Source organism: Artemia sp. Qi Xiang Cuo, chromosome 4, assembly GCF_049724085.1.
Source record: "Artemia sp. Qi Xiang Cuo chromosome 4, ASM4972408v1, whole genome shotgun sequence".
Classification (NCBI taxonomy): Eukaryota; Metazoa; Arthropoda; class Branchiopoda; order Anostraca; family Artemiidae; genus Artemia; species Artemia sp. Qi Xiang Cuo.
Window position 1 is genome coordinate 10,062,534 of NC_142797.1, and position 72,089 is coordinate 10,134,622.

The window sequence follows — 72,089 nt, forward strand, 5'->3', positions numbered from 1 at the left end:
CAAAAAAATCAAAAAATGAGAATAAATAAATATTACACTATGCCCACGTCACTCTACTTCGGCAGCGCTATTGCGCTGCCTATGATTTTTGCTCGTTTTTATTTCTTTCTTGAATACACCTTAAACATATAACATGACATTCGTTTAACTAAGATGATGAAATCAAAGGATTCAACATGATTATTTGTTAAATAACATTCAATATAGGCTTTACTTCTTATAACCCTTACATTTTCGCTCAAGATGTGTCCAACTTTTTGACATAAATAAGAAACTCAAAAGGTATGCCGTCATCGGTATCTTTAAGAATTAAAACATAAGAAATTCATATTTTCACGAAAATGAAAAAAACATGATATCATATTCATTAGGTTTTTTTCTTTTTTTTTAGCGGGGTTTTCACTTACTGGGACGGATGGGACAGGGTGTTTACAAAAGCGGGTACTGCTAGACTCCTATTAAGGGCTTGTAATTGTGAAAATTATATTAGTGCCCTCGTTATAATTTCCAGCCTTTCCACTGTAGAAATGGCATGATAATGTACCATATGGTACTTTATGATGGAGTTTCTATGACAAATTAATAAGAGGCAGTAGCTTTTAATTTGGTCAATAAACATATCTCTACGATCTTGAAGACGCTTGCTAGCCCTAGCAGAAAAAAAATTATGCATAACTAACTATACAATGCTGACAATTATAGCTACATAATGTTTTTCGCCTGTTATTCATTACCCCAACCTGTTTTTCAATCTTTCTGATACTTCAGCTAAATATAGCAATAAAACCTATTCACTCATCAATTTTCGAACGCTGCCTACTCAGGCTCAAGGCTTTCAACCTTCAGAGGTCTTTAGTTTTAAATGATGGTGACAGGTTACAGTGAAAAAAATCATTTTCTCGTTTTTCAAAAATGGGAGGGGGGTGAAAACCATATGTAAAGAATTTTAGACCATGACTAATTGATTGGTTATCTTAGATTTATTGGCTTTACGCCAAAATCTATTTGCTATATATTTCAAAATTGGTGTTTGGATAATCTTTGGGCAAACAATGACGTTTTCAGTGCAGAATTTTAGAAAATGCCTCTTCATTATGACACAGCCTCTTTTGCTACTTAAGAAGAACACTAAATTTTGTACCCTCCTTTCGAGTGAGCGCTATCGCAGCATTCTATGACCACAGCTTCGATAATGACCGGAACTGGGATGAAAAAAGAATACGAAAAAAAATGGTGATACATCAGTGTTTCCTGTACAAAAAAGTTTTATGAACCTACTCACTACCTAGTTACCTACACCGTATAATGGTGTATTTTATATTTTGATCTGAAGTCATTTTTGAGGGGTTACAACGACATTTCTGAAATTGTCGAGGGGTTAAGAGGGGTTACAAATAAGCTAAAATGACAATTTTATTTTCAATAAATAGTTTTTTTAAATTAAATTTTTAGCTTTCGGTTACTATGAACCGTGGTTTGCTCGTAACTAGATAGACTAGTAATTGACTAGTTGACGAGATAAAATTCTGGCGAAAGCTGAATTCCTGGATCAGCTACAATGACAATTTTATTTTCAATAAATCATTTATTCAAAGTGCATTTTGCTTTCAGCTACTATGAGGCGAGGTTCACTCTTAAGACTAGTGACTAGTGATAGACTTGTTGACTTGGTAGAATTTTGGTGAAAGCTGGGATTACTCTTTGATGGAAAAAGAAGAAATGCCATATTCTTTCAAAACTTGTAGAATAAACGAAATTATAGCAAAATCTATAAAAAAAAAATCAGAATAACATAACTTATAAAATATGAAAACTCATAAGAATCTGCCACTCTTTGTGATTTTTCTAAGCCTATTGTAAATCCAGTCTTGTGCTTGAGATATTGGAAAAGTATCACGTCTGCAGCAGTAGCTGCTTTCGAGAGTAAACTACGATGCAAAGTAGCCGAAATTTAAAACCCGTATTTTAAAGAAAATTTCGAATGGCAAATATTTCCCATGTGCCACTTCTTTGAAAATAGCAATTTTTATTCAAATTAAACTGAACGGCAATTTCTAGTTACGAGAAGATATTTTTGAGAATTTCGAAAAAGCCCGAAGCCAATTTTTTTGGTATGGAATAAATCAAACCCTACTCAAGGGCTATTTTTTTCATTTTGTGTCGCTAAACATAAAATTTGACATAGATACAGACAAAATACCGGGAAAATGTAAATTTTTACATGCACGCGGTGTTAAGGCGAAAAATTTCAAATAAATAATCTAACATTAAATAACGATTTTGTAATTTTAGAAATTTTATTTTTATCAAAATAAAGTAGAAAGCGTAGTTGGCAGTCAGTATAAGCAAAATTAATCCGAAACTTTCAGTTTTACAATGACTTTTCCAATATAAACTAAGAAAAGTTAGATTTAGATAAATGATAATGTTTTTAATAATTTAAAATTTTGTTGAAATTTAACCTGAAAATTTTTGAAAGACAGAGAGGGGGCTTGTAGAAGGGGTGCTAATTCAGATTTGACCCGAGCGTAAGGAACGGCAAAACCGCCACTGCTATTGTAGCTTAAAACTCTCTAAAACCATTAGCTACAGGCTTACAATTTCCTATATTGAAAAACCGAGAAAATTATATTTTAACATGGGTAGTACGGCGATTGTTTCTTCAGTAGATTTAGATAATTCTTCAGGAGACACTTTTTAGAAATGGCCGATTTTGAAAGAGGAGCTACAGCAGACGGCATCGAATCAATAAGCCAGGAAGAAGAAATGACAGCCAAAAAAGAATGATTGGCAACAAAACATAAGCTGATGAAGAGAATTTAAGGAATTCCATTACTTCTGAGACTATCCTTAAGTAGACCCTATCCCAAAAGTAGATATAAACTATAGATACTAGATACTCTATTTACAAAAAAATATCAATTGATTGGCTTTTATTTTCAAAATCATTTCAAGCATATATTTAGTTCTGGCTATTCGTAGAGTAAGAATGACGACCAGAATCGCTGGTCGTCATTAATTCACAACTTAAACAAGAACAAATTATTTCCTGATGGTCCTAGAAGATAAAGAAAATGATTATTGGAACGGAAATTAACAGTTCTAGCGTCCCTTTTTAGTGACCAAAAAGTTTGTGCCACTGAAAGTGGGGTTTTCTGTCATTTAAAGGAACCGAACTACGATTTTTCCCTCAAAGAAGACCAAGAAAAATTTTTAGTTATCCAATATATTTAAAAGTATCAAAGAACTATGTATTGAGCTTCTCAGTTGCAGAGGAGATGATGCTGCATGGTTGTCCACTCGGTCCTGAAGTCAAATAGTCCCAACAAGATAATGGTTAATATGGATGTTTATTTTAATTCGTATCTCTAGAATAGGTATATTTAATTCTAGCTATCCGAACAAAAGCAAATAATTGTATCCTAATATTATTGTTTTTGTTTTATTGAAATGTTTTTTACTTTAACAGCGTACAAGAACGTGTGTTTACAATTTTAGAGTCTGTTAAAAAAAGGAAAGAAACAAAAAACAAACTGTACGGAAAGGTTCTGACAAGACTGATGAAAACAGATCACTGCACTCAGTAGAACCTGCTTGTATTTGAAGGGATATTATATAAACCATTCCTTTGCAAAAAAAAAATGTCAAATAACACATTTTGAGTTAAAGCACTCAAAGTGAGGACTTTCTAGACCACTCTTGTGCTAATATGTACAAAAAATGCAAGGAAATAATCATTTCTAAAGTATTAAATCGGTAACACACCCTTTCTCAACGTTGCCACCCCTTGTAAAATTTTACTAGATCTTGTAAAAGCACATCCACATCGACCTTGTAAATCTAGTAAAATGGCGTTCAGATCTAGTAAAATCGAACAAATCTAGTAAATATTTGCCAAAATCTAGTAAATTTTTTGCCCTCTCATCTTGAAGCATTTTGTTGGGAAAACGTACAGGAGGCGGTTGACTGTTGTCTCACTCTTCCTATGACATTTATTCTGCGGTCCCAAAACACAACAAACTGCTCAAGTCCTTTAGCGTGAAATTCAACACTTTTGAAATCTGTTTCTTTAATCGAGATCTGGGCTTATCGGATCTGAATTTTTCATTTTATAATTACGGTAGTTAGGCGATTAGTGAGAAGTAACAGTTTTATATTTATGATAACAACTTTTCTCTCAGAACTAACAAGTTTTTCTTAACAGTAACAAATTTTTGTAACAGCACCAACTTTTCCGTCAAAGATGACAAATTTCTCATAAAAGTAACAATTTTTGTCAAGGATAACAACTTTTCTGTTAGAAGTAGAAGGTTTTCTGCCAAAGATGCAAAAATTGTCATAGAAGTAATAAAATTTTCGTTTATGATAACAAGTTCTCTGTAAGAAGTAGCAAGTTTTCCTTAACACTAACAAATTTTCTCATCAAAGTAACCGCTTTTTCCTTAATACTAACAAACTTTTACTTAAAACACTCAAATTTCTCTTAGAAGTAACAGCTATTTTCTTAACAGTAACAATTTTTTTCTAATAGCACCAACCTTTCCGTCAATGATAACAAATTTCTCCTAAAAGTAAAATTTTTTCGTAAATGATAACAAGTTATCTTTTAGAGGTAACAAGTTTTCAGTCAAAGATACCAAATTTTTGTTAGAACTAACATTTTTTTCGTTATGATAAACAGTTTTCTGCCAGAAGTAGCAAGCTTTCCTTAACACTAACAAATTTTTTCTTCGAAGTATCAACGTTTTCTTAATACTAACAAACTTTTACCTAACACTATCAAATTTCTCTTAGAAGTAACATTTTTTCGCCGGTGATAACACGTTTTCTGCTTGAATCGCTTTTAAAGAATACCGGAAAATCCGGCTCTCTCTCCAGGGGAAATTCTGGTACTCGTGTATCATGCGCCACTCACTCTATGTGTAAAACTCGATTACAAACCGGTTTCATCATTACTTATAAAAAGAAAATTGGGCTACATATTTACATATTAGGGGGATGGGTAAAGTATAGCGGACCTGCATGCAAATGTGTTAGGTACAATTCTTCTGTATATTATGAAGTAAGAATGGTTTTCTGACTTCAAACTGTCCACATACTTTACCCCCCCCCCTTATAAGCAAATATACAGCCCAAATTATATATTTCTCATCTATTTTGTCACTTGTCCTTGTCTTGTTTCTTTCTAAACTGAAAGAAACTAACGAAGAAACCAGTTTGTTCTTGAGTTTTACAAAGCGTAAACTTGAGTGAGTGGCGTAAAATACACAAGTACCAAAATTACTTCCCCCTACGGAAAATGAAAAAAAAACTCAAATAAAATTCAAAAATTTTTGAAAGCCTTATTTTCAGGAGGGGGTATTTTCCGTGGGAGTGGGGGTAAACGCCGGCCACCGTTATCGTCATCCCTGGAAGCATGTTCAGGGGATCTTTCGACTATTTTGCAAAAGTCAATATTCAGAAATTTTGATCTCCAATGCCAAAGGAGGGGCCAGTGGGGGCAAGAAAAGTCACAGAAGGGAGGTTCATCAATTTTTACCCTTAAAAGTACTAGAACATTCCAGGCTGAAGGAAAGTGTTTGGACCTAATGAATAACTGGGAACATATTTCCTACATATTTGAAGGTAAATAAGCCGAATGGCCAAAAGAAATCATATTAAGATGTCGCACAAGGAGAAAAAATGCACACTAGCTACTTTTTAGTTTTGAATTAATTTTGATGACAAAAAGTATTTACTAGATTTCTCACGCCAATGCGGGTGTCGCGGCGAAAGCCGCGACACGCGCACTTTTTTGGCAACATCTAGTAAAACGGAAGCCAATGTAGTAAATTTTTACGTCCAAAACTAGTAAATCCCAAATGCTCCGAGTTGCTCCGCTGCCTTTCATAGCTTATTTTGGATTACTGAAGTTAAGCTCTGTTTATGGCCTAATTACCAAACTTTTATACCGAAATTTATACCTCTGAATTACCTAAATTAAGCTCCGTTTCCGGCCTAGAGCTGTTTATACCCACATCGTATTAAAATGTGTACAATAATGAAAGATTGGCTATTGAAGGTAAAAAGTATAGAATAGTATTTCTGTAAAGAACAGGGTTTCAACTCTCAAGTGCATTTTTTTTTGCTTATTTTTTTCATTCTTTCTTTTAATAAAGAGTTTGTAATTATAGTGTGTGGAGGGTGGTATAAGCCAGAGGGCTTGTTGTTCTTATTTATCTTTGGTTTTCATTAAATTACCTCTGTAAAATCAGAATAGCTGGTACTATATTGTCGACTTCTAAATTGACACTAAATAGACGTTACAAATATATTAAATTACAAACTCTTGAAAGTAATAAAAGCAAATTACACATCACTTTGATCTTCGTTGTTTAATCGTATCTTTCAATGCTTTCAGTTTCATCCAAGATCTGTAAAATATCATCAAGTTCAAAATAGACATTTTCATTCGACTCCATTTGTTTAACCCTTGGATACGCGTTGTCATCACTTAAAACTTCACTACGATCTAAAATAAATGAAAGTGGCGTCCATATAAACCTGTGAAATTTCAATTATAACCTGAATAAAACTAAAAAAGGAAATCTGGCTAAAAAAAAATATCTGCATTAAAAACTACAAACAAATGGCATCAGACAGTTTGAAAGGGGTTAGCTTATCTTTGAAGGTATAGCTGTCTTTAGGATGCAACAGATTGTTAATGTTTGAATTTTTAGAGACAAAAAGCCTTGCCGAATTTAATGATTTGATTCTGCTTATCTATTTTCTCGGTTCAAGGCATCAACATGGACATGTTAGGCTGTCCCAATACCTTTGTAATTTCGAGCAAACCAATAGAAAGTAAAAATCAATCAATCAAATAACCAAAAGAAAAAATCAATTCTGGTTTTCAGGTATAAATAGGCTTAACATAGGTCCAAAGGGCATATATACTTTTATTATAATGTCCTTGGTGTACTTAATTGCACTTTAGGTGGAATTATTACAGTCACAAATAATTGACTTTAATAGGATAACATACAATTACATATAATTACAAAACATATAATTAATGTATAACATGAAACTAACAAGAAGGACTCCAAACATGAAGGATCCTAATTTTGGCCAACTCTGAAGGAAACTAACAAGAAAGACTCCAAACATGAAGGATTCTAATTTTGGCCAACATATAATTACATATGATTATAAAATATATAATTAATGTAGAACATGAAACTAACAAGAAGGACTCCAAACATGAAGGATTCTAATTTTGGCCAACGTATAATTACATATACTTATAAAATATATAATTAATGTATAACATGAAACTAACAAGAAGGACTCCAAACATGAAGGATTCTAATTTTGGCCAACTCTAAAGGAAACTAACAAGAAAGACTCCAAACACGAAGGATTCTAATTTTGGCCAGCATATAATTACATATAATTATAAAACTTATAATTAAGGTATAACATGAATCTAAGAAGGAGGCCAAACATGAAGGATTCTAATTTTGGCCAACTCTGTTTTTTTTATTTCATAATTTTGGTTATTATTTTACTATACATAGAAGTTGCCCATTACAAATATTGTATGTTGCCCATCGTTAAAACATAGGTTTCAAACAGTTTGTGGTAACTAGCTGTAAGCAAGGAGCGATGTTGCCTAGTAGTAACCAAAAATAATAAACAGAGTCTTGACAACAATAGATACATCAAAAGAATTCAATTTTGATGCTTAATCAAAATATATACAATTAAAAACATCTTAGAAACAGGATGGCCAAGTAATGTTTAATAAACTGATACGCTTCTTTCAGTTCTAAATACAATAGCTGCAAACAGAAATTTTCTTGTTGACAAATTTTTAATGTAAGTGTTTAACTCTTAGTACCAAAAGTTTTCTACCAAATGAATGTAGGCTAATGATTCAATGCCCTGCTTCATATTGATATCAAAGACCTTGCATACAAAGTTTGTAATCATGGGCTCAAAATATTCCCTATAATATAAAAATATTCTATAAAAAGGCTAGTCAAGCAGGAAAGGAAAGCAGGATAGAACACTCGGAAAAAATTAATAAAAAAAGAAAAAGAAATACATACTTCCTTTATTGAAGAATTAGGCTACCCTAAGCTCACATATATTTTCATGCAAAAGTAATATTCGCAATCGTCTTCGTTTATTCTTTAAAAATATTTAGTGATGCAAGCTAATAAATCTGAAATTTTGGCCAACGCTCTAAGGCTAATTTAATTAAGAATTTTAATTCTCTGTCTAGGCTACTTAAGGATAGAGGTCTTTCTATAAAGGTGGAAATATCAATATTTTCTGGTTCATGTTAATGGCCTTATTGAATTTGTTTGAAATAATAGTTCATTTTCGATTTCTTACACTAATTTTAATCCGGGTCGCCTTATTGCTCTTCAACTCAATATACTATGAAAAAGCTAGTTCTTCTCACTCAACAAAAACTGGAAAGGCATTTGGATCATTAATTTAGTTACGTGATATTTTTGTAATATTGTTTCATGTTTTATTTTATTTTAGCAGTTGCGTTTCACGTTACCCGACGAATATTTTTTGCTGGGGAACATTCGATTTACTTGTGTTTAGGATTAAATAAAAATCAAGTTTTTTTTCAACTGAAAGTAAGGAGCAATGTCAAAACTTAAAATTAACAGAAATTATTAATTGTATGAGGGGGCTGCCCCCTTCTCAATACCTCGCTCTTTAAGCTAAAGTTTTTCAAAACTTTTAAAAAAATCTTATTATTCTAACTAAACGGCCCTTATGTTTCAGGAGTCGTTCTAAAAGAATTTGGACAAAAAGTCAAAATTTAGAGTAAAGAGCACGGTATTGAGAAGGGGCCAGCCTCCCTCATATAACTGATAATTACTGTTCGTTTTAAGCTTTGATGTTGCTCCTTACCTTCAGTTGAAGAATACCTGATTTTTTATTTAATCTCTGATCATTTTTAAATATTGCCAGAAAATCCTGCTCCCCCTCCATGGAAAATTTCTTCTCCCCACGGACAATACCTCCATGGGAAATTATTTCCAAGTAGAATATCCGCCTCCCGCCAGGAAAATTCCTCCCAGACAATTCCATTCTACCTGAAAATTCCCCAAAAAAACTTCTTGCCGACGGCTTCAGGTGAAAAATTTTTTTTAGCGCACTTTCATTTTCAAAAGACTTTCATTTGAAAAGATTATTTTTAAGTTTATTCGGAGAATCCCCTACTCCGTGGAAGAGTTTCCCACAAATACCCTACCCCTAAGTAGAAAGTTGCTCACGCAGATAATTCCCTCCTAATAATTTATCCGTAAAAATTCCCCCATTGCGAATTTTTTCCGTGAAAAATCCCCCCTACTACGGAAAGATACTCTAGATAACTCCAACCCAATGAAAATTTCCCCCCAAATAATTCCCTTTACATCTCCACATTTAAAATTGAGTCGGCAAACAGACAGTAAGACTAATAAAAATAAACTCTTATAGGAATTCTGGCAAATTACTCCAATGTCAAATTTTCCATAGAAAGTTAATCCCCAGAAACTTTTTACCCGTAGAAAATTATCTCCATGGAAAATCCCCCAGCAGAAAATACCCGAAAAATGTATGTATACTTCCCAATAGCAAATACTAAACATAAACAATGGGAAAATTTTACAATTTTAACACCTTTCCTCAGGGCCTATGGGGGGGGGGTCATTTTATCTCCAAAGGAACAGCTACTGGACCTTTCAGTTATGTTCAACAAAATGGCTATCTCAAAATTTTGATCTGATGACTTTGAGAAAGAAAGGGGGTGAGAGGGTCTAGTCACGGAATTTAAGTGACAATTTCTTGGTCACTTAAAGAGTGCAATTGAACTTTTAATTTCCGTTTGAAAGAGCCCTTTCCCGATATTCTAGGACTATTGGTCCGATGCGATTACCCCTGGGGAAATAAATAAACTAAACAGGCATCCGTGATCTTTCTTCTGACAAAAAAAAAATCCTTATTATTGAAGATGGGAGCTTGAAACTTCGGATTTTAACAGGAGCTTAGCTTTTGAGGTATAACACTAAAGCTAATGAACCTTACATATTTAGATTCAGCATAACAAGATAATTGTTTTGATATATCTATTGATACCAAAATTCTTTTTTTTAGAGTTTAGGTTACCATTGAGTCGTGTTGCTTCTTATTTACAGTTTGTTACCATGAACTGTTTGATTGAAAAAAAAACCATTTTAAACTACTGAAATGACTGCTATTTTAAATGAAATTAAAGTCCAATATGAAAATTTTGAACGAACAAAAAATATCTAATTTATTAGGGATGAAGTTACTACCCTCCGACCTCCCATTACACCCTAAGATTTGACTAGTACTTACCTCAATGCATCTTGCAGTTCAAAACACGTGGCCAGCAGGTCATTTAAGTTTTATATTATATTACATTTAAATAAGAAGAACTGGATTAGTAGAACCAAGGAGAAGTGGCCGGCCTGAGTAATACCCCTTACTTTATCACAGGGGAAAATAAGGGTGTGTGCTCCTGTGTTGATATATTTTTAGTGTCGCCTCTCAATAGTCACAATTGTCGATAGAACCAAAATTACGAACGGCACCATATGGCGCTTACGGCACCATATGCATATTCCCTTAGTTATTTCTCTAGTTTAAGAATGTTCATCATTAAAGTATGTAATTTGTTATTGACAGGTCAGAGTTACGATATAAGAGTTATGAAATTAAACTGGATAGGAGCCTGTAATTGCAGTTTGTCTTTTTGTAATAATAATCAAGATAAAGATACATCGCCACAATTCTTATATCATAGCCAGGTTCATGATATACAATCATAGTCAGGAGCAAACTCGAGACCATGCTTGCTTTTCCAACTGATTTCTAGCCATTTTAGTTTACCATATCTATATAATTATTGGGAACTGTGGGAAGTAAGAAAAAAGAGTTCGTGTAATTTCAACCCCTCGTTTTATTTTATGGACAGTTATGGCTCCGGAATTAGTCGCTACAACAGCTTATCTGACCAATATTTATCGCAGGAGTTTATTTTGTATCTTCTGAAAGGTGGGTTAAAGATATGCTACTTTCCACGACGCTAGCGACAGTTAGGCTTAATCTATTTCGCTAAGGAAAACTCTATGGAAAAGCTGGGCAACCTTATAGATTCATGGGAGTTTTTCTTGAGTACTTCATGCCCCTAACGGAACAATAAAAGAACCGAAGCCTCGATGTTCCACCTTTCTCAACTATTCCATGATAGGCTAATCCCTTCTAGGACTGATTCAACAAGCTTTATCAGGATTACCAACTTTTTAGTCCCCGAATACATCATTTTAAAACCCCAAAATACGTTACTTTCTAATAAAATGTGTCATTTCTACGGCAAGATTGTTGTCTTTTTGTATTTCTTTCAAGCGTTCCCTCTAACACGATAAACAAAATAATAATAATTACAAAAACAATTGCGAAATTTAGAAGATTATCAACATCTCTCTGGCCTAGTAATTAAAATAATATTCATTTTAATTTTTGCAACTGTTTTGCTTTTTGTTTATCGTAATTATTTGCATACTTTGTGGTTTTGCCTGATTTTGCTTATAATTTTTAACCACTTTTAAATAAAGAAAACAACGTTTCTCAAATGAAAATAGAGATTGATTTGAAACTTTAAAATATACATAAATAATTCCAAAATATCAGGGCAGTTACTTCCTCCTTGATCCCTCACTCTTTACGTTAAAGTTTTATATTTCTTTAAGATACTTCTCATTCCAATACTATTCGGGCTTGTTGTCGTCGGGGAAATATTCGGGCTGAGGTTGTCGTTGGCATACGCAGGAGGTGTCCGAACCATCTGAGAGTACGGTGCGCTATTTGGACGGAGAATGGCACTTGGGAGGTGAGTGCGAGCAACCTTGCGTTGCTTACAAAACCGTCCCATCGAAGTCCCTGAATCCGACGGAGCTGTTTCGTCTGGGAGGCGTCTATCATGCTGAGGATTGTCGATTTGAGAGGCCAGGTTTCCGCTGCATAGAGGAGAACCGAGCCTACGGATGCATTATAAATTCGCATCTTCGTGCGCCTAGATATATGCGGCATTCTCCAAAGATTGTTGAGCCTTCCGACGATAGACGAGGCTTTTGAAACTCGGCTGCACACCTCTTCCTCTATAGAGCCTTCATTAGACAGCATGGAGCCAAGATAAGTGAAGTTCTTTACAACTTCAACAGAAGCTCCGCAAACAGTTATGTTCTCAGGTGGCGAGACTGGGCTTGGGGGGCTCAATTGCCACTATCTTTGTCTTAAGCCAGTTTGTTTTCAGCCCCACTTTTTCTGCCTCTTCCTGTAGGACTTCCAGAGCGTCAGTCAACTGGTCAATCGAGTCAGCAACGAGACCAAGATCATGTGCGAAGTATGCGTCCGTCAGAACGCGATCTCCAAGCTGCAGACCAAAGGGCAGGCGATTTGTTGTTCATGTCATGACATGGTCTATCACGCAATTGAACAGTTCCGGGGCGGCGGCACACCCCTGTCGTACACCGGTTTTGATGCCGAATGTCGTGCTCCGTTTGCCGCTGACTTGGACGCAACCCACGGTCTCTTCGTAAAGCTTTTCAAACAATTTGCAGTATTGGTCTGGTAGACCAGTTGATCGAAGTATCAGCCAGAGCGAGTTACAATCCACCGAGTCAAACGCAGCCTTGAAGTCCACAAAGGCTACATATGCTTTCCTCCAGAATTCCTTCGTCTTCTCAATTAACTGGCGCATGGTAAAGATTTGTTCGATAGTGGATCTCCCAGGCATAAACCCCGTCAATTGGACTCTCCTCTTTCTTCTGAGGATACTCGTGCATTTATCCAGCAGGGTCATAGCAAAGAGCTTTCCAGGCACAGAAAGTAGCGTTATGCCTCTGTGGTTCGAACAGATGCCATTGCTCCCCTTTCTCTTCCATAAGGGCAGGATTATTCCAGCTCGCCAGTCCTTCGGGATCCATTCTGTGCGCCAAACCACAGAAAACAGCATATGGAGCCAAAGTAGCATCGCCTGTCCGGCATACTTCAGGAACTCAGCAGATATTCCACATACGCCCGCCGCTTTGTTGTTCTTCAAACGTTTTCCTGCTGTGTAGATTTCTGATGACGTGAAAAGGAGTTTCTGTGTCACTTGTCAGCAGTTCCTGGGTGCTGGTGGCTAGGCTAATGAGTTCCTGGTCAGTCTGCGTTACGGCTTCGGCGTTGAGGAGGCCCGAGAAGGGGTCTTTCCATCGACTGACCTGGGCAGCTTCGTCACTGAGCGGCTGACCATCCACAGAGACAACACGTGCAACCGAGGGGGCTATGCCTCCTGTTAGATCACGGAGATGCTTGTAGAGGCTGCCAAAGTCACCTTTCTTGGCTGCACCCTCTAGCTCATGTGCCTTCCTTTCCACAAACAGTTTCTTGTCTCGCTGTATCAGTTTATTGCGGACCCCATTAAGGCTTCTATAGGTTGGCATGTCACCGAGTAACCTCGCCTTGCGTCTCTGCTCTATGGCGTCAAGCATATCCAACTGAATCCACGCTTTATTAGCACGTTTTTTCCGACCAAAATTTGCTGTCGCTGATTCCAGGACATTCTTTTTGAACGACAGCCATGCGTTTTCACAACTTTCAAATGGCAGGAGTGCGTCGAAGCGGTTCGAGACATCAATGGCATATTTCGACCGTATCTTCTGATCACAGAGGCGAGAGACATCGATCTTGGCTGGTCTTGGCTCTGAGCGATGGGCTTTGAGCCTTAGTTGCATGTTAGCGACGACGAGGCGATGGTCAGTGTTGCCAATCTCAGCTGCCTTATACGTCCTGCAGTTACTGATTGAAGACCTCCATCTCTGTGACACGATGATGTAGTCGATCATTTTTTTGGTATGGCCGTCATTGCTGTACCATCTATATTTGTGAGTGTCCTTCCTTGCAAACATGGTATTCGTAATCACAAGGTTGTGCATGCTGTAGAGTTGTAGAAGCCTTAGACCATTGTGATTTAGGGAATCCGGAGTAATTTGTCCAATGACTTGTCGCCACAAGTCGTGTTTGTCGCACACAGTTGCATTAAGGTCACCCATGAGAATGACAACACCGTGCGGGGATATCTTAGACAATTCATTCGTCAGGGCAGAGTAGAAAGTGTCCTTTGTTTCTGTGTCAGCTTCGTTTGTGGGGGCATAACAAACAAGGACCGTCATTTTTCCTTGCTTGTCATTGAGTCGAGCATTAGTGATTCTATCCGAGACGGGAGTGAATGACAATAGACACTTCTTGGATTTGTCATCAAGAACTAGTCCGACTCCATTTCTCCTGGTGGTTGTCTGGCCAGACCAGAGAAGGTGGTATCCCTCACCTATGGGATCATTTCCATTCCCAACTAGGTGGGTTTCTGTTATTCCAGCAATAGAGATGCGGAATCGCTTCAGTTCCATTGCCAGAAGCATCTTAGCTCCAGGAAAATTTAATGTCAATACATTCCAGGTGGCAATTCGGAGGCCACCTTGGTCAATAAGATTCAATCGCTGGTCATTTCTCAGTCCAGGGGCAAGCAAGGGTCGTGATGGGACAAAAGAAGGTTGGTCATCCGAGGCAGTTGCTAAGCTATTCGTTGCAATGGGTTTCGGGTGGAGGGTTGCAAGCACAACTGACCCTAGGCCTGGATTCTGATTAGAGCCAGGATTTACCTGTATACTGAGAATCCTGGGGTGGGCTCATGAGGTTGAGGCCACCCTGATCGGAGCGTTTAGTTAGGGGAAACCCCGTATCCAGAGATACGTGGTCAGCAGACATGGTCTGCATCATTCCGGACGAGCTCCATTCACTTCCAGCCCACCTCCATTTATATATATATATATATATATATATATATATATATATATATATATATATATATATATATAGGAAAAATATAGGATTCGGAGGTCCTCGGGATCAGATCTGTGGTAGGTGGCGTGGGATGCCTGGTCACATAAATTCGTCATTTCCCGAGTTTTTGCATCTATGTATTTATTTATGTTATTTTTTTTTATTTCAAATACAAACTGTACAAATAGTAAAAAACAGGTCAGTTTTCTCTTTGCAAGAGACTGCTCCATTCTCGCAGATTCCACCATCTGCTCTCTTTCACTTGTTCTGGACTTCACAGCTCCTTGGAGCAAAGAAACAGTTATGGCAATGTTTATGGAACTCTTGGACTCGGCAGTCTTCTTCATTCTGTTGGTCGCTTCCTGAAGTGGAATATCTGCTGCTGCACTCTTTTCTTGCTCTGAGGCTCCAAATTTTTTCCTTTTGCTTTCCATGTCTTCGATTCCTTTATTTTTGTTGAATACTTCCTGCAATTTCTGATTGCTGTCCGCTTTGGAAGCTGCTTTCTCCTTTTCGTATAGCTCTTCTTTTTTCTTTTTATCCAGATATTGTTGATACCGAGACCGTGCGGAACGTGCAAGATTCAACAGCTCTTTTGTAATAACAAACCGTTCTGGTTTTCCTCCATAAAGCCTCAACGTGTCATATACCAAGAGTCTCGCATCCAGAACGCGTTCGGACATCAAGGCCACGTCTTCACCGAGAATCCTATCAGAACGCGAAAGCCCATGCTCAACATCTGTACTGCCATGCGGCAACGTCATCACCGCTTTGATAGGCTTGGTAAGTTCCGGGTACTTGCTGTGCCCACGCTCATTCACTAGTCCAAAATAATGGCTCCAAAAATAATCAATTCGAGTAATGTCCTCATGGTTTCCAGTTTCCGTTCGCAAAAGCAGCCACTCAGCCTGGGTGACGTCTGAGCTTACTCCAATCGCAATCTTGCATGCCACAGCTGCTATGTCTGCAATGCTTCTTGAATCCTTCATGTTAATTGGACTCAAACAGAGTAAGCCTCTAGAAAATCCTTATCCAGAGAACATTTGTTCAAAATATGGCTAATACCCGCAATAAAATGTGTTCGCACATTGACATAGAAAATGGCCTTGTCTTTCAGTGATGCTTTCTCACCGAAATCTCGTTCCACATTTTCTGAAACTATGGGCTTTTCTGCAAGTTTTTAAGCAAGGTTCAACATTTCTGGTGAGAAATTTTCAGTCTCGGTCACGAAATCTAAAGTAAAGACCCCTCCGCAAAGCGTCAGAACTAGTCTTTTGATCTCTGAGTGCAGAACATGAATGAGAGGCTCTTCTTTCTGGAACAGTTGGATGAAACTCATGAACAGTTCTGATGAGGCTAGAACAAACTCGAGTTGGGCCTTCATCGTCGCACTTTTGTTTTAAGCTAAAATCTTCAGAGCTTTGTGAGTGGACAAAAGATTTTTCAGTTTTTTCTCTCTCTGTACGAAGTTCAGGATGTACTCTAAAATTGCCAGCCACTGCTGCATGATTCTAGTAAGGGCATGCCCGATCATCATCCAGCGGCTTGGTACATACTTTATGAGAGTAGTTTCTGGAATTCCCATTTTTTTTGGCACCTTTAATAGTCTTCACAACGTGCATGGCCAGTTGTAAAAAAATGAATGCACAAGAATAACAAAGTCGGAACTTTCTTCTCCGAACACCTGAAGACCTTTCAAGAAAGTGTTATGAATAATATGGATGTTGCAAGTACCAATGTTCAACATCCCTTCCCCGTCACTTTCTTTTTTTCGGCAATGTACTTGTTCCAAACGCTTTTGTTGACGTTTGGTCCGTCACTTCCAAGCGTGATCAGTTTTTCAAGTGGCAGCTGAATCTCCTCAATGGCTGACATAATCTTTTTATACAGGTTATCACTTGTCGCGTGGCCCATAAAACTTGTGCATAAATATCTGCTCTGGATTTCGTTTCCGTATGAGGACCAATATCGAATACGTATCTGTAACTCTTTCATACCAGCGTTGTTGGTTGTCTCGTCATATTATAGTACTAAATATGACTGAATGTCCTTCACAAGCATTTGCTTACAGTAAGGATGCAGCGCATCGGTGATCAGATACGTGAGTTTCTTCGCACATAGAGACATTCCGTCAGGGATCTTACCAGGGAACATCGCATGGAAGGTTGCGACAATATGGTCTGAAGAGTTAGCAGACAAGGAACTCTGTACCGTCTGAAGTGCCCTTATTAACTCAGCGTTATAAGCGGCATCACGCTCACAAAACATGTTTGTACCAATTAATGGTTTATCCTTGGTTGTTTCATCAACTCGAGATTGTCCGGTCAGGTGAAGCTGTAGTGGATGTGGTTGAGCAGTAACTGTGGCTCTGTGTTCTGCAGATCGCACATGTTGGTTTAGCTGAGCAACCCCAGCTGTGCAACCAAGATTTTTCAAGCAGATTTTGCAAAAGAACGAGTAATGGTCGTTCCCAGTCTTACACCATTTGCCAATCTTTCTACCGCTTCAATCCGTCTTAGCAACCCATGAACTATTGAACTGGATAGGCCCCATACTCAATTACCAAGCATCACCTGCAAAATAGCATCCCGCGATTATAAGGCCATAAAAAGAAAGAATGTGGATATATCCAAAACTGGGCCGTATTCGCATCAGCCTTTTATAGCGTTCAGCCAGGAAACGCATAAGTCGCAAGAACTCACAGTCTCATTAAGCAGAGACTACTAGCCTATATACTGATCTTCACTCATTTTGGACAGGCCCAACATGACGAAAACCCAAAACATAGGTTACTAAGTCAACACAACAGCATAGCCCAGGCAGAAGCAGCTTACTAATCCCAACACAAAGCATTAGTTAAGTTCAAACTACTCAACAGTTGTAATTAGTTATTGATCTACACCAAAAGACAGCACAGTCTACAAGCAGAGTCAAAAGCAAAGGAAAGCACATCTTGGCTTACTTAACGAGCAGTGAAAATTGCAAATCATGAGCAATGTTCTTGGTGCTCTTCAGCTGAAAATATTGGAATAATAGGATTTTAGCCAAAATATAGGCATTTTATAGGAGTGCATTAAAATATAGGAATTTATTGGAATCTATAGGCGAGTCCGAACCCTGAAATATATATATATATATATATATATATATATATATATATATATATATATATATATATATATATATATATATATATATATATATATATATATATATATATATATATATATATATATATATATATATATATATATATATATATATATATATATATATATAAATGTTTTTTGTGTGCGTTTTTTCTTTTTTAGTGATACTCCGTCTTTTGTACCTTTTTTCACAAACGTTTTTTGTGTGCATTTTTTCTTTTTTAGTGATACTCCGTCTTTTGTACTTTTTTTTGACGGGTAATAAATAAATACATGAATAAAAATAAATAAATAAATATATATATATATATATATATATATATATATATATATATATATATATATATATATATATATATATATATATATATATATATATATATATATATATATATATATATATATATATATATATATATATATATATATATATATATATATATATATATATATATATATATATATATATATATATATATATATATATATATATATATATATATATATATATATATGAAATTTTTCAAAATCATTGACGCTTTTTGGGTCACTTTCTGGATGACAGGGGCGATTTCTGAATGGGAGAAAACACCATCTTCCCATGGTACAATCTTCTTGGCTACTTAAAAGAGAACCAGAACTTTCAATTTAAGCCCTCTTTCAAATAAGTCCTCTGACGATTTTCTAGGACTATTGTTTTGGTACAATCACCCCTGCGAAAAACAAACTAAAAGAAAACAAAACACAAAAAAAAACATATAAGCTTGTATCCCTGATTTTTCCAGTAAAAATGCCAAATTCCACATTTTTGTAGATAGGACTTTGACAATATATTTCTTCGATGGGATAAATATGATATTGGGATTTTCATCAAGTTCACATACTTTTTTGGGGTGTCCCTTCCCCTTATTTTTAAAAATCAGGCAAATTTTCTCAGCCTCCTAGGTTTTAACTTTTGTTAGGTAACTCTAAACTTAATAAGTTTTGTACATTTAAAATCAGCATAAAAATTTTATTATTTTGATGTAATAATTTATATCAAACCACCTTTTTTTATAGTTTTAGTCACCATTGGCCTGGGTCCCTTCTTACTTGCAATTTGCTATCATGAAGTGTTTGATAAAAAAATAAATTTACCACCATACTTAGCAATTTCAACACTCTTGATCAAAATTTTACAACCAAAACGATATTTTATACAGTTGATTGCAAACAAGTAGGCTACTTCAATCATAATTTTGGACTCAAAACCAAGCATAAGATACAGTTTCAGGTTGATGTCCATATGCTGTTGAAATAATACAGGATTTCAGTAGGCTACATCTAGGCTGAAAATCACAAAACAATGTTACTTATTATAAGCCGCAATCAAGCCCACTATTGATGCAGACATTTTAGTTTTTAGAGATTTTTTAAATTTATACCCTTGATTAAATTTTTTCCAAGGAAAGGCCTAAAATGGCGTCTCAACAGCTTTTGTCCCATTAATATCCAGGATTTTTAAATAAACTTACTATGAAATGAAATGCTTTTCATTTTAGAGGACTAATTTTTCCAATGGTGGGGTTTAGGGGATACATTTTCAAAAATATGACTATCTTTACCATACTTCCTTCAATTCTCTATACTTTTCATGGCATTGATGGGTAGGTATTGATGACCACCTTTATTTCTTTTTATTTTTCAGGCAGTGGGGAAAAAACTTCTTCTTTTTAATTGTTTGGGGGGTGGGACAAAACTTCTTTTTATTCCAACAATTTATCTAGTCCAGGTTTTTGATTTTTAAAGGAATGGCAGGCATTGATGACTTTATCCATGTCAAAATCCAAAACCCAATCATCATTGCTGCCATTTTCAATTTGTTTGGTTTGTTTTACCTTGGCCTGTCTTTTGTCATTATGAAATACATATCACCAAACCTTTGTTGTTGTTTTTTTTTAACGAAGGTATGTTAGGTATTGATGGCCTTATCCAAGTCAAAACCCCAAATCCAATCATTATTGCTATCATTTTCAATTTTTGACACGTTTTGATTCTTGCTGTCCAGGTTGATTTTCATTGAATTGCTCACAAGCTTGGGGTCACATGTATTCAAACCGCATGTGTCTTTGTTCTTCATTTTCATTTTTGACTTGCTCATATGCTTGGTGTTGCGTGTCTTCTAACCGTGTGTGTCTGTGCTCTTCATTTTCATTTCTGACACGCCACCTCTGTTCTTCTAACGGCGTGTGTATTTTCTCTTCATTTTCAGTTTAACTCACTCACATGCTCAGTGTTGCATGTATTGTAACTGCATGTGTCTTTGCTCTTCATTTTCATTTTTGGCATGCAATTACTTTTCTTCTAATTGCATGTCTCTTTGCTCTTCATTTTTGACTTGCTGACAAGCTCGGTGTCACATGTCTTCTAACTGCGTGTGTCTCTGCTCTCTATTTTCATTTGAACACGCTTTAATTATTGTTTTAGCATATCTTCTAGCCGCCCGTGTCTTTGCTCTTCATTTTCATCTTTCTTACATTTTTGGATTTTGATTACTTAACACAATTTAGCAATGGCCTTTGCTTTAGATACCTGTAAAGGTGTTGTCGTAATTGACAGAGCAAATTTTCATTTTAAGGCCTTCCAACACACATTATATTATATAAGTTACTGATGTGTTGGAAACTCAACAATCTTTTTTATGCTATGCATGACATCTTATAAGAAAATGTTTGTATGATGTCATAAGAAATTCTTATATGATGTACTAACATAGTATGTGACATCACTTGCAAAAACCAGAATCAAGGCTTTTAATGAATTTTCTCAGACTTCTGACCTATCTAGATTGTTTTCTTATGCAAGAATATCTCAAGATACCAATTTTTCCATAAAAATATGGAGCCGTTTCCAAGAATAAACACATACATCATACATAAATACACAATTAATGCTTGTTTATAAAGATAGTATATAGGTCTTCTGTGGTCATCCCTAATTTTGATGTCAAACTATTGCTACAAAACTGGTTATTTGAAATGCCCAAAATTAGGTTTAAAAAGCATAAAAACACTAAATTTTACCCATATACTGTCTGTTAATATTATATCTTTAAATATTTCTCAAGATTCATTAAATGTATAAGAAAATTTCTTGTTCCAAAATTCTGTCCTCTCTAATTTTGAAAAATAATATCATGAATCTTTATGACATAATTATGTTTTGTAGACATACACCTGAGCCACTAGACAGTGACAGCTCTTGAAAACCAAAATTATACATATATATAGAGGTTATCCTTAATTTTAACATCAAACTAGTGCTACAAAACTGGTTATTTAAAATGGCTAAAAATTGGTTTAAAACATCATAAAAACACTAAATTTTAGCTAATACTGTCTGCTAATACCGTGTCTTTAAATATTTCCCAAGATTCATCACAAGTACAAGAAACACTCTTGTTCGGAAATTCCATCTTTTGTAATTTTAAAAAATTATGCCATGAATCTTCAATCTGATTTGCTAATTGTAAGATTAGGCTTGAAATTGAACGTAGGTAATGAACTCATGAAGATTTATTAAATAAAAAAAAACAAGTTTTTTAAACTGAAAGTAAGGAGCGACATTAAAACTTAAAACGAATAGAAATTATTCCGTATATGAAAGGGACTGTCCCCTCCTCAACGCCTCGCTCTTTACGCTAAAGTTTTTTATTGTTTTAGAAAATAAAGTTTTGAGACAGAGTCAAACTTTAGAGTAAAGAGCGAGGCGTTGAGGAGGGGACAGCCCTTTCATATACGGAATAATTTCTGTTCGTTTTAAGTTTTAATGTCGTTCCTTACTTTCAGTTTAAAAAACTTGTTTTTTTATTTAATTTCTGATCGTATTTTAGTTAATACAGCTTTTATTTTGGCTTGCCGTCATTGAATAAGTAAACAAAATTTGCATAAAAATTTTACTTTTCTTTTGCTAAATGGCTGCCTTTAAATTTGGTTCTGACGTAATTTACAAATTAACTTACGTAACGAACTTGTATATTTGGATATTTTTCTTCTGGAAAAAAATACAAAGTTGCAGATTTTTGCAGATATGAGCTTGAAACCTATCTTATAGGGTTTTCTGATACGCTGAATCTGGCAGTGATTTTCATTAAAAGTTTTTCACTTTTAGGGGATGTTTCCCCCCTCTTTAAAAAATCAGGTAAGTTTTCTCAGGCTCGTAGCCTTTGATGAGTAATACTAAACTTAACAAATTTTATATATTTAGAATCAGCACTATAAGCCCATTCTTTTGATACATTTATTGACTTCAAAGTTACGTTTTTAAAAGTTTCGCTTACTATTGAGCCGTATCGCTTGTTTTTTTTTATTGTTTTTTTTTTATTACGTATATGTTATTACGTATATGAGGGGGTTATCCCCTTATTCAATAACACGCTCTTTAAGTTAAAAGTTAAAAAAATTTTAATTCAAAAACCCCTGAATCACAAAGGCCGTTTAATTAGAATAGATAGCTCTTTTTAAAGCAATAAAAAAAACTGTAGCGTAAAGAGCGAGGTATTGACTTGGGGGAGAACCCCTCATATACATAATAATTTCTGTTCATTTTAAGTTCTAATGTTGCTTCTTACTTTCAGTTGAAAAAACTTGTTTTTTTAAATTTAATTTCTGATCGTTTTTTAAATAATGCTTGGAAATCCGGCGCCCCCTTCATAGAAATGTCCCTTACTCCAAAGAAACATCCTCCACGGACATCTTCTCCTGAGTAACCCCCTCCCCCAGTCCCCCTCCCCCCCCAAAAAAAAATTCTTCCTGAAAATGTCTATATACTTCCCAATAACCAATACAATATGCAAGCAATGGGCAAAGTTCATAACTTGCAGCCCTTCCCCTGGGAACTGTGGGGGATTAAGTCATCGTAAAAGACAAATTTATTAGATTTTCGACTATGCTAAACAAAATGGCTATCTCAAAATTTTAATTGGGTGACTTTGAGAAAAAAATGAGCGTGGGAGGGGGCCTAGTTGCCCTCCATTTTTTTTTGTCACTTAAAAAGGGCACTAGAACTTTTAATTTCCGTTCCAATGAGCCCTCTTACGGTATTCTAGGACCATTGGGTCAATACGAGTTTTCCCAGGGCCTACCCCTGGGAAAAAAAAAAATAAACACGCACCCGTGATATTTCTTCTGGCAAAAAATGCAAAATTCCACATTTTTGTGGATGGGAGCTTGAAACCTATACAGTAGGATTCTCTGATACGCTGAATATGATGGTGTGAATTTCATTAAGGTTCTATAACTTTTAGGGGTCTTTCCCCCTTTTTTCGAAACTCAGCCAAATTTTCTCAGGCGCGTAACTTTTGATGGGTAAGATTAAACTTGATGAAATTTATATATTTGAAATCAAAATTAAAATCTGATTCTTTTGATGTATCTATTGGTACCAAAATTCCGATTTTTAGAGTTTCGGTTACCATTGAGCCGGGTCGCTCCTTACTTACAGTTCGTTACCACGAACTGTTTGATTAATGAATTCCATTTTTAGTGATGCAGTCATGTGTAATCTCAATATAGCCAAACAGTTCGTGGTAAACAAACTTTAAGTAAGGAAAGACTCAATTAAACAGAAACTCTTTAAAACAGACACTTTTCAAAACATAATTTTAATAACAAAAGATACATCGCAAGAGTTGAATTTAATGCTAATTCCAAATATACAAAGTTCATTGAGTTTAATTTTACCCTTCAAAGATTACGAGCCTGAGCAAATATGCCTCATCTTATTGAAAATCACCCCATAAGATTCAGCATATCAGAGAACCCCACTGTAGAGGCTTCAAGCTCCTATATACAAAAATGTGGAATTTAAAATTTTTTGCCAGAAGAAAGATCACGATTGTGTGTTTGTTTTTTTTGTTGGTTTTTCCAGGGGTGATCGTATTGTACCAGTTATTCTAGAAGATCAGGAGAGTGCTCATTTGATTGTAAATCAAAAGTTACAATGCACTTTTGAAGTAACCAAAATTATGGTGGGCAACTAACGCCCCTTCCACACCCCGTGTTTCCCCGATGACATCTGATCAAAATTTTTAGATAGCCATTTTGTTAACCATAGTTGAAATGTTTGATAACTATGCCTCTGGGGATCACATAATTCCCCTTAGTCTCTTGGGAAAGGACTTGTAAGTTACTTAATTTGCCCGCTGTTCACACATAGTGAACAGCGGGCAGCGAACAGCGGGCAGTCTTTAACCAGAGTTCAACCTGTTAACACCTATTTGGTTTATGCCTTTCCACATTAAACTCACTTAATTCACTGACAAAGTTGATTAACTGTGACCTAACTCCCGGACTGAACTTTTTAACCCTTTATATTAATCAACCAAGTGACTAAAGGACAACCAATTCAGTGACAAAGTTGATTAACTGTGACTTAACTTCCGGATTTTGTCACCAGCCATCAGGTGAATTGAACTTCTTAACCCTTTATATTAATAAACTAAAGGACGACCAAAGGACTTTAAGAGAGTGTGTCCTGAGTGTAGATTAAGGGCAACAATCAATTGCCTGGTATGTAGTACTTGCAACTCTTCCATTGATGAGCAATGTGCGGGGATAGAACGTTCCCAGTGGAATAAGTACTGGTTATGTTCGGATTGTTCTTCGAAACAAAACACCACCAAAAATCAATAACATACCACCCATAATTCTTCGAAAGCTAATGATACCCCACGACGCCGATTGTCAGGAATAAATTCTTCAAAAGCTAGTGATACCCCACGACGCCGATTGTCAGAAACAGATTCTTCCTTAAAAGAAATTTTAGATGATATCAGGTCGTCCCCCCTTGCCCTGCCTTGTCAAAGGGATGGTAAAGCTTTCATTGCAGCTCAAAGCGAATGTCAGACTACTCCCCTACCAGTTTTAACCAGTGTTGCCAGTTGCCAGACTGATTTTCTGCTAGAAACTGAAGATGCCAGTACCCAGACGGATTTTGTATCTAATTGTGAGCCTTCTAATGATGCCTCCTGCCAGACTGAAAATTTTCCTTGTTGCAATTGTTATTCCAGCCCCCTATGTGACCCTTCCCTCCCCTCCCTCTTAGTGCTGAAAAAAAAACTCGAGTTCATTACCAAAGAAATTTCTACTTTCGTTGATCTTAGGGGGAATATAATTAAGAACACACTTAAGTCTGTGAATACAAATCAACAAATCGCTAATTTGAAACCACAGTTTATATAATTATCCAGTAAGCTTATCGCAGATCATTTCTGGTCTTCGTTCTTGGTGCGAACAACAAGGTCCTCCCACTTATTCGTGCAGTTATGAATCAGTTTTTTTGCGTCAATCAATAAAAAACGTTAAGTAAGGGTATTATTCAAATTTCTGAAAACAGAAAAAAACTTGGTGAGCTAATCAAGCAGTTTGCAAGTGTCCCATTAAACAAATATTACTTAATTTATACACAAATTATGAGTTAATCTATCATTTACATACAGTGGACTCAAATGATTAGCCTATGTAGGATTTTGTAAAAAAGGAGGCGGGGGTTGATGAAATTTGTGAAAATAAGGAATTTTTTTCTCTTCTAATAACTGGTGGAATAGGTGTGATGGTTTCAGGGGCGGATCCAGGATTTTTTTAGGGGAGGGGGGCGCAGAGTAGGTTGATCCGACAAACTTACGTTAGGGGCAAGTTTAATTAATGCAAACTTGCGTTAATTAGGTAAATTACACTACTTTACGGGGTAACCCTCGCCCCCCTCTGGATCCGCAACTGGATAGTTTATTTTTTCACGTCGTGATATTTATTTTCTCAGATAGTAGTTCCTGTGATATTTGAAAAGTCTAGTTACCTGTTTTGGCGGAGAGCCTAGATAAGACTAGTTTCGTTTTCAATCAATGTTTTCATATGAAATGGGCAGACCTTTCCTGAACTTTAAACAATAAACACCTCTGTTTGAAAATCTTTGCACTTTCTGAATTTAGATAGCGATAAGGGTTCCTGATTGAGACCAAATTTAGGACTTGGGTTGTAATTATTGGTTGAAAAAATTGATAAAACTTTTAAAACTGAAATATCAATGCGAAGCACCAAATATCATAATCAAATGTCATCGCTTTATGGCATTGTTCAAATAAAACTTATTTTTTACTTGACTATCGTCGTAAATTTATTCTTTGTCTTTCTTTCCATTCTTAAACCAATGTTATATTTACCTTTTGCATTATTACAGCCCACTATATATACATTCATATAAATTTATATGCAGTGTTACCACCATACCAATTATTCTCCTTTCCTTTTTTATTCTTTAATAATAATTTCTGGTCGTTTTGAGTTTGAATTATTGTAGGCTTCTATTTCTACTGATCTTAAGTTTAATATGGCCTTTACTTTTCTTTAAAAACAACTTTCTTTTTCGTAAAGTTTTCGTAGTATATATATATATATATATATATATATATATATATATATATATATATATATATATATATATATATATATATATATATATATATATATATATATATATATATATATATATATATATATATATATATATATATATATATATATATATATATATATATATATATATATATATATATATATATATATATATATATATATATATATATATATATATATATATACATATATTTATATCGGCGCGTACAAACAGCTCCTCTCATTTGATCTGCCATCAGCGGTCCAATTACCCTCGAACACATATTTTGGCAGAAACTTTCTCAAAATGCCTTTGAAACCAACTTGAGACTTCGAAACCTATTTTTAATTCCTAAAAACATCTAATAATAACATTACACTACTAACTACCGATTTCATGTATGTATTGGAATAAATTAATTTAAAATTAGTTTCTTCAAAATTAGTGTTCCAACGTTGAAGCAAAGTTTTGCGTCCAAGAGAAATCTGAATTGTCTACCCGTGAAAAGATCTGATGCCGCTTATGTTTCTACGTTCTCTGGAGCACTCGCACCCCGGTCCGGGTTTTTATAATGGGTGAGATAGGGAATGATCATACTGGATAATTATATAAACTGTGTTTGGATCCAACTGCAATTCAATCCAGAAGCAACAACAGAAGCCTGAATTTCGACAAATTGATCGAGCTAGAGGCCCTCTGTCAAGTACACAAAATTGATGTAATTGCCGTAACTGAGGTCCAAGCACAGAACCCTGATTTATTAAAAATTAACAACTACTCCCAATTCATAAAACTTCGTCCTCATGATCACCCCCTAGGTAAAAAGGGAGGCGGAATACTATTGTAATGGAATCGATTTTCAAGACCCCGAAAAATTTCCAAGTAAAATATAATCGCCCAGAATATAAACCCACAAAAATTCAAGTAATACTTAATTGTCAAATTTAAAAAGTAGTGAAACATTGTATTACAATTGTAACTATGAAACTATGCATTTAAATTCTGTTTCGCGAAACTAAGCATTTAAATTAAAAATTATTTTCGCGAGATACAAAAGTAAAACTAAATATTCCACTGTAATTACAGGGTAGAGCTTCAACAAAATGTTTGCGTGAGAGACAATGTAAAATTATGTATACAAAAAATTGTATCACGCTAATAAGAATTCCAAAATGAAATTTTAAAGAATCTTAAGTCGGATTAAAAGTTAATTAAAATCGACTAGGTGATTGGTACGTCACCGTCCAATAGTAATAGAGGACAAAGAATAAGAACCAATAGAATCAGTATACTGTGCCTTTTAGCAACGCCCGAATGTAACCCTTGGCGAAATTGCAGGGTATAGTTCCTTCAAACTTAGCAAGTTGGAGTTAGTCTATGATTAGTCTATGATGAGTCTATGATGAGTTTTGGAGTTAGTCTAGGATGAGTTTTAGGTGAGTCTATGGCAGTCGATTAGAAACCTCTTATCATACATTCTGAGAATTTATTTGTGAGTCTTTTATGAGTTTTTGGAGTGAAATTTAATAGACAGTAGTACTGAACGTTACTTGTATTACCAGTGAGCAGTTTTAACCTAGTGTCATTACTGCAAGTGTTTTGATATACCGATACTCTGTTCCAGTTATGTGAGTAAATAAATGCATCACTTTCTTATTTTATTCTCTTTATGCTAGTATTTCTCGAGATAGCTTGTCCTTGTGGCTCCACTCGCTCTCAAGGGAACCTGAACCCATTCAATCTGATTTCGACTCAGTATGGCCATTAATGTAGCTCCCCATTTTGAACCGCTAATTTAAACTCCCCTTTCATTGGAGAATTGTTTTATTATTTACAAAACCCCCTCCATTGCATTATTATTCACAAAACCCCTCCATTACAATTGGCGCGGCCTGTATAAAGGAGCAAAAACACAAGGACAACTTTATATACAAAAAAAGATTATTGAGAAATATTACGCATAGGGAAAGTGCGATATTTTGTGCATGCTTTGAAAGTGCCATATTTTGTGCATGCTTTGAAGTGCAATATTTTATTAAGCCTAAGCCCCCTTAAAATAATAACAAAAATATAATTTAGACGCACCAAATTTAAGTTATATCAAAAAATAAAACCAGTGCCGAATTTTAAGTTATTTTGAAAAAAAAACAAAAAACAAAATGTCGTTAGATCAACACGAACAATTGTTAAAGCAAAAACTCATTGCAAAAACAGTGGAAATTTCAAAATCCTTCCCATCATATAACGGTGATTCAGATGTAGATGAATTTATTATCCAATTGAACCAATTCGTAGAAGTAACTCAAACGGACTTAAAATCATTAGTAGGCATGTTGTTAATGAGACTTAAGGGGCAAGCACTAACATTCTTAAAACAAATAGAAAATACAATAGGGGAATATAGCAACCTTCCAATAATCTCAATAGAAAAATTGCTAAAAACGTTCCAAGAAAGATTTGTTGAAACTAGTTCAACACACAAATTAAAGCACGGAACTGTCGACGAAACCCAAAATGTTAGAGAATATCTGCACAAAGTAATGGTATCTATTGAAGCTAAATACAGGAAAGAATCTGGTCCTTTTTGTGATAAAATTGTACTAAATGCTTTCATGCAAGGTTTGAGCCCCAAACTATACCGAATGTTAATATAAAAGAATATTCAAACATTAGAGCTAGCAGTCCAGGAAGTAGATAGAATGATTGAAATTGATTCGATTATGGAAAACCACAATCAGTCAAGAATAAATAATGTAGAAAATTCAACTCCGGAACGATCACGAACAATTTCCCCAGGATTCTTTTCGAGAGATAATTCACCCAAACCGAACCAAAACAGATCTCCAACCCCTACCAGACAAAGAACAGTACGTTTTGTACCCACAAACACGACAAACCATGTGAATAACCCCCAATTATAAGCTATACATGTAATAAACAAGGACATATCGCCAGGGAATGCCGTACGAGAAACAACTATATGCCAGGAACCCCCAGTTTTAATAACCGTTTGTTCGGGAGAACAAACTTAAATGTCAATGGGTCATGAATCTATTAAAATAACTCCCCATATCTCATATCAGTCCACAACTCGTACCAACAAGGCTGTACGCATTCAAATCCTTCCCAGTGTCCGCCTCCCCAATCATATACCACTCTGTCCCCCAACCGACAAAATAATTATCGGGTCCCTAACGCAAATCCACGTCAACACAGGTACCAATTCAATTCACGGACAGTGTATACAACTATGTTCAATAGAAATATGAGTAATGACAGAAGATATTTTTTCCCGACGGGAAATGAAAGAAATTTTTCGGGAAACGAAAGAAATTTTTCGTCAATACAAAACAATCAAATGCCGCGGGCCGTCGGCGCAAGAAATTTTAACCCACGCAATAATACGTGGCAACCAAGACAATAAAATGTCAATCAACTCGGAACTTCAATTGGTAGTGAACCCAATTCACTTCCCACCGAGCCCCAATGTCAAACGCCAACTTATCAAATAAATGCACAGGGAAACGAATTAGGCCCCCAAGAAAATTAACTGGGACCCTGGAGGCCAGTACTTTTTATAGGTCCCTTCCAGTAATTTTACCTTTCTTAAGTGATAATAATGACATATTACCTATATTAAATAATTTTGGTGTTGCAAGTATTAGTTTTAAAGCGTTAATAGATTCCGGTGCATCAGTCAATATAATAAACTCAAAAGTATTTAATAGACTACCAGTATATATTAAGCGACGAAAAAACTTCAATACTCCCAGTTTAACAAGTGTCACAGGTCATAGGCTGCAAGCTATAGGCTCCATACGCTTCGATGTGACAAAAGATAATAGAATCTTTCCTACAAACTTCATAATCTGCAAGAATTTCCCATATGAGGCTATAATCGGTGCTAATTTTCTAAAATCTAATAAAGTTTTATTAGATATAGCAAATAACAGATTCGTGTATCCATACGATCCTATTCTCCAACTCGTGGAAAGAGGGGAAGCAACAGTGAATAGAATAAAATCTTTTGTACCCCACCTTTCGTCCTGTGGGAGAAAATCAATTAGCAAATGGCTCGAGTCAATAAAAGCAAAAATAGGAAAAATGCAGGAGTATAGACAAACAGAAATAAAGAAAATAGCCGAACTATGGACTGAAATAATAAATCTTAATATTATCGTAAAGAAAAAGAACTTTAATTCATCCCCACTATGAATCCCACAGGCGGAAGAATTGATATGACCAAGCAACAAGATTAGCTTAATAAAAGATAATTCGAAAGAAAAATACTATGGGTTTGCAGTGCGAAAAACAAAAATCCCCCCAAACAAAATGCATAAAGTCCAAATTTCACAAACGATCACCTCTGTAAATGACAATTCCGATACTTGGTTTACATTACAGTGCATAGAATTCCCCAAAAATCTGTTCTGTGATAAACAGATAATTTTACATAAGAAAGCAAAGGGCTTTATTTGGTTGACCAATACACATGAAAATGATATGGTTACATTAAAAAAGGGAACATGCCTCGTTGAAATACAAGTTATTTCTGAGCACGAGCTAAACAAATGGAAAAATTCTAAGGAAAGCTTAGTTAATAGCATCGGTGTTAGCAATCCAAAGAATAGGTACCCCCTAACAAAACCCCAATTTTTGGAAAAATTCAAATTAGATCATATCCAAGATATGTAATTAAAAGAAAATTATGTGAATTGCTCTGGAATTTTAGAGATATATTTTCCACATGCGAAGAAGATATTGGATTGATACCGTTATATGAACATTCTATCCAAACTACAGGGTTGCCTGTAGCAAAACAGCCCTATCGCATCCGTTACCCCTATAAAGATTGGTTAAAAAATAAAATCTGTGAAGTAGTAAGAAACAATATTATTCGAAGATAATTTCTTAAACCACATTGGCCTGACATAAAAACCCCATTTTTGGGCCTATTGGCCTATATATTAAAACCCCATTTTTGCTCGTTTTTCTTTCTTTATGTAATATTATACGGCCAAGTATAAGCCCGTATTCAGCCCCTTTTATACTTTTGCCAAAAAAGAACAACGACCTAAGAATTGTAGTGGATTATAGAGCCTTAAATAATCAGGTAGTTAGCGACAAATTTCCCCTGCCCCGAATTGATGAAATCCTAGATTCCATTTCAACCAAAAACTAAAACTTTAAGTTTCTTTACCTCACGCAAGTTTATTATTACGTTAAAATAGCAGATAATGACGTTTATAAAATGGCCTTTTCAACAACAGAATGTGGCTCTTATGAATATTTGAGAGTACCATTCGGACTCAAAACCAGTTTAAGTGCATTATCTAGACCTCTGTTACACTTATTACGAGGTATAGAAAATATTATCCATTTCGTGGATGATGTGATTTTTGTGGGAGAAACACCAGAAGACCATATAAACACATTAGCCAAAGTTTTTGAGAAATTCAGAGAGGGTAATCTAAAATGTAGACCTGAAAAAATAAATTTATTTCAATTCGAAATAAAATTCTTAGGAATGATAGTGACCCAAGGTCAAATATCACCGGAGCCTGAGAAGATAAAATGTGTAGAAAACCTAGAGCCGCCAAAAACTATGAAACAACTGAGAGGCATTATTGGTTTAACAAGTTATTTTGGAAAATTCATACGCAACTACGCCCAAATTGACAAACCCTTAACGGACTTGACTAAAGGGGACGGCAAAACTATCACCTGGTCGAATGAAGCTCAAACTTCATTAGATACTCTCAAGAAAGCTCTAACTTCTGAACCAATTTTGTCTTTGCCAGACTTTGAAAAGGGACAATTTCTGGTTACTACCGATGCTTCAGGTCTAGGCATCGGTGCAATCCTTTCCCAATTAATCCCCATGGAAAACCACCCTGAACCCCTACAGGAACCCCCTCCGTATGTAGAGAAAGTCATATGCTATTCAAGCAGAACTCTAACCAAAGGCGAAAGAAGTTATTCAGCAACGAATTTGGAGTTACTATATATAATTTATCATTTATACAAATTTAAACATTATTTAATAGGTTAAAAATTTAATTTGCGCTCAGACCATAAAAGCTTGCAGTACCTAAATATATTCAAAAATCCAACTGGAATTTTAGCGAGATGGATAATGAAAATCCAAGACCTGGATTACTAATTTGAACATGTGACCGGTAAACAAAATGCCCCCTGTGATTACTTGAGTAGATACCCCGAAAATAACTCCTCAGATAACGCAAATAAAGAAATAAATGCCATTACTCCCAGTAAACGAAAACACAATAAACCTAAAATTCTAATAGAAGAAAACGAAATTACTCGTAGCCCCTTATCCCTAGGTAACATTAAAAGAAACCAAGTTAAGGATGAAATGTGTTTAACTCTCATTAATTATTTTGTGAATTCCGATACTCTCCCCGATAAATTCAAAGCCCTAAGACAGGAAATAGACAATTTTTATTCTGACTTGGACGAAAAAATCCTTTGCAGGATAGTAACAGGTGAAACAAATAGAAACCAAACCTTAGTAATCCCAGTACTCCCCCAAAGCTTAATAATACCTGCCTTTGAATATTTCCATTCTGATACAGGCGTACACTTAGGAATAGCTAAAACCTTTCACAAGTTAAAACAATATTTTTATGTTCCGTCGGCATTAACAAAACTTAAGGATTATATAAATAAATGTGAAGCGTGTAATTTAAGGAAAAATCCCAAAACGTATCCTAATCCCCCCATGGGAAGGGTGCCACTAGCAAGGTTTCCCTTCGATATCGTTTCGTTTGATCTATATGGTACGAGCGGAGGATTACCTGTTTCTAATAGAGGTCATACTTGCGTTCTTTCAGTAATAGACCATTTTACCGGCTTCACTTTTGCCAAAGCATTGAAGAATCAAGGCGCATATGCCACGAGCAAAGCGTTAGCAAAAATATTTTTAAAATTTGGCGTTCCTCACCAGGTTATTAGTGATAACGGAACTAACTTCGTTTCTAAAGTAACAAAAGATTTAATGAGTTTCCTTAAAATAGAACAGTTATTGACCTCTCCTTACCATCCCCAAGCAAATGGAAAAATTTAAAATAGGCACAAAATGTTCTCTAATCTCTTGAGTATTTATACAAAGGACAACCGAAACGATTGGGATTTATATCTACCTTACCTAACTAATGTAATTAATACCGCATATTCAGAAACGACTAAGGAAAGTCCATTTTTTCTTTTGTTCGGACGCGATTTTAAAATACCATATCAAGAAATTATAGAATCAAGACAGTATTACAATAACACAGAGGACTATAAGCAAGATTTTATAAATAGGATGAGAAAAACCTATAAAATAGTTAGACAAGAGTTAGAAAAATGTAAGATGAACCAAGAGTTGAGAAACGAGTCCAAAATCAAAGGAAACATAACTTTTAAAGTAGGAGATTGTGTATATCTAAAAAATGAGGCAAAGCCAGAAGGCAAAAAACTTTCCAATAAGTATTCGGGACCCTAAAGAATAATCAAAAAATATGACAACGATTTTACTTTTAAAATGATAAACCCAGACAACGGGAGAACATATGAGGCACATGTTAGCCGTATAAAAGGAGCGAAGTACCCAATTAGGTGGGCACCCAAACCCTCATCTTCAGATTCATCAAATGCGGAAAACGAATTTCCTAAGTCGAGGCTATCCGAGTTAAATCCTTTCAATTTCAAACAAGACTACTTTTAAAATCAAAGCGAAGAAGAAGATTTTGAAGAATTTCTAGCCATGAAAAATTTAGTCATCCCCAAAGGAAAACCCTTAATACCCGTAGCAGCAAGAACCCCAAAAGGTTCAGACAGTTCATCTTCAGAAAGCTTGCAGGAATTACATTATACGCTGTCCCCAAAGACCCAATTTTTCCCCGATAGAATTTCAACCCCATGTCCCCCCAAAAGATTTCCTGATGACAAGGTATCCCCAGCAACCCCGATAGAAAGACCCCTATCGTTACAGGATGAACTAAACAGAGCTATGGAAACCCCGGGTGCAAAAATAAGGAAGACTCCACCCAGAGATACAAATAAAGGAAATACAAAAAGTTTGAGAGAAGCCATGGATTTTATCAATTACCCGATAAAAACAAGGCAAAGGACCTTGCCTTGGACCCAGGAACCTCCTGAAGATGAAAATCTAGGACAATACCACCACATAACGGTATCCAAAGTAAAACCCAAGGAATCACACTCCTGGAAACAGACCATGTTAAAAAATATACCCCACCCCCTGGACGATATGGCATTCAAGCAATGGAGACATTATCCAAAAATAGTTGACTCCTCTCAGAGTTCCCAAGAATCTTTTAACTCCCCCGAAACAGGATTTCAGCGCGAGAAAATGGAAAATCAACCCTCTACCTCAAAAGGAGACGAAATATATGAAGCAAGGGCAGGAGATACCCCTAAATCGCAAAGGACCGCCCCCGAAAGCACAAGTGATGAATCTTCAGAGACTAGCTCTAATGAATCCGACGATGAATCAGATCCTGACTACCCCCAAGATGCACAAAAACAAAAACCGGCTTCTGCTACTGCTCATGCGAAAGCGGCTAAATTAAAAGGTCAAAAATTCCTATTAAAACAGTAAAAGAAATTCGACCCAATCTCAATGGAAAAATCAAAAAAGGATATAACGCTAGAAAGCAAACAGGCAGTTACCACGAAGTCTTGCAGAGTAAGTAAAAAACCAAATAAATGGAAATACGTCTAGAGATTAAGTACCCCAAAAACTCATAAAATAATGCTAGGACAAATGAGCATCTTAAAAAAAACAAAAAAAAACCTTAAGACAAAGGTGTATGAATAAGACACGTCAATGAAAATTATTCGTAAAAGGTCGAAGGAAGTTAATAGTTAATTTTTCCAGATAAACTGAATCCCGGCTTGATAAAAACCCTGAAGATAGAAGCAGGACAAAGATTGTTCAACTCCTCCTCCAAAAAAAAATACCTAATACTACCCCGTTACGGACGAAACGACTATGGACCAGCTATTTCAAATACGATCAAAACTGCTAGACGCCTCAGCACAATTGATAACAGAACGACTAAAAATCGAGAATATGATAGAAGTCATACTTAAATCTCTTAGAGAAGTTAAGGATTCCAACAAAAAAATGAACAAAAAAATAAATGAGATTCTAGTAACTAAACAGATGGATAAATTAATTGAAACCGAATTTATGGCAGTTAAAGAGCAGACCGCCAAAATCCAGAATGAAATGGAATCAATAAGCGACGCCACGCTCGGTAAAGGATATAATTATTCCGACAAAGTCCTAAAATTACAAGTGTTATATAATAAAATGCAAGAAATTGGTCAAAAAGTGCAAGATTATAGAAACAGTACTGTTCTATCTACAACAATAGCGGTGCAAGAAGCCCTGGCACCTGAACGAGTAAAGCTCCTAGACTTACAACATAAATACGATCACTTAAAAGCACAGAAAGAAATAATTAAACTACAACAGGACAGCTTAGAGAAACAGTTGAAGGAAAACCAACTCGAAATTAACAGAGAACTGCAAAAACAAAAAGAATTCTGCTCAAACTTGGAAAAGATGGTGGCAACCTATTTCACAGTTGAAATTGATCTACCTCTCAATCCCCATTTAGAAAATATTCTTGCCAACGATTACAACGAAGGACCATCACAATCCACGTACTTTGCAATCACAAATCAAGCCCAACATAATCATATCAAACCCCAAGTGGAATCCATTCAACAAAACCCCCCAACGGACAATAATGTGACTATTAGGACCCAATATCCTAACATCCAAATAACTGACACAACTGGCCAGGACTCATCAGAGATTTCATCACCAAAAGGAACGCCCGAAACACAACCATTACCAGAAGATACGGAAAACTGAGGAATATCAATCAAGGGAATTAATTGAACTCAAAAAAGGAGGTAAAAAGCCCTTTCTCGAAAAAAAAAGAGATTTTTTTTACAAGTTTAATACAGTAAAGTGATTACACCTTGTAGGACATAGCGCTTAGGGATAGAATATAGTGAATAACCTAACAAGACGAGCGTGATCTCGTTAAACTAGATAACTATATTTCGGCTAGCCAGAATATAGCATTTCCCTAATAGAAAAAAATATGGCAAATTCAGTCGAAAATTATGAAGTTTGGTAGCAAGTATATATATATATATATATATATATATATATATATATATATATATATATATATATATATATATATATATATATATATATATATATATATATATATATATATGTATATGTATATATATGTATATATAAGGATAGTAACGATCTGAGGCATGATTTGCCTGCATATAATTTTTTGAAAGATTAGTCAGGCAAAATTTTTTGAAAGATATTTCAAAAAATTATCAAAAGATGGTAGAATTTATTTAAAGCCTCATGGGTCAGTTATTCTTATGAAAGATATTTAAAGCCTCAAAAGAACCTTCAATTATTCAAGAAAATTATTCAAGAACCTTTAAATATTATATTATAACCCATATAATAAAGGTAGCTCAGAATATTACGCCTTGATTCCTTGATGAAAAGTCTATTCAATAAAAACAAATATCATAGAAATGACATGAACATTTTAGCATGGTAAGTTTTCATTAAATAAAATACTAATTAAATACCCGGGAACAAAGACGACAATAAGGTTTAAATTACCCCGGTAAATTATCCATCGTATATTTTTTACCTCCCCCCCCCGCTCAATTTCGAAAAGATTATCCTAGTCAGATTTACTTAACAAATGCTTTTTTTACTGTTTCCCCCGCCCCTGAAGCCTCAATATATCTTTAGGAGAAGAATATCGTTAGAAAAATTGGCGCAAAATAAAAATTATAGTCATCCTGAATGTAAATAACAAATCAAATTATAAAACTGACCACGGAAGCAGGCCACTGAAGTAATTTCACCAAATCAAATTGTAAAACCTAAAGTGCCGGTTTAGGCAAATAAATTTTGACCTGTAAAAATGAAAGAGAAAATTTTTTTCATGGCCCAACCCAATTCCAAATAAAAAATATCTTCATGCTAAGAGTGACAAGTACCTTGAATAGAAATTATTTCCATAGACTTAGAGTGAACAGTTTATCTAGCGAATAGCAAATCCACGTTGTCTAGCAACTTTAGTAGCCATTTTAATATATTATCAATGTTCAAAAATTTCGTATCTAAAAGTCTCAGTTAAGATAAAATTAATTCAAATAAAAGGACGCATTGATTTACTTTTCAATTTTTGATGAGCAATTATAGAAAATGTATTTTTTTCAGGTCGACGAAAAATTGCATACTAATGAATTAAGATTGTAACTAGCGGCTGTATGTGTCTGAATAATAGTTTGCGCTAGGCAGAGGGAGAATAGTAAAAAAAAACATAACAATTGTATCAATAGCTTATGCTGAAATTGGCCTAGAAAATTCCCATTGCCATTCCCATTGTGAAATTGGACAAGTGGTTACCTAATTTGCAAAAAATTCGCAACGTAGTCAAAAATAATCACGCCTCGAATAAAACTATTTGCCTGCAATCCTTCAAAACTCTCGGATTGCACGTTCGAAATTTAAATTATCAATTGTATATTATATAAAATACTCAATTACTGAAATAACTTTCCAAAAAGCTAAAAACATAAAACCAATAGTTTGATCCCTAAAATATCAACCGTATATCGTGTATCGTGAAAACGACCCTTTGTCAATCAAACATAAACTCATTAAAACGTTATAAACAATAGCCGATATCGCGTGTCAATCACAAACCTCTTAAGTCAAATGCGGGAATGGTCTTGAATAAAGCTATTTTAATAATTATTGCCTACAATCTAGAAATCAATCGTACGTTATATACGCAAGATGGGCAGTCTAGTAAGAAAGGCTTTCTGGAAGAATAAAAAGCATAAGTTATTTGTAAATAATTATCTCTTTCCTAAATTAATTTATGCTCCCAACCTTTCAAATTACGATGAAATCATTTGAGTAAGTGTAAGACCCAAAGTTTTACCACGCCCCTTTAATTTGATTGTGTTTTGCTGCTTCTATTATTCCCCAAATCAAAACGCTGCACAAAGATAGCGATTCTACCAATAACTGCATAGTAGTGTCGACTTTGTCCTATGCAATTTCCCGAACGCCAGTATTTTCTTAGTAGGTGATGCTAATGATCTAAAGTTAAATTTCCTTTTTAATTCCCTAAACTTAAAACAAATAGTAAAAATACCAACAACAAACGGAAATTCAGCCCTTGATGTGATTTGTACCAATATGCAGGCTTTCTATGCCCCTCCTGTCCCCTTGCCCCCGTTAGGAGGAAGTTTCCATTTTTGCTTATTAATGAAGTCCCTTAACAGCTTTAATCATACCTTTTCTGTTACTGAGTCCTCTTAACACCCAATTTCCAATGATGGCCTTTACACATTTGGATCTTGGATTACCAATGAAAACTGGCTGGCTCTCAAAGGAAAAAATTACATTAATTTTAAAGTCTCTGAATTCCAAAATCAGATTAAAACAAAATACATAAATTCGTTCCCTGTGAAAAAAGTAAAAACTTTTCTAATGACAAACCATACATTAAAAGCCAATTGAAAAAACTAATTAGAATTAAATTGGATCTACTAAACAGTGGTAAAACATCCAAAGCAAAATCACTGAGTAAAGATATAAAAAAGAAATACTTAAATCAGCTTCTTCATGTTGCAAATGCAAAGTCTAGGATTTATTTTCTACAAAGCCAAAACAATGGTATAATAGAATGAAGGAAATTTGTGGGAAAACACATAATAATATAGACTTCCATTTCCAAGAAAACTCTTCAGTTACAGCCAGTGATCTGAACAAGTTTCTTTCTTCCATAGTTCGGAACCTCCCTCCCCTTTCTTTTGACACTCCTTATGATTTGTGCTCTCTCAATTTTCCCGTTATTTCACCCTCGGATGTGGAGGCAAAAATTAAGAACATTAAAAAGTGTAGTACATGTCCACTAGACATCCCGATTGTACAAATTAAAGCCTTTACCAACAATCTCTCAGAGCCTTTTTCCTTACTTTTTAATGAGATTACCTCTACTGGTAAATTCCCAAATTGTTGGAAATTAGGTTTTATTACTCCTGTAAAAAAGAAAGGTAACAATTAAGATTTTGATGGTGTCCGTCCCATTACTCTTACTCCAGTTTTTTCAAAGTTATATGAAAGCTTTTTAGCTGAGTGGTTGAAAGTAAAGATAATCCCAAATGTTGACCAAAGACAATTTGGAAACCTACACTCTACATCTACTACCCACTATCTTGTTCACCTTATGGACACAATATATAAAACACTCGAAAAACCCAATAACTGGCTCAATGTTATCGCTGTTGACTTGCAAAAAGCTTTTGATTTAATCAACCACAATATACTATTAGAAAAGCTATCTAGTGACTTTCAAGTTGACCCTTATTTAATTCGAATAATTGCGTCTTTCCTCTCTAACAGAGCGCAAGTCGTGAAATACCTGAATGTATATTCTGATCCCCTTCCAATTTATAATGGCGTGCCCCAAGGAACCCTCTTAGGTCTAATTTTATTTCTTACAATGATAAACAGCCTTGGTGTTTATTTTCCGGATAGATGGAAATTCGTTGATGATCTAACTGTCTTAGAGACATGTTCCAAAAATTCAAAAAGCAACCCAATGGGCATCTTGGAATCGATATCAGCCGAAGCTCTTACTGATGATATGAAAGTCAACCGTTTGAAGTCAACTGTTCTTACTATTAATTTCCTTAAAACTCCCCCTTCTTTCTCCTGTCCGATCCCCCCTGAAATGTCTGTTACCACTATGAAATTACTGGGCGTTACCATCTCAAGCGACTAAAAATAAGATTGTCATATTAATGACATCTTAAAACGTGCAAATGCCGCATTTTCCCTCCTTAAACTCCTTAAAAAATTTAAATGCCTTAAATCGCATTGTTTGAGGATTTTCCTCTCATTTGTACGCCCAACCCTTGAGTACGCCTGTCCTGTTTGACATTCTGGCATCTCTATTGAATTGTCGGACAGAATAGAGGTAGTCCAAAAAAGGTGCCTAAGAATTATCTTCAATGAGGGTAAAATACCTTACATTTTCCTTCTTAGGAGAGTTAATCTTGTCCACCCTTAAGGAAAGGAGAGCAAAAATTACCTTGCGTTTTGCTAGCAATACCCTTCATAACCTTGAAACGATTCCCCTTTTCCCTGGTATGTAGATACACCTTCAGCCCCGCCTCTAACTTGCTGGTTCAACAAAAATCCTCCTTCTTGCCTCAATCCAAGCTTGCACTGGCGTATGAGACATTTTCCCGACGCCATGTCTGGCATTTTCCATTAGTGAATCGTTACAGCCTCCCCCCCCCCTTCACTCACTTTTTATCAAATATTTATTAATTTTAATGCCCATTTTGCAAATTTGGAGGTTTTATATTTATGTTTGTTAGTCACCAACTAACTTAATTTTACGTTTTAATTTTACTTTATCCCCTTGTTAATTTTACGAGTTTTCGTTTTTTTTGGCATTTTTGCTGACATTGGCCTTCAAATTTTATGAGTTTTTTTGGTTTTTGTTTTTAACATTTTTACGTGTTTGACATTGAGCCTTTTACAATTTCCTGTTGTTTTTTTGATTGTTTGTTTTGTTGTTCTTTTTTCGCTTTATTTGACGCTAAAGTGCGAATTCGGCCCTTTTGGGCTTGTGATAGCCATTTTTCAGCAATAAATCTTATCTTTTCATATATATTATTTTTTGTCGTTAAATGTACGACTGTTTTTAAAGGGGGTCCAGGGGATTGTCTATTCAGAAGAATTTTCCGTGGGGAGGAAAGTTTCCGTTGGTAATTTTCCAGGAGAATTTTCACACGGGGGAAGGGGATTTCCTGGCATGATTTGAAAACGGTCAGATATCAAATAAAAAAACAAGGTTTTCAACTGAAAGTAAGAAGCAACACCAAAACTTGAAAAAATCAGAATTTATTCCGTATATCAGGTAGGATCCGCTTCCTCAACCCTTGCTCTTTGCGCAAAAGTTTGACTTTTTGTCACAACTCTTTATGACAGACTGTTCAAACACAAAGACCACTGAATTTTATTTAGAAGTATTTTTAAAGAACTTTGATATTTTAGCGTAAACAACAACAGCTTAGGAAGATGCATTCTCCTTCATATACGGAATAATTTCTATTGGTTTTAAGTTTCAATATTGAACTATTGAACCTTACTTTCAGTTGCAAAAAAAAGCTCATTTTTTTATTTTATCCATAAGTATGACCGCAATGCGGTTCAGTCATAACACGAAACAAGTATACGTATTATCTTACCTTGATACTTGGTATCTTTCCCTTCTTTTACATCAGTAGGAGATAGATCCATTAGAATTGACCCTGTTCCCTTTAAATTATTTTCTGCCTCCGCTTTTATGATGATCCTGTGGCTACCAAAACTAGCCTCACTGCTTTCTATACTTGCATCTTCAATATTGGCAGCTTCTTCAAACTCAATGACAATATTATGTTTAAAGTCTTCTAAAACATCAACGTCTTCCAAGTTTTCTGCTGCAAATACGTTGACCAAAGTATCGTTGGCAATAGATATCAGGTTTTGTTCCTTGAGGAAAAATCCACTAAATCCGATGTCCCTTAAAGTGGAGGGCAGACCTCGAAAGTCGGAGTCACTAAGATCAATTTCATCAGCTGGATTGAATGCCAATACAATTGGTTTATCCATTGGGGTTGCAAATGGCACAGAAGGCATGAGACTACAAAAGAAATTGTGACAAAAGTCAAATGTGAACATCGTTCAGGTCAGTTTTATTTTCAGATTGGTTTTATAAATACTTTACACTTAAATTACAAATACTCACAAATACATTTAACAAACAAATTCTGTGCCATAATCCATAATAATTGGCCCTCTAGGTCAATCCTGTTGAGGAAATTAGTCAATCCTGTTAAAATATCTATACCTCTAATTTCTCATTCAACCAATGAAAAATAAATATTGTTAGATGAAAAAAAAAAATTTAAACATATCTTTAAAAGACACTTTCATTTTTAATAGCACAAAAAGCCAATAAAGAATTTGTCTCCCCCTATTCCAGTAAAGAAACAATTTTCTTAAGGCTAATAATGAAACCGTGGAGCTAGTACGATATTTCACAACTTTTTGAGGCCGACTTTTCTGTCATGGCTATCCCGCGCTTTCATTTTTAATGTAAATATCTCGCTGCAAAATTGCAAGCCTATCAATGTAGATCAATAAAAACGCACAAAAGGAAGGGCTTGCTGTGATATTTTCTTTCTGAACTGGATTTTGATCTTCCAAAGAAAACTCTACCTTACAACCCCCAGAATAGTTCATTCTTTTCAGATTTTTGAACTCAGACTCTCTGGTATCGGGTAAAAAAACACCACTCAAAATGTCGATCTGTAATTTTCTGATTTTCTTTACCGTTAAGTAACCGTTTTACTATTTGCCGTTTAAGATTAGCGTCTTGCGTTAGGATTAAAAGGTCTATAATTGGTCAATTAAAAATAATCCAGCAATGAGAATAAATTTTATTTTCACAGACCTTCGTTAAACCAGCGGGATAGGTCTATTTAATCCATTAATTAACATCAGTTAGCTAATCAGTTAACTAATTAACTAATCAGTTAAGAGTCGAGTTTACCAGTCAGGATATTAAACCAGCGAAATTTAGCCAGTGTGAAACAATTGTAAACTTTTTTTACTTGCATAACCAGCTTAATTTAAATTGGGTGGAAGAATCTTGGTTAAACCAGAAAAAAAATATCTTTCATAGATCCTTGTGTTGTTGATCTTAAGGAATTCTAATTATTTTTAGATCAATTGCAATTTCATCTGTGTCAAATGGGGACGTTTGGAAAAAAGGCTAGATGTCCCTGTGGCAGGTTGCTGCAGCTGAGATTCAGCTCCAGGGTTCTGTACTACCAAGCAGAGATCATCCTCACTGCGTCACCACAGGCTTCTGAACAATGATTAAAAAAAACAGTATACATCTACTCTTCTACTAGCATGCTTACACTTTCCATCTACTTTCCATCTACTTTCCATCTACTCTAGCATGCTTACACAGCAATCCCTCAAACATATTTCTTGCAGCTAATGTATTTGTATGTTGGGATTAATGCTAGCACACAAAATGATAGAGTTCGATTTGTAAGTCACGTTAGGCTAATTTCTGAGGAAAACCTTGACATTTATTATGTGTAATCTACTTACAAACATTTGAGCAACATTGCGTCATTTAATATTTGAAAGTTATAAATTCTCAGAATGGATTAAGACACTGATAAACTATCCCTATTAAATCAAATTAATTATCCATATTAAATCAAATCAAATTAAAAAAAAAATCAATATGAAGATAAACAGTATACATCACTTTCCATCTACTCTAGCATGCTTACACAGCAATCCCTCAAACATATTTCTTGCAGCTAATGTATTTGTATGTTGGGATTAATGCTAGCACACAAAATGATAGAGTTCGATTTGTAAGTCACGTTAATTTCTGAGGAAAACCTTTACATTTATTATGTGTAATCTACTTACAAACATTTGAGCAACATTGCGTCATTTAATATTTGAAAGTTATAAATTCTCAGAATGGATTAAGACACTGATAAACTATCCATATTAAATCAAATTAAAAAAATGGAAAGGAACTGTATGCAAAAAAGATAAAAAAAATTAAAGGCAAAAATGCACTTTTTCTAATACCTCCGATTGCCAACGAAAGCTTCGTATGTTTTTTTTTTCTTTTTCTGAATATCACCTCTGGGCATTTCTTCATAGCCTTAGGGGATAGCTGAATAGCTGTTGGTTCTAAATTTCTTCTCGTTCTCAGATTTCTTTTTCTGACAGATCACACAACAATATCTGAATCACACAATACTTAATTTGTATAGAATTAAGGCGAATTCTAGGTTAAGTGTGTTATTTTATAGCTAGTTAGCGAGCACAGCTAAGCTTTCCCTCTAATATTCGTGACTAGCGGAAAGGTTTAGATCGACATTCACGAGAAGATAACAATCGGGGCTCTTACTAAATCAGGTCTCCAGTACCCCTCAGTACTCTGTTCTATCTAAACTTGGGGTGTTGTTTTGCTAATTTCAAGACCTAATTAGTGAAAAATCGTGGTATTAGCTTAATAATTCTGGTACCTTAGAAAAAACCCATGAATGTATGGTGTCTTCCTTTATGCAACGTATTTCCACTGTCCCTGGGATAATCGTTAATGTGGCTGTTCCATACTTTCCAGAAGCGGTTTTGAAATTTAATATCAAAAGAAATACTCTATCTGTTATCTGAGTTGACCTCTGTAGAACAAATGCATCACCTGATCTGTAATTGATATTCCATTTTTTTTACATTGGGTTTGTTCTAACAATTTATACTTACCCTTAGCTATTAAAAAAAAGTCACGTTCCCGATTTGTATGGCCATGATAGGAAAAAGCCAGAGCTAAATCAGGATTTGGGTGGCCATGATAGGAAAAAGCCAGAACTAAACCATGATTTGGGTGGCCATGATAGGAAAAAGCCAGAGCTAAATCATGATTTGGGTGGCCATGATAGGAAAAAGCCAGAGCTAAACCATGAATGTTGCGCACAAAACGCCTAGTTGCAGTTTTGCTATCATCTACCAGGGCAAAACAATAAATATTCTAATACTTTACTATGGAAGATGAGAACTAATTAAATTGTGGAAATAAAGATTATAGAGCGAAGTTTAATTCATAAAAATTTGTTAAGAGCATTGAAATCTACGGTTAAATATATGCTCTATCTCTCTCTTTTTTTCCTTCTCCCTCTCTCTCTATCTATCTATATACTTTTCTATCAATCTATCTCTCCTCCACACTCACTAGCTCAAGGACATGATATTTTGACTGTAGCTCTACCCTCTTAAATTCCACCAAAAATAGTATTTAGTCACTTACTTTCCGTCTTGTATGCCAAAGCTTGCAGGCATGTAGAAATCCAAGGCAGATTTATGGCTGTTACATTCAGGACAGGCTTTTTCCAAGCAGTAGTCAGAGAAAAAACCTGGATGACCAACAGGCTTAACTCCTAAGAGACTAGAAGAAGTAACCGTCACTAGTTCTCCAGGGTCGATAGTGTGAACAATTTCGGTAACTCTAGCAACAAAATACTGCACCATCCTTATACTTATCCCACTTGGATATCTCTCGTCAATACCAACACTCTCAAGCATGGTGGTATTAGTACAAAGATCATCAGCATCGGTTAGCTCGAGCATGTCATCTGCTCTAGCTAAAGGACTATACGCCAAGAGGGAAGAGTGACCTTTAAGTGTGTGAATTATTGGAGTGACCACACTGTATATAAACAGGTCTATGTCTTCATATGTGATCTTGTTTACCTCATTTATCTGATCTGAGCCTGTTATACTAAGAACAATAAAAATATTATATTTCTGTGCAATGTCGAGAAGTGTACGAATCCCAAATAATTGAAGTGGATTCACATTTAATTTTGGATTAAATGGTATATCTAAATCCCAGGTTAATAGGTTTCCACCAGTGCTGACAAGCTCTCGACAATATTTTTCAAAAGTGAAAGCCGACTGGTCAATGTATTTCAGTATTAAAGCTGGCAAAGGAAGTTGAGGAAATGGTGTTTTCGCTACACCGTTCGCAAGTGATTTCATAATCAAACCGTTGTCGTGTAATTCCTTTCCTTGTAAAAAAATTTGTTCTCTTCCACATTCTAAATGCTGTCCATTAACTCGAACACGGCACCTTTGCATCCGCAGCATAGTATAAAAACAAAAACTGAGAAGTAACATTACAGTGATAAGCCCAAAAGACTTTAAAATCCATTCTTTCTTTTTAAGATTTTCTGGCCGAGAAATTCTTTGGTAAGGTATTTCACTGCTCAGAACACCAAGACTTTTTCCGAGGTTCACCATTTTTACTATATTAGTTGAGCTTTTACACTGACTGTTTCCTTTCTGATTACTTCGCCTATCTCTTATCTAGGATAAACAAAATTTATGGCACCTCACGTATTTGTTTCAATTAAACAATCATATCTTGGAAATAAATTCAGACTTATTTTTCTTTTTACCGATGCAGGAAGTTGTTTGGAGTGATATCAACTATAAATGTTTGTGAAGAATTAAACCATAACAGTATTCAATTCTTTTTCTGCACTCGTGTGTTACCAACGCTAGAATTGTATTTGATTCTATTTTTTTCCTGGCAACTCCATATAGAACTGACTGTCGTATAAACTTAAGAGAGGGCAAAATCGATTCATTAGACAAAAAACTGAAAGTCTTAGAGGCCCTGCTTAGAGACAAAATTTACTGCATTAAAATAAGATATATTTTGTAAAAAAAAAACGAAAAAACTGCAGCTTCTTTCAGAACAGCAATACACAAGATTTTAATGCACAAATATATTTTTAAAATTGTAAAGGTGGAAATACGTAACACTATTCAAAATAACAAACAAATGTATTTTTTCGTGAATTTTGCACCATCAGAAGATAAAATATTTCACTAAGTTAATAAACATAAATAAGTAGACCAATTTTGGAAGATATTGCAAAAGGTAAAATCAGTAGCCTGATCAAAATTTGTTTTGTTTTCACAACTGTTTAGCATAATCTATTTGCTAAATTTTTATATATTTTTTAAATTTTTTTCTCAAAGAAAACAAACTTGAGCACAAAAAAGAGACTGACAAAAGAGCTGAACAAACATCTGTCAGCAAAAAAAGCTATGAATTTCACACCATCTCTATTTGGGTGCACCTTGTACAGAAAGATTTGTCTAAAATGTATTTAATTCTTTTTATTCTCCCTGAAATTTCGGATAGAATTATTTGCATTATAAACTTAGGAAAGGGTTAGTCGATCAAAGATTGAACGTTGTAGTGCCTTTTTAAGAGTAAAAACAGGACGCACTTTTTTTTTATTCTTTTTTTTGTAGGAAACTATATTTTCTAGCAGTACAGCCAAATTCAAGTTTTTGTAGTACACACGGATTTAAAAAGAAAAACCAAGACAGAAATAAATAGCATTGTTCTCATGAACAGAAACACGTATTCCCTGTGAAACTTCAGACTATCATAAGCAATAGTATTTTGACAAATTGATATACAAAAATAAGCAAAAGAAGTAAAAGAACATAGGGATAATTCACAAAAGAGCGAAATCACGACCCGGGGAAAATTTACCTCATTTTCAAGACACTGGTTTAGCACATTTACAACTTTATTCCAGGCTTTACTCGGTCTTTGGTACGCGGTAGGCTTGCATATATATCTACTCTCTTTAAGCAAGTAATAAGTGTATTTTTATTTATGTATTGGTTAAAAACACATTTTAACAAAACAAGGTCTTCACAGATCACCATCAATAAATAAAAGAAGGGAAAAAAACCCAGAAATTACAATAAATTTTAGATCCAAACCCAAAACGAGCAGATACAAAGATGAATTGGGCTGACACCTTATGATTACTAAAAAACAACAAGAAATGAATGTAAATTGACAGTTCTATATAAACATACTGATATTTTACCCTTAAAGTCTTAATAATTTTGGATTTAATAGAATTAAAAAGTGGAAACGTTTAAAATACAATTTGTTTTAAATAAAACTCCAAAATAAAACTCTGTTAAAAATGGAACTTAGTACCATTCCCAAACATTGTATCAATGCTACTTTAACAGCCTGGATGCAGTTACACTCTTTTGATTTAGCTTAATTGTAAGACCAGAAGTGGTAAAAGTTGTAGCCCTAAAAGTTTCAACTTTATATCCACAGTCGTTTTAGAGATATTACAGAGACGTCTTATAATCAACCAGCATACACATAGTGCCTTTTGATTTAGCCCTAAATTAACATAAACTTTGGGTGAAAGCTTCTACTTAGTACCCTATTCTAGAGTATAAGATATGCACTACACCCTAGCAGCAGTAATAGTACGAGTAACATGAGTAGTATTAGCGATAGCAGAGCTAGTATTAGTAGTATACAGTAATGGTATTTACAATGTACCTTTTTGATCTAGTACAACACACCCTTGACATGCCTTGATAGTTTCGACTTAATATTTTAAGCTATTTCTGATACATCCTGTTGATAAACTGCATGCACATGATTTGTTTTGATTTAGCCCAACGCCCTCCTCAAAGGTCACTGAAAGATCCACATTAATACCAATATTCCTGGAAAATATTAGTCCTAATAATATTAGTAGTACTACTAATAAACCTAATAGCAGTAATAGTATGCGCGTAGTGCTTTTTATTAGTTCAACATACCCCTCAGCATACTCTGATATTTTCAATCTAATATTCTAAGCCAGGCCATCCTAAACTATGGATCGCGACCTCAAATGGGGTCGCGTAGCGAAATGCAAGAGATTTTAAAGTCAAATTTTTAAATATTAAAGTTAAATATTTATAACAAACTAAAGGAAAAGACACACATTGTAAAGTTGATGAATTTTTAAAGACTGAAAGTCTAGAATGGAAAAATTGCTGTGGAATATGCACAGATGGTGCAATAGTGATGATGGGCAAAAACATTGGTGTTAAATCATTTTTTCAAGCTACTCATTATGACCATATAACTTTTACTCACTGTCTTATTCACTGAGAGGCCCTTGCAGCTAAAAAATTAGCACCATAATTGAACGATGTGCTTCAGAAGGCCGTAAAGATCATAAATTGTATTAAGGGCCACGCCCTTAACAGTGACTTATTTTCAAATCATTGTGAGGATATAGATTCTGTCTATACAACTTTATTATTAAATGCAGAAGTAAGATGGTTGTCAAGAGGTTAAAGTTTAAAAAGCTTATTTATATTAAAATGAGGAATTGAAATATCCTTAACCGAACGAAAACGTGAACTCGTTGCTTCTCTTCAAAACGACTTATGGCTATCCAAGGTGTGTTATTTGTCAGATATCTTTGCGAAATTAAACGATCTAAACTTATGTCTTCAAGGAAAAAATTGCGATACACTTACTATTAATAAAAAAGTTGAAAGTCTTATTAAAAAGTGCAGATAGTTCTAGGCGAATATCCTCCCGTCGAATACTCCCCCGGAAAATACCCCCCGCAGAAAATACCCCCCGGAAAATACCCCCCACGGAAAATACCCTCACGCGGAATACCCCCTCCCCCGTAAAATACCCCCCCCCCTCGGAAAATACCCCCCCCTCGGAAAATACCCCCCGCGGAAAATACAAAATCCCCCCCCCCCCAAAAAAAAACCGTGGAAAATATGGCTTTCCAAATTTGCGAATTTTATTGGAGTTTAATTTTTTTAATTTCCGTAGGGGGATGGAATTTTGGTACTTGTGTACTACACGCCACTCACTCAAGTTTACGCTGTGTAAAATTCGAGAACACACCGGTTTTTTGTTAGTTTCTTCGCTACTTTGGAAATAAGTTTGCGCTATAGATTTGCACATAAGGGGGGGGGGGTAAGCATAGCGGGTCTGCATGCAAAATGTGTTTGGTACAATTATTCTACATATTAGATAGATAGACAAATAAGTGTAATTTAAAGCCAAATATACGGCCATGAACACAGTAAAATAACACAAATGAATATAGTGAATGGGGGTATGTGTATAACCCCCGGAAAATGCCCCCCCCCCCCGACGAAAAATCCCCCCATGGAAAGTAAACTCCGTGGAAATTGCCCCCTCCTTGGAAAATACCCCCGCGGAAAATACCCTCCCCCCATTTGGAAAGTAAGGTTTCTAAATTTGAAACTTTTATTGGAGTTTTTTTTAATTTCCTTGAAAAGTGCTAAGGAACGGGAAAAAAAGAAATTTACACATCAGAAGTATCTTAAAAATATAGAAAAAAAACACAAATCCTGTTTTGTTGAAAAGGCTTCCATATGATTTTCTGCAATTTTTTGCAGTAGTGGGCTCCAATTTAAAAAAAAAAACTGAAGAAGAAAAGCAATTTAGGCAAACAATCATCAAAATTAAGCTAAATAACATGGCATCAAAAAGTTTAAGAAGGTTTGGCTATCCTTTGAAAAGACAGTTGGCTTTGGGAACCAAAACATTCTAAATTGTTTAAGTTTTTACGGACAAAAGCGTTTTCAAATTCTACGAGTTTGTTTTTCTTATCTTCCCAGTGTAAAACTACCATAAATCACCATTAACAAATAAATGAAACCGAAAACTAACAGAAATTATGATAGATAGCCTAGTCAAACTCAAAACGAGCAAGAAGTAAAAGGAGTATGGCTGACAACACCCATCTCTTCTTAAGACCAGAAAATAATTTGCACTTTACTTAAAAAAAAGCCGTGTATGGTCAGTTTGATATACATAGGCTATTCTGATATCTATTCCTTACTATCTTAATACTTCTTTATTTGTTGAAGTCAAAAAAGTGAAAACATTTAAAATGTATTTTGTTTTCAGTAAAGTACAATTCAATTACTGATCTTAAGGGGGCGTGGGGGTTGTCATTCCTACTGCTGGTAATTGTTATCAGTTTGATTATGAATAAATTCTGTATTGTTATTTCTGTTTGTTTTGGTTTCAATTCATTTATTTATGGTGATTTGTAGTAGTTTTAAGCTTGGAAAATTATTTGAATTTATTTCTACTCATTTTTGGTTTAACGAGGCCAAGGGCACCAGAAAGGGGGGCAGGGGGTTCATGGTCCCCACCTGGAAATTTGGGACTATATAGTAATTATAAGAAAACCAAAGGAAAAAAAGCAGAATACGGAAAAACCATGGAAAAAAATGTTCGTTGCCCCATTGTTGGCTGCCTGCCAATAGGTTGACTAATAATAAAGAAAATTACAATTTCTAATTTTTGACTGAGTAACCCTAAACAAGTTTTCCACAAACATTTTTTTCTATATGATTAGGTTGGAGCAAAAAAAAAAATTCTTTATAGTAATGAATGGTAAGTAAATAATGATCCTTGTCAATAACGAAAGCATAAGAGCCTAACTATTGATATCATTCAGTCAAAGAATCAGCTTTTTATGGTGATCTTAAATATGTATTTGCTTATTAGTAATTAGTGTAGTTATTCAAACACAAGAAAGTTTGCATATCATAGGCAGCGCAATAGCGCTGCCTAAGTAAAGAACGACATTGGCGGAATGTATTTTTTTTTTTTTTTCTTGGTCTTAGACCAGGGCACTTTGCATCGAAGGAGTTGTCGTAGAAACTTCAAAAAGGGCTCATTCGATTGGAAGTGTGAGTGGCTTGTGCCCTTTTTAATAGTCGAAAGTGATTGGACGGCAACTAGACCCCCCCCCCCCACACTCATCATTCCCCCAAACACATCCAATCAAAATTTTGAGATAACCATTTTGTTCAGTGTAGTTGATTTCTAGATAGAAAATATATATTTGAGGAGGTCATTCCCCCAGAACCCTCAGGGCAAGGAATGTACGTTATGCCCTGGGGGCATATAAGAACGATGTTGGCCCAATGTATTATTTGTTATATTTTTTTCCGTTAGACCCGGGCAATTAGTATGGAAGAAGTTGTCGCAGAAACTTCAAAAAGGGATCATTCAATTGGACATTGGAGTGGCTTGTGCCCTTTTTAATAGTCGAAAGTGAATGGAAGGGAACTCGCTCCCCTTCCACGCCCACCATTTCCCAAAACACATCCAATCAAAATTTTGAGATAGCCATTTTGTTCAGCGTTGTTGATTTCCAGATCAAAATTATGTTTTTGAGGAGAAAAATCCCACACAGCCCTCAGGGTAAGGTTTGTAAGTTATGCCCTGGGGGCATATAAGGTTTTTATGGAAAGTGATGTTGTGGGAACTTCAAAAAAGGCTGATTCGATTGGAAATTCAAAGGTCTAGTGCTCTTTTTAATAGTTGAAAGTGATTGGAGAGCAGCTAACACCCCTCTCACACCCACCTTTTCCCCAAACACATCCAATCAAAATTTATAGATATCCATTTTGTTGAACGTAGTTGAAAGTTCTGGAAATTAGGTCTCTGAGGATGACAACCCACAGCCCTCAGGGCATGGATTGTAAGTTATGCCCTGGGGGCATATAAGTTTTTATAGAACGCGTTGTCGTAGAATCTTCAAAAAGGGCTCATTTGATTGGAAATTCAAAGGTCAAGTGCCCTTTTTAATAGTCGAAAGGGATTTGAGGGCAACTAACTTGATAGCATTCGCAAAAAAATCTGTCTACTTTTTTTGATAGCTTGAATACACTTACGCTATTTTTATTTGGTTAAATTTTAAGAGCAGAAGCAGCGCCGAAAGTTTGAACATAATACCCTCAGTCGTTCTTGGGATACTGCTGAGATGCCTTATTGGGAATTAGTGCATTAGCATAGTGCATTTTGATTTAATATTAAGGCAACATTTAGTTTTTAAACATAAAGTCAAATGGGAGGGTGGGTGTTGGAGGGGGATTATTTTCCCTCCAATCACTTTCGACTATTAAAAAGAGCATCTGCCCTTTCTATTTTCAATTGAATGAGCCCTTTTCGAAGTTCCTACGACAACAGTAGTAACCGTACAATGAATTGAAAGTTTACATACATATCTATGCCTTAGGCGTAAGTTTGAATGTATACTTTCAATGCATTGTACGGTTACCAGGGTCATTTGCGTACAAACAGGTCTACAGGTCTTTACACTCTAGGAACGACGCAATTTAAAATTTCAATTTCTTTTTTTTTTTTAGTTAAAAAAACCGGGGTCTATTATTTTTTAATCGCCTATTATTTTTTGTATATAATAAGGTTAAATATTTTTTTATCCATCAGTTTCGAGTCGTTTATATTAGAGATAGCATTTTTTTTAATTAAAAAAAAAAAAATTATAATTAAAACAAATTTATTGTGAGTAAAAAAAATTAGCAATATTAAAAAGAAATTGTCATTAAGTTAAGGAAGAAATTCTTTCCTTACACTAGAACTAAGGGATACTTATACACTTACAAGCCCGTTGTTTTTAGGAGCTGAAAAAACCTCTAATTCTCTTATAGGTTGAAATTTAAGGTGTGATTTTTTATAAAGATCAGTGGTCTTTTAGATGTTTTTTTTAAAAAAAGTGCTTAGCTTTTCGATCGGTAATTTGGGGTTAGAATAAAATTTTTATTTTTTAATGTATTGATTTTTAAAAAATCTTCACTTTTTATAAATATAAGTTGTTTTTTTTTTTATATGCATTATTTTTAAAATAATTACAGGCCAGGCTGCATTTACGGGGTTATTTTTTTTTATAGGGATAAATTGGTCTTTTTTATTTTTTTTTGAAAAAAAAAAGTGCTTATCTTTTATAACGTTAATTTGGGAATTATAATAAATTGTTGATTTTTTAATTTTTTATTTTTTAAAAAAGCTTCATTTTTTATCAATATAATTGTCTTTTTTTTTTATCAAGATAAGTGTTTTTTTTTTTTTTTATGGATGTTTTTTAAAAAACTTCAATGCACTTCGTCATTTTCTTTTTGTTTTTTATCATTAAAAGTTAAACTTTTTATGGATTTTTTTGAAAAAAAAGTGCTTAGCTATATTGAAAAAAAAAAAAAAGTTTTGCAATACTTTAAATTCATAAAATAAACTGAATTTTTTTCACAAACCTAAAATGAATTTTTTTTTTTCAAGTAAGTGGACACATGCAATACCCCCCCTTCTGAAAAGAGGGCACGATATAGCGAAGGTGTACTAATGCAAGCTACAAGACCTTCAGTTATAAAATTCGCTACTAGAACTACACAAGACCAGCCAATTCCTGAGAATCTTTTAATGACAGGGACCTCTGACCCCCGTGCTAGATCCATATCAGCTTGAATGAACTTGAAAAGGGAGTGGACTTCCTTATATAATTACTCAGCTCACCCTACTGAAGAGTGTGACCTTTACCCCCCTCAAGTATTACAAAGGAGTTCAGATATATATGTCCAATCAGAATTTGTAAGTATATACATATTTTTTTTTCTATCCCTATTTTCAAAAAATAAGACAAAATTTTCTCAGGGGCATATCTTTTTAAAAAATTAAAATTTTTTTTTAATATATTTATTTTTATTTCATTAAAAAAAATAGCGATATATATAAAGTAGTTCTTTAATTGATTGTAAAAACCAAAAAAAAAAACCTTCAAGATTAAAATATACCTCATATTTGTAAAAATGCAATTTAAAAAATATACAAAAAAAACTAACTAATTGAAAAAAAAAAACGAAAGTTTAAAATAAATATAAACACACGTAACATCGAGCTATAATAAATGTAAATTAGTGAATCAAGCCTTTTCTAAAAAAAGTTTTAATTGATCAGATATACCATCGCCTTTTAATCCGATACGAATTCTAAGTAGGGTCGTATGCAAATTGGAGTTTAAATACCAAGATGTATATCTTCAATAAGCAATTTACACAGGGAAAAAGGTTTTTTGATAATTTCCAAATATGTCTTCGCGGTAGTGTTAAGAAACATTATTTGGGTGAAGCCGTTTTTGGTCGTTTCATTGAAACACTTAGGTGTTTACGAGAAAGAATTTGAGGTTGTTCTATGTGAACAGTGTTGTGAAGTCCAAAACCCCACCCCACGACCTCGATAGTGTATCGATCCTCCTATATTGAGCGAAGCCCCCGGGTCCCAAGGGTCCTCCCCGGGAGAGGGGGAGGGGAGGGAGGGTTCTAAAAAGGAGCATCCAACATTTTAATTGCACTTTAATTGTTGATATGGATGGAGAAAAAAGTTCTTCTCTCTCTTACAAGCATTTATTTAGCCCAGGTCAACTTCAAACAAATCCGTTGGCAAAAGACACAGGAAAATACGGAGTATTGAGAAGGTAGCATCATCAACCACCGACATATGAGGTTTATACTTTTAAAAAATACAAAGTTAAATAATCGAAACTAGCTACAGCAGGAGCTTAGGATAGTAGTGGTGACAATTTAGATATAAGGAGCAATTGCCCCCCTATTTTTGAAAAAATACCTTTTTGTGGTATTTATATTTTTAAAAAAAATACAAAGTTCAATATTCGAACCTATCTTCAGCAGGAGCTTAGGATAGTAGTGGGGGCAATTGCCCCCCTATTTTGGAAAAAAAACCATTTTGTGAAATTTATAATTTTTAAATATAAAAATTTAAATATTAGAAGCTAGCGTAATCAGGAGCTTAGTATATTAGTGGGGAAACATTATAGAAACTGGACAAGTTCCCCAAAAATAAAAAAAAAAAAAAATACCTTTTTTTTTTAATTTATAAATTAAAAAAAATAAAAATTTAGATATTAGATGATATCTCAAGAAGGAGCTTAGGATAGTAGTGGTGAAACTTGAGATATAAGGAGCAATTGCCCCCTATTTTTGAAAAAATACCTTTTTGTGTCATTTATACTTTTTAAAGATACAAAGTTCAATATTTGAAGCTAGCTTCAGCAGGAGCTTAGGATAGTAGCGGGGCTAAAACAATCGAATTGGAAAAAAATTTTTAATTTTTTTTTAAAAAAAAAAAAATTTTTGGAATAAAAAAATTAATTTTTTATAAGAAAAAGAATAAATTTTCCTTAATAAAAAAAAAAAAAAAAAATATATTTTTTAACGTGTTAATTTGACATTATTAAAGACAAAAGACAATGTAACTTTTTTTTTTCTTCTTCTTTTAATTGTTCAGGTGGTGATGGTGATGGTAGTGTGACAATGACTATGAGAAATTGACAAAGTTTATTAACTATAAAAAAATTTACATAAAAAAATAAAACTTTTTTTTTCTACAGATTAAAAATATATCACCACCACCAGCGACACCATGGAGTGATGAGGCACCTATATTTACAGGACCAATTCTGTCACCACCAGCAGAGTTCAAGGATGAACCTATACTGGTCCTAGAGACTATGGAGTGGCAAAGTGGATTCCTTAACGATGTTTTTGGGGAAATGGCCAGCCTGGATGACTTAAGCTGTGATATTGACATGGTTGAGGACCCGGAGTGGGCGGATAGTTTCATACGTGAATATTTAGATGATGATGTTACAAGTAAATCTGAACCGGGTCCTCATAACGAAATTAGATCAGAGGACAATACAGGCTGGCTTGACCAATTGTCCCCAAACACATTAGAATATGTGCTGGGGGACCTCATGTCACACCCCCCCAATGTGATTGAACAGACTGGGAGTGGTGTTATTGATAATTCTCTGTCACCCACCACCACTCCACTCAATGCTATAGATAGAAATAGTAGTAATACAACAGCAACAGTCTCCCCTCTTCCGGATTTTTTTCTCTCCAACTCTGCCTAGCATCACACACTGGTCTACAGCGCCAAATTCTGTGACACTGTCAACTAGTGTGTGTCGGGGTATATACTCCCAGCGTCCCGTACAAGTACCCAGTAATGTAATTATCAGATGCGCTTAAGAAGTGAACAACAAATGAAAGTGGGAGGGGTGGGGGTTAATGTAAAAGCATCAACCGAACTAAAAATATTTTTTTTTAATGAAAGTACGTGTGTGATTCCTTTAAAATAACTGCACACAGAGTTGTTGGCAATGCACCCGCATTTATCAAATTATGGGGAGGTTTTTCTAAATTGGGCCAATAGTATTCACAGTAAGTGGGAAAATTATAACGAGGGGGGTAGTGGATCTGTTGTTTTATTTATTGAAAGTTTAAATGTTAATAGATGTAGTTTTAAAAAGTATTTTATTGGAAGCGGTGGGGGTGGGGAGAGGGCTCAAGTTTTAAAATATCATTCAGATGTAGAGGGGTGTAGGGGGCTACAACGACTCTGTTTCGATACGAGGCTGCAGTGTTTCAAGTATGCGTTTTTAATTGCGGCATACAGACCTCTGCGCGATGATGCATCTAAGAAAAAGTTGGACAAAATGGCAGTTAATGGTAGGGAGGGTTCAAAGTTCCCCAAAGTAGATTTTAATTGTTTAAATGGTCAATATCCCGTGACACTAAAAGGAATAGATATTTTTGAGCGGGCTAATGCACATTTAAAGATTGCTGTCACGGTGTTACAGTATGAAACAGAATTTGAAGAGGGTTAGCGTTCCGATAAGAAGGGTGTATTATTTCCAGTGCGGGCTCCTTCAATTGAATCAGTAGAACATTGGGTGTGGATTATATACACCCCACCCACAGACTCCGATTCAATTGGCCATTTCAATCAGATGCCGGATATTAGTAGGTTTATACGTGCGGTTAAAAAGTGGGGGGGTGGGGGTGTATTCTATTACTGCTACACATACCTCTCAAGATTTCGCGCCGATATAAAGTTAAAGCACCACAAGAAATACTGAAATTGACATCTGGACCATGCAGTGCATTCGTAAAGCGGAGAGAAAACATTCCTACGGTTAGAAATATCCCAAAACACGCCCCCGCTGAGCAAGCAGCTTGCTTCAGAATCTGAAGTCAAGGTGAAAGACTTGTACAATCCATCAAATTCAAATAGTGTTAAAATACATGAAGTCATAGGAGTCTCTTACGCTCACACGCAATAAGATTCCAATAATACCATGCAAGTGTTGGAGGTAGTGGAGATGTTGAGTGACGGTGAAGACTGTATGCGCTCGGCATTGGTCAGTCTAGTCAAAACAGCGAACTGTGCAATTTCGCGCCTTCGTTATACAAACTATCCTATGGTCCTATCACCAGATGACATAGTTGCCATTAAAAATCGTAAAATGTGCTGAGTGTGCAAGGGAGAATTTGATGATGGTGTTGGGACTGGGGGGAGGAGGAAGGTGATCGACCATGATCATTTGTGGCAGGAAATTACATCGGCAGGGAGTAACTCTAGAGGGGTAGCACACCAATCATGCAATTTAAACGTTAGAAAACAATATTTCGTACCTGTTTTTATACACAATTCCAATTACGACTTAAAGTTTGTTCTTACGGCGTTGGCCCGCATTGCCAAGTGAGGAGTTGTAGATAACGCATGGATAGATGGTTCATTTTCATATAATATCATACCCAAATCTTCGGAGAAGCTACTGCTGCTAGAATTCATGTGGAAAACAGTTGACAAGGGTAACACGTGCCTGAAAAAATCCGTTTTTTAGACTCTTTCTGCTTCTTCCCCAAATCATTAAGTCAATTGATTCAGGTGAAGAAAAGTGACAATTTTGATAGCTTCCCCCTCCTCAAACAGCGCTTCCCCGATGATGAAATGTATGATTTATTAACGTGTAAGGGTATATATCCATATGATTATTACAACTCTGGCTCGAGGCTAGATGAGGAGTCACTACCGCCCATTGAAGCTTTTTACAATTCTCTTACTGAGAGTGAGTGCACCACTAGCGACTACGAATTTGCTAAGAGGGTTTGTGCAAAGGGCGGGTGTAAAAATGGGTGGGATTATTGTAAAATATACTTGGCCAGTGACATACTCACTCTTCTGGACATTGTGTGCAAAAATACTGATAAAATCTATGGGGAGTTTGGGTTGGAGTTAGGTTATTATTTTTCCACTCCCCATTTGGTGATGGACTTGATACTTAAAATTAGCAAAGAAGAAATAGGTCTGATCGCCGATGTGGATTAGCATCTGTTTGTAGAGCGATCAATGAGGGGTGGGTTTGTTTTTCATGGGGATCGTATCATGAAAACTGATTCGAGTTGGCAGCACACTGATGAACAGTCGAACTCTGTTTTTTTGGAGCTAAACTATCTTGACCCATTGGTAATTACTAACTACTGTGTACGGAGTGGTAAATATTTGTGACTTATTAAACCCTTTGCTTTAAATTTTCCCAACATTGCTAGTGTTAACAAGACTTGGGCACAGGGATGGTTTTTGAAATTGACGGTGAAATACCCATGGAAATCCATGACTCGGTAAAGGACTTTGTTTTCCCGTGCATAAATAGACCGGTGGGTAGGGACTCTCTGAGCCCCTACAATTTATCTTTAGTAGAGGACGGGAGTATGCACTGGGTACCTTCAAAACAAAAACTAATTGCCGATCTCAACCCGAAACAGAATATCGTTGTTCATCACGTGCTATTGAAATGGATGGTGTCCAATGGTTTTAAGGTCACAAAGATTCATAGAGCCCTCCAATTTGATCAAAATCCTGGTATGAAAACATTAATCGACATTTATGTCAGGAAGCGTTCACAAGTGAAAACAAAGGCTGAAAAATAAGTCTATAAACTCATTTTGAACTTAGGTTTTAGTAAAATGTGTGAGAACGTATGAAACAGAAGTCGATGTGCCATTATAACCAGTTCCAAAGATTGTGCTTGAATCATTGTGGATCCAAACTTGAAATCGGTCACAATTATAGACTCTAATATGGTGCTCCTACATCGTAAGAAAAGAAGTATTGTATTAAATAAAAATATTGCAGGCGGAAGTGCAATAACTGAAATATCCAAGAAACTCATATTGTCATTTTATTATAATGTATGTAGGGTACAGTGGCCGATTGAGGGACAACTTCAAGTGTATTACGGGGAAACTGAGTCACTCCTGTTAAAATTAAAAACTGAAAATATGTTGATTGATTTGGAAAATGGCGAGTACATTAGCTCACGAATGGACTGCACTAACTGGGATGAATCCCTCTACCCAGAGCTCGTGAAACGCCAGGCCCCAAATCAATTGTTAATGTAAAAATCTGGAACGGGTAGCGATCTGATATCCAGTGGTGTGTTTCCTGGACCGAAGGTATACTGTGTGGAAACGCACGGCAAGGATATCAAACAAGTTTGCAAGGGGGTACCTACACACTTTGTAAAAAATAATTTCAACATGAGTTTGTATAGAAACTGTGTGGAACGTAGTTTAGTGACAAGGGCGAAAGTCATGGCGATTCGCTCTTTACAATTTAAAAACTACACAGTTAGAGTTGAGAAAAACGCCATGTCTGCCATATCGGACAATGTCTATGTACTTGAGGATGGTGTTAAGTTAGTGCCACAGGTTAATTATTTAATTACAGCCCGATTTTAATTTAAAGATTAAATAAAACAACTCGGTATAAAAAAATTAACTTAAATTCACTAAAAAAAAAAGTATAAATTGGGTGGGAGGTTTTTTTTGGGTAATTATGTTTTTTTTTTTAATTCTTTTTTTTCTCTATCACAATCAATATTCAATGTGTGTGTGTGTGTGTGTGTTTGAAAGGCAGATCAATTTCCAGTATTTAATGCCAACCCCCCGGCCCGGGCCCCCCGCAGTGGCCCCCGGGCGCCCGGCGCTCCCGGGCCCCCCCCGGGCCGCCCCAGCGGCCGCCCCCCGGGGGGAGGGGGGACCCCAAAATTTAAAATGTTGTAAATAAAAGTGTATGATATTTCAAGTGCGCATTAGTCCAATAAATGTTGTATTTTTTATAAATAAATAAATAAACAGAAAAAAAAAAAAAAAAGTGTATTTATTTAAGTGTTTTTTTTTTCTATTGGTTATTTAAATGTTGTATTTTTTTATTATAAATAAATTAAAAAAAAAAAAGTGTATTTTTTTTTTATTCATGTTTAATGTGCCTTTTTCAATGTAGTATATTATTTAAATTATTGTCACCTTTTTTATGTATATAATAAAAGAAAATATTATTATTTATTCTTCTTCTTCTTCTTCTCGTTATTATTATTGAAAGGAGTAGTAGTAGTAGGGAAATTATTTAGTCATTAGACAGCCATAGTCTACAGTTAGTTGTCCAGGTGAACTGTTGAGGGGAACATGTATCAATTTAAAACACCATTCAGATCGTTTCTGTGTGGACCGTCAATGTCGGGCAAAACAACACTCTTAACTAAAATAATTAAAAATTGTGATAAAATGTTTGTGGAAAAGCCGAAAAAAATCTACTATTGCTATAGTATTTGGCAGGAGTCATATGATAAAATAAAAGCGAGTGCTGCCACGACAGGGTTGGTGCAGATACAATTCATACAGGGACTTGATGTTTTCAACATTATTGAACCAAACTCTTGGTTGATCATTGACGATCTGGGTGAATCTATTGAACTATGGTCCCTGGAAATGCTACAACTGTTCACGGTTCGCTCTCATCATGAACAGATTTCTGTTACTCTGGTTCTACACACTCTCTTTCATCAGAGCAAATGTATGCGAACACTTGCATTGAACTGTACCTACTATATCATCTACAGAGTTGTTCGTGATTCTAGCTCGCTAATAACTCTCAATAAACAAATCTATCCGGGAGCCACCAAATTTCTGCTCTCAGCATACAATCAGGCAACTAATAAACCCTACGAGTACATCCTAGTGGATCTTGATCAAAATATGCCCGAAGATTCGTTTGTATACAGTTATGATTACTAAAATGAACTTACATTATATCTCCCCGTTAGCTCCAAAAAGACCCGGAAGTTGACCTCCTCACATTTAGCAGACTACGTTACCAGCGACGTTTGTTTTTAGTTTTAAGACCTTTCAGACATTCAGACAGGACAACAAGGCTAAAGCATAGTATTGGCAATGATTTCATTAATCTAATATCAAAACTGTGTTTAAATTTGATCGAGGGTAATGTTCAAGTGGCAGAAGTAGTTAAGCAACAGGCAAAGCAACATCGTTCCATTGTACGTACATTGGCCTCTAAAAAAAAGGAAAGAATTTTAAAAGGAAACAACTTCTTCAGGCGGGCGGTAGCTTTTTCACACTTTTACTGCCAATAATAGCAGGACTTCTAAATAGTTTTCTCTAGAGAGAGAGAGAATGTCAAAACCCTATAAATTGACGCCAATAGAACTCGCTCTCTCACCCGTGGAACACTTTGAGAACAATCTGAGTAAATTCCTTGACAATGAGAATATTGAGAATATAGAAAACTGCTTTTACTTCAAGATGCACTTCGTCGAGTGGACAAACACAAGTCATATCGGTCGAAGCCCCCTGTTGCTGCTGCTGACCCCAAGAAAGAATCATCTCCTCAGCATTCTGCTGCTGGAACACAATTGAAGATGTAGTAATTGTTTTCTTTTGTATTGAAAATTTTAAATCTACTGCCCCAAACATATGTTGAACAAATTAAACGACTCCGAACCGATCTATTGGATAGTGATCACCGTCAAGTTGAGAGCAATGGGGCAGGGATTATAATTCAGGTCAAGAGCTATAATCCACTTGATTTAATCTGTGATATGGCAGCAAATCGTAGAGAACTATTATAATATGATACTCCTCTATACAACTTTCTAAATACATTAAACTACCCCAAAAGTATTATTGGCAATAGACAAATTCTAAAAAAATTAAATGAACATGCATCATCGTCATCATCATCATCAACACCAACATTGACACCATTAAAAAATGAACTTGAAGAAGAAGATTTTAAATCAATTTTGGAAAATTCTAGCACACCGCTGATAGCTAGACAAAAGCGAAGACGTATCAGGTCATCATCACCATCACCATCACCGGTCAGTATACAACAGGGTAGTGGTCGTTACACAACGGGTTTACGTTCAAAAGTGTTGAAGTTCTGAAAGGTGTTTATGAAAATATTGGTGAGGTGGGGAGTTTAAGGTCCCCCACAACTCTTTCCAAAGTCACTGGTGTTCCCACTAAAAATGTACAAGACTATCTACAGAATGAATCAAGTTACACTCTGCATAGAAATAATAGACTTCGTGCCAATCAATATCGAAAAACTAAAGCCTTTTACCCATTGCATATAATGCAAGCAGATCTCCTGACTCTAGATGAGCTTCAACGTCGTCACAATACACCGTACAAGTAAATTCTACTTGCAATCAGTGTTTATAGTCGCTATGCATATGCAATTCCAGTGCGATCAAAAAGAGGTGTTGAAGTTGCTCAGGGCATTGAAAGTTTTCTCGAACGTGATTCATATAAAAAAATTCACCCTGATCTCTGTCGTGAAGTTGTTAATCCCCATGTTGCAAGAGTACTAGAGAAATATAGTACACTTCTCTATCATAGTCACAGTCCTATAAAGGCTGCAATGGCCGAAAAATTGATAAGAAGTATTCGACTTTTAATTTCAAGATATTGTACATTGAAAAATACACCGGCTTTTATTCATGATCTTGATAAAATCATGTTGATTTATAATCAACGACCTCATCGATCATTGTCCAACTCTACACCAATGGAAGTTCATCGTTCTGATCATGACACAATTGACACCTTTCTTAAACAGTATTCCAATGAATCAAAAGTCAAGAAGAAGAAGAAGAATAAATTCAATGTTGGTGATACTGTTCGAATTAATAGAACAACTAATGTTTTTGAAAAGGGGAATTACTTGTGGTCCACTGAACTTTTTAAAGTGGCAAAAATCCTAGACACTAAACCCATAACTTATCGCCTGCGTGATACCAAAGATGAAGAGATTCTCGGCGGCTTTTATGACTATGAATTGCAAAAAGTTAAAAATGCCAGTGAAATCTATCAAATTGAAAAGACATTAAAGAGACGTTCTCGTGGGGGTAAGAAACAGTTACTTGTTCACTGGCTAGGATACAACTCTGATTTTGATTCTTGGATTGGTGTTGAAGATATTGATAATGCCCAATGATTTCTATGTAACATTCATGTCCAACGTTTCCGATCCTCTCTACAATTACTTGAATACGACAAGTGATTTTTGGACAAAACTCTCCCCCGCCATCAAATTTGACGGTGCATATGAAGTGGCCCTTGTCGACTGCATCCTCAAAAATATCTATGACATCCTGAGGAAGGATCGTAAATATGAAATAAAAATACGACCGTTTGAATTCGGTGATGAAGGTGCAATGGCAACTTTTGACTCTAATCAGTACCCTATTGCTAACATCCCCTACAGGGAATACAATAACATGCATGAACTGTGTCGAGTTATCAACAAAAAAATTGCAAGTCAAAAAAAAGGTGGTTTCACTTTCAATTACTCGACAGAACAAAGGAGAATTTATGTTACCAACCCATTTGAGAATGAAAGAATTTTCCTCAATGAGAATTTACGTGAGGTTCTTGGTTTTAAAAAACGTATTATTAGGAAAGAAAATTTCAGTGGTAGTGAACGAGTTATCTATGCAGACTATGCACCCAGCTTCTCCACTGACACTTGTATATTTCTCTACGCTTCATTTGTGGAAACATCTCGGGTTGGTAATTCAAATGTTCCCTTCCTACGAGTTCTTGAACGAAAAACCGATCAAGAACATATTCACCACTACAATATAAAGCATCTTCAGTATATTACCGTAAACACTTCCTATTTGGAACTCTGTCAGTTAACAATAAGAACTGATTTAGGTGATCCAATAGCAATTTCAAAAGGCTTAGCAGTGATTACATGTCATTTTCGAACCATTGTCAACGACAACGACGGTACAACAACCTAAAAAATGAACAATAGAAGAATACCATGTGTCTGTCCCGATATTGTCTGTTATGTTGGTGCTTTGAGTCCACGACAAAGAGTCACTGGACTGGACTACTACAAGGGGCTTACTACAATGTCTGGCTAAGGTCTTAGTAGCTGGTTTGCTAGGCTAGTTTGTTCTGTACTACCCCTTGCCAAAAAATATCTTGTACCTGTTGCGTCGAATTTTGCTGCCTCCTCACTACAGGACTGGGGGTCGGTCAAGAATTTCAAGGAGAGTGGTAAAGAAAATATTAGATATTCAGCAAGAGCCGTTGGTGAACAATTAAAATCTTGACAAAATGGGGAGGGATTGAAAAGGATGCGTTCGCGTCATTCACTCATCAGTCTCCACCCAGGCAGGAAGCAAAGGACATCAAGAAGGACTTTGAGGAATAAAACAACAAAGACCAATAAGCAGCAGCTGAAGAAGAAGAAAAAGAAGAAGATTGTTAGATCAAAGAAGGATTTCTTCTCTTAAGATGGCTTATCTCCCCCACAAGGAATCATATCCATCAATCACTTCCTCATTGAATCTCTTCAATGCTGAAAATGTTGATGTCAGCGTCAAGTATGGCTACTATGAACAATTTCACCCTCAACCACCCCCCTCTGAAAATATACACTTTCAAATATTTTCCAATGAACACTATTTCATTGATTTGTCGTCAACAGTTATTGATCTAAATGTTGTGGTGAAGAAAAAGTCAGATAATACAACTCCGAATGCCGGCGATGTTCTCTCCTATGACAACTGTATTCTACACAACCTATTCAAACAAATTAATGTATTTATTAATGGAACATTGGTGAGCACTAGCAATAAATTATCGAACTATGCTAGCTACATACAATTAATGATGATGACGCCAAAGGCGTACAATGAGATGAGAGGACAATCGCTGGGCTATGAATATCGAATAGGTGTTGATACTGACGGTAAGTTAACCACTGCAGTGACCCAGGAGTATCATCTAGTTGGAAAATTAAATCATGAGATATTCAATATATCCCAATGGTTGCCCCCCAATGTCAAGACTGACATAAAGTTACAGATGGCCCCATCGAATTTCATTCTGAGAAAAATACTTCCTGCAGCACCCGATGCAAATGTTATTATCACATCGGCAATACTCCACGTCCGAAAACAACAAGTTATGAGCTCTGTTGCATTGGCAGTGGAAAAGCTAAGAGCCAATGGTAACAATATCAAACTTCTTGTCCCCCATACAATCACCAATCAACGTCACATTGCCACCGGTTTTCGTAGCTATAGTGATTCATCGTTTATCAATGGAGAAATCCCATCACAAGTGGCATTGGCCTCTGTGAAGAGTGGCAGTGCTGTTCGATTCTGAACTGCATCCCCCCATGATTTCAATTTTTTCAGTCTATCTAGTCTTGAGTGCAAAGTTAATGGAATTCCACTGTACACACTATCATTTGATAAAAATCCTATAGAACTCTCTATGAGTTGACCATGCAATACCTAGATCATGACTCTCAACTATTTGAAAATGGAATAACTGAATCAATGTTTTCAAAAAATCATGGGGTTATTGTTTTGGACTTGTCAGGCACACAGGATATGACCATAGTACGAACAGGGAATGTTCGTTTAGAGTGTACATTTGCCGATGCTCTGACTGAGAGTATCATGCTAATATCACTGAGTCAATTTGAAACCTATTGGGAAATCACACCCGACGGCAGTGTTCTACTAGACCTTGCACCATGAACACAAACCAAATAATCAATGTATTTAGTATGGATCCATACATGTCCCAATACAAGTCCTATTGCATACCCTCGGACTTCATTAAAAAAATTCCAAGTGATAACAATACCCTTATCATTGTTAATAGCAGTCCATCGACTTTGACGACTAGCCATTGGCTAAGCATCTGTCAAACAGCGAAGAATATTGAATTTTTTGATCTTCTATGCCTATTATGTAAATTCTACGCTCTATACATCAGCAACTTTATTGAAAGCAGTGGGAAAACCATTATTCAAAATCAACGGAGAGTACAAGATTTAACGACTAAGACATGTGGCTTTCATGCACTACTCTTTTTCATGTTCAGGTGTCGTGGCTACACCTACAAGCAGTTTCTCAATATCTACGTTGACCTACCTCAATTGAACGACTTTCTAGTGGATAATATACTTAAAAGTTTTTTTAATATTTATTTTAGGGCCATAATAATAAAATTTTATAAATTTTTATTTTAAATTGTTTATTAATAAAAAAAAAAATTATATACATGATAAAACACGACTTTTCTACTCTTTAGATTTCATCCACTACTAGGTCTTTGTCGACAACAACTAGTGCTTGTAGTTTATCTGATTTCACGGTGTACCGATTCTGATGTAGTTCAATGTCTGTGTCACATTTTCTACTGTAGAGTGTGACTTCACTCTTGTCATACCTCTTTGTATAGTCAATGATACTATTCTCATTCATTCTATAGAATTCACATGTTTCAATTTGCGTATTTGAAGCAATTTCACAAACAGTGTCCTCAAGTGTCGAATCACATTCTGTCACTGCCAAATAAAAATCTGTGGGCTTATAATCAAAACACCCATTGTCTTCACAACAATGACGTAGAAACCATATTCTATTGTTGTTCCAACATTTTAATCGTTGACCTGGTTCCTCCTCCCAGAACAATCTAAAACCACGACGATACCAATCTCGTAGCAATAAACTAAAATCACGGTTAGGATTCTTTCCAATCATACCGGGATATGTACTCTCCCACTGCTTACATTTTTCATAATGACAATTGGAGCATAGGTAGCCTCTAAGATGAGAGTCACAGACCTCTTCAAGACAGGAATTACAACCTTTAATTTTTACAGCATATCCTCTATGCAATTTACACGGGTTGCATAATCTACACTTTTCATCACACTCCTCAATCATTGTGCAATTCTCACATGATGACCAGCTGCCCAGTGAGAACATACATAGTGGACATGTATGAAACATTTTGTCATGTGTTAACGCTCTCACTGCCACAATGAAACTGATCTAGAAACATCAAAAAATTACCTGAGATAGAGAGAGAGAGAGAGAGGAGTAAATCATCATTGAGCACTATCTTTCTTATGAAAAAAAGTCCTAAATTTCTAAAAACTAATGTTTAAAAGCATATCCACAATATCATTTTGCTGTGTCGTGATCAATATATCAATAAATTTTGTAAATGCATTTGGACCACGATGTAGAAGCTTTATACAATAGTCTAATGATGGAGAATCAGTTTTCATTATATTGACAAGCATCCCCCGAGAAAATATCTTCCTTTGAATAGACAAGTCTAGAAAATCATCATCTAAAATCAAATGTTTGCCCATAAGAATTAGATTCCTCATGATTCGATCTTTCTCGAATCTATCCATTTTTTTTAGTCCTAACTCTATCACAACCAACTTCAGACTAATCAGAATTTCTTTTTTGTACTCTAGAAAATATACGCTAGTCTACTATAGAAAGAAAAAAGAAAAAAAACCATTGAAGTAGAAACATTTTTATTGATCATAATTACAATAATAATAATATTCACTGATGCATTTTGTTCTCATCAATATATTTCGATAGGACATCTAACGCTGACCGAAGTTTATTTATATGGAGAATATTTACTTTTCCAGCAAAACACAGCTGCTCCTCCTGCTTAAATTTGCTTAGTGATATCACGTATCTTGCATACATAATGTCCCATTCGAGACATAGTCTAGAGCCAGAAGTTATTTCCACAGATACATTGGCTAGTCATATATCACTACTGTTGCTTTTGTCGCTTCCATCATTAATACCAAAAAGTGTAAATTCATCACTAATTTTTTTTTCAACAATATACAATAACATAAACTCTTCTCTCTCTCTTAATTATAGTATAGGACGCATAGTAAAGAAAACTAAAATAAATAATAAGACAATAACAAAGCTACTCCTACCTTCTTTTTGTTTAAAGTCGCTCTCTCTCTCTGGCAATCATCCACAAAAAGATGTCATAATATAAAACATGTCTATCAACCCATGTAGAGTTCATTGTAATACGCAAATGACCCTGGTAACAGTACAATTCATTGAAAGTATAAATTCAAACTTACGCCTAAGGCATAGATATGTATGTATACTTTAAATTCATTATACGGTTACTACTGACAACTCCTTCGATACAAAGTGCCCTGGTCTAAACAACAACAACAACAAAAAAATAATACATAAGCTGGGCGCAAAACCCCTATGCCTTCCCAAGGCCAGAACAAAATTTGCACTTTACTGAAAAAAATACAAATGAATGTGCATTGTCAGTTTAATATACGTACATATACTGATATTTATTAATCAAAATGTTAAAATTATTTGATTTATTAAAGTTATAAAAGTAAAAACATTTATATTTATTTCAGTAAAGTGCAAATTTTGTTCTGGCCTTGGGGAGGCATAGGGGTTTTGCGCCCAACTCATGTTAATTTCTGCTCGTTTTGAGTTTGATTCGGTTAATTATTTTAATTTCTGTTCGTTTTGGGTTTCATTTATTTATCGATGCTGATTTGTGGTAGTTTCGAGTTTGGTAGATTATTTTATTTCTGCTCTTTTTTTGTTTAATGGAGTTCTTTACTTTTCTTTGAAAAACTTGTTTCGTGGAAAAAGTTTTTTTTAGTTAATATCTGTTTGTTTTATATTGGCATAGTCTTTTCAGTTAAAAAGAAAATAACACTTTAAATCTTTTCGTTTTTTAAGATTTTATAGTTTGGCCTGCTATTTTTATGCTGGAGAAAAATTTTCAGCAATTTTTAACCACATACACCATTTTAAAAATTTGGACACAAATAGTACTGTTTAACTTAGTTTCATACCTCTTCTAGTTGACCTGAAATGGAAAACTTGATACCATTCGAAAAAAAATCTGTTTACTTTCTTTGATAGCTTGGATACACTTACACTATTTTGATTTGGTTAGATTTTAAGAGCAGAAGTAGCCACGAAAGTTTGAACATAATACCCTCAGTCGTTCTTGCGATACAGCTGAGATGCCTTATTGGGAATTAGCATTATCACAGTGCATTTTGATTTAATCTTAAGGCAACATTTAGTTTTTAAATATAATGGGCAAATGGGAGGATGGAAGTGGAAGATGGATTAGTAGCCCTCCAATCACTTTCGACTATTAAAAAGGGCATCAGCCCTTTCTATTTTCAATCGCATGAGCCCCTTTCGAAGTTCCCACGAAAACTCCTTCGATACGAAGTGCCCTGGTCTAAACAACAACAAAAACAAAAAATATTACTAATCTCTTTTGACTATTAAAAAGGGCACTAGACCTTTGAATTTCAAATCGAATGAGCCCTGTTCTGAAGTTTCTACGACAACGTCTTCTATAAAAACCTTATATGCCCCCAGGGCATAACTTAAAACCCTTGCCCTGAGGGCTGTGGCGGAGTATCCTCCTCAAAAATATATTTTCTATCTGTAAATCAACTCCGCTGAACAAAATGGCTATCTCAAAACTTTTATTGGATGTGTTTGGGGGAATTCTGGGCGGGGGGGGGGGGGCTAGTTGCCCTCCAATCACTTTCGACTATTAAAAAGCGCACTAGCCGGTTGAATTTCTAATCAAATGAGCTTTTTTTGAAGTTTCTACGTCAACACCTTCTATAAAATCATTATATGCCCCCTGGGCATAACTTAAAACCCTTGCCCTGAGGGTTGTGGGGGAGTTTCCTTCTCAAAAACGTATTTTCTATCTGGAAATCAACTACGCTGAACAAAATGGCTATCTCAAAATTTTGATTGGATGTGTTTGGGTGAATGATGGACTTAGGGGGGGCTAGTTGCCCTCCAATCACTTTCAATTATTTAAAAAGGCACTAGCACTTTGAATTTCCAATCAAATGGGCCCCATTTGAAGTTTCTATGACAGCGCCTCCTATAAAAACAATATATACCCCAGGATTTGACTTAAAACCCTTGCCCTAAGGGTTGCTGGGGAGTGTCCTCGTCAAAAACGTATTTTCTATTTGAAAATCAACTACGCTGAACAATATGGCTATCTCAAAATTTTGATTGCATGTGCTTGGGGGAATGGTGGGCGTGGGGGGGCTAGTTGCCCTCCAATAACTTTTGACTATTAAAAAGGTTACTAGCCCTTTGAATTTCCAATCGAATGAGCCTTTTTTGAAGTTTTTAAGACAACACCTTCTATAAAAACCTTATATGCCCCCAAGGTATAAATTAAAACCCTTGCCCCGAGGGTTGTGGGGGAGTGTCCTCCTCAAAAAGACATTTTCTATCTGGAAATTAACTACGCTGAACAAAATAACTATCTCAAAATTTTGATTGGATGTGCTTGGGGGAATGATGGGTGTGGGGGGGGACTAGTTGCCCTCCAATTACTTTCGACTATTAAAAAGGGTACTAGCCCTTTGAATTTCAGTACAGAGGGAGGTGCTACTCCGATCACGCACCCCTGCTGCCACCTACAACTTTTTTTAACACCATATATTGGCACGAGAACCACGTGGTTTATGGTTTTTTTGTCAATGAGAATTTGGAAAAACAGGAATTTTGTCACATTTATGTATGTTTTCATGGATGGTTATGTGTGTTGGTCGATTTATTTGATGTTTTTCATGGATGTTTAATGGTTTTTGTCAGTGAGAATTTAAAAAACAGGAACTTTGTCACATTTATGGATGTCAACAGCAATTCATGTCTGTTTTATGGTTTTATCAGTGAGAATTTGAAAAACAGGAACTTTGTCACATTTATGGATGTCAACAGCAATTCATGTCTGTTATATGGTTTTTGTCAGTGAGAATTTGAAAAACAGGAACTTTGTCAAATGTTATGACATTCCCGGAAACAGTTAGATCACGTGTTTCCTTCTCAGCCAATCAGCGAGTCGGATACATCCTCCTTCTCAGCCAGGTTAGGTGGGGGGGTCCCTTCTCGCGGCCGCCCCGGGGGGGGGTCTCGCCCGCGGCCGGCCGGCCTTCGGCCCCGCGGCCCGGGGGGGGGGGGGTAGTAGAGATGGGTCAGAAGGCACGGGACGACACCCCTGCTGCCACCTACAACTTTTTTTAACACCATATATTGGCACGAGAACCAAGTGGTTTATGGTTTTCTCACTGAGAATGAAAAAACAGGGATTTTCTCACTTGAAAAACCATGAATTTTCTC

The 72,089-nt window shown here is 35.4% G+C and overlaps 1 protein-coding gene across 2 annotated transcripts; it reads right to left on the reverse strand.

Moving 5' to 3' along the window:
• Nucleotides 1-6,296: 6,296 nt before the first annotated feature.
• Nucleotides 6,297-46,519, reverse strand: LOC148952770 (uncharacterized). Of its 2 annotated transcripts, none has more exons than XM_089087419.1 (3): nucleotides 45,497-46,519; nucleotides 41,853-42,289; nucleotides 6,297-6,413 (listed from the first exon to the last, which is right to left on the reverse strand). In XM_089087419.1, exons 1-3 carry the CDS (start codon nucleotides 46,486-46,488, stop codon nucleotides 6,403-6,405), a joined length of 1,440 nt encoding a protein of 479 aa, XP_088943545.1. In that variant the 5' UTR covers nucleotides 46,489-46,519; the 3' UTR covers nucleotides 6,297-6,402. The 2 variants fall into 2 exon arrangements, with proteins under 2 accessions (XP_088943545.1, XP_088943544.1); XM_089087418.1 differs by having other exon boundaries at nucleotides 6,297-6,511.
• Nucleotides 46,520-72,089: the final 25,570 nt, after the last annotated feature.

What these genes read in the sequence shown, in the direction of transcription:
- LOC148952770 (XM_089087418.1), bottom strand. Translation starts at nt 46,488, where the DNA reads ATGGTGAACCTCGGAAAAAGTCTTGGTGTTCTGAGCAGTGAAATACCT. An exon ending in TTTGGCATACAAGACGGAAA is followed by an intron (nt 42,290 to 45,496) that starts GTAAGTGACTAA and finishes TTTCTTTTGTAG; the next exon opens with TCTCATGCCTTCTGTGCCAT. An exon ending in GAAAGATACCAAGTATCAAG is followed by an intron (nt 6,512 to 41,852) that starts GTAAGATAATAC and finishes CATTTATTTTAG; the next exon opens with ATCGTAGTGAAGTTTTAAGT.